The sequence below is a fragment of the Chenopodium quinoa genome, unplaced genomic scaffold (assembly GCF_001683475.1).
Source record: "Chenopodium quinoa cultivar QQ74 unplaced genomic scaffold, ASM168347v1, whole genome shotgun sequence".
Lineage (NCBI taxonomy): Eukaryota > Viridiplantae > Streptophyta > Magnoliopsida > Caryophyllales > Amaranthaceae > Chenopodium > Chenopodium quinoa.
The window spans coordinates 51,829-123,917 of record NW_018744633.1 but is presented as its reverse complement, the minus strand read 5'-3'; the positions used below and the strand labels follow the sequence as shown (position 1 = coordinate 123,917).

At 36.1% G+C, this 72,089-nt stretch overlaps 2 protein-coding genes and 1 pseudogene across 2 annotated transcripts; all 3 read right to left on the bottom strand.

The window, feature by feature from the left end:
- Positions 1-8,055: 8,055 nt before the first annotated feature.
- On the bottom strand, positions 8,056-8,787 carry LOC110701536. Its single transcript, XM_021879171.1, has one exon. It carries the CDS (start codon positions 8,785-8,787, stop codon positions 8,056-8,058), a length of 732 nt encoding a protein of 243 aa, XP_021734863.1.
- Positions 8,788-12,912: 4,125 nt separating this feature from the next.
- Positions 12,913-50,758, bottom strand: LOC110701592 (annotated as a pseudogene).
- A 2,680-nt stretch (positions 50,759-53,438) lies between these two features.
- Positions 53,439-55,277, bottom strand: LOC110701535 (zinc finger MYM-type protein 1-like). Its single transcript, XM_021879170.1, has one exon. The coding sequence runs from the start codon at positions 55,275-55,277 to the stop codon at positions 53,439-53,441; it is 1,839 nt and encodes a 612-aa protein (XP_021734862.1).
- Between the last annotated feature and the right edge of the window lie 16,812 nt (positions 55,278-72,089).

Below are 72,089 nucleotides of genomic sequence, written 5' to 3'. Positions count from 1 at the left end.
TTATGATTTAAATTCCTGACTGTTTTGGGGGACCCTGAATTAGAATTTATTCTTTCAGCACGCTTTTATATAAGAAACAAGTAAGAGTCACCAATGAGTTTTAGGAAAACTCATAAACCTCATTCATGCCTTTCTCCCAAGTACAGTTTAAGGGATATTTAGCACGAATCGTAAGTTTTTCCATGCCTAAATTGGTCTACGTGTACCAGAAATGAGTTTAGGAGCGAAGGTACCAAGATAGTGTTCCCTTTAGAGGGGAATCGCTATCTTAGCCCTAGTACGACCTCTACTAGCTCTTCCTTTTTCACAACTTCATCACCAAACAATATATGCAACGTGATACCTAAAAACTAAGTTAGTTGATTTTTTTTACACGCGTCAATCATACAGGAATTACATTGCAAAAGTCGGTATTCTTATTTAATTAATATTCATGAAAAGAACAAAATAAACAAGATTCGTCTTGTCTTAAGTGGTCAATCAACAATTAATTATTCAATTCTATTATTTATTTAAGACAAGATACTATGTGGAATTAATTAATTAAAATTTTGTTTAAAGTGATCAAACAACACTAATAAATTAATTAAAAGTTGTTTTAAACAAGAAAATAATGGTGATTGATCTAGGTGCTTGGGATTATACCACTTCTCTTTGTTAGATCTCCGTTTAGAATACTAATGGAATCCTGCTTGTTCGGGAACCTCCACCGCAATAACAAGTATTAAAGGGGGTGAGTGTTTAGGACAAGAGGGTTTGGTAGCATACAAGTTCATAAAGTTTCTGCCAGAGTTTTAGGTTAATTTTCGTCCCTTTGAACCTCGTATTAAGCCTCTATTTATAGGGATTGGATGCGTTGGGGGTTTTGAGCATTCTGTCGCAGCAGGTATCACGCACATCTGAATGGGTTGCGCGCGACATCTTAGCGTAAGTAATTTGGACGCGCTGCTATGGGCAGCACAACTGAACGTCTTGCGTGCAGTATTATGGTAAGATTCAATTTTATATTTTTATGAAATTCTAAATCTTCCGCAAGTGCATCACTAGTCGTTGCGTAGGGTGTAGCACGCAACCGATTAAGTTGCGCGTGCCAAACCAGCGCGACTCATTGAGATGCACGCGAATTTCTCTATGACAGCTTTGATTTTTAACTTAGGCTCCTCTAAATTCGTCGTAATTAGGTTTTAACCTCGGGCTCAAGCCTAATTATAACCAGGCTTAGTTAATTGACCTAATTTCATTTGCTTTTGGGTTAGGCTAGTAATTTTGTGTTCTCACGATTTAATTAGTTATACATAAGTATTATTCACATTGATCCAACAAGAAGATGGTTTTATTTATCGTCATAGCATTTCATGTTTGGAAAGGACGCCAAAAGTAGATGTCTACAGTTAGCCCCCACTATGATCGAGTTTGGAATAGAAGAGGATAAAAGTATTCAAGGAAATAAATCCGAGACTCATTCTGCAAAGTTCCCTAAGAATAGAGAATATTTCAAAATGTTTAAGGTCGAAACGATCCTTGATTTCCTAAGTGTTTGAAACAAGTAGCTATTAAGGCTAAAAAAAATCATTTTCTAGTCTTAACACGCTAAAGAATATAAATTGATCATTTGCAAATTTAGAACGCTTTTACAAGTAAAGGTTGTCCTGGGTGATGTCAAGGCATGAGAAGAAATCGATTTAAAAAGGATAAAAGGGGATGAAATCCTCTCGATCATTGCATTGTTGATCTAAAGTCTCTCAATATGTCATTGAAACTTTAGCTTGATTTTAACAATTTAAAAAGATGATAAAAGGGGAGGTGTTTTGGCATTCATAGCCTACCACGTGAATAAAGTTCTTGACACTCGCTTGTCAAAACGCACTCTTCGATGTCCACAAGATATAAATACATGTCTCAGGACTGTCCGGTAAGCTAGTAAGCTCACTAACTGCCGTATTTGCTTCTAATCAAGAAGTGTATGTTCTCGAATGGTTCGGCGCATCAGTCCACTCGTTTTAGCTAACACCTAAAGAAAGAAAGGAATTCTACTGTTTTAGTTACGAGCGGTAGATCGATCACGTTGGGTATGAAGAGGTGAAATTTTACGCCATAAAATTTTACGCTGTATGATAACGCCATCCTTTTTGCTGTGGACGCCAAAAAGAAAGAAAAGAACGTGACATTTCTAAAGTAAGTACAGTAAAATGACAAACCTGTCTATGGGAGCTTTGACGTAAAGCACCACAACGAAACGTCTTAAGACACGCTCACGAAAAAACGTCCAAAACATATGCTTAGGGAAGGCACAAAGCACGGTGTGCATGCAGGATGATACAAAAAGCTAACAAAGAAGAAAATAAACTACTGATGCAAAGCAATTTTAAAAGATTTTGATAATTTACGCGTTATTACTTCTAAAAACGTACAAAACTGTTGGGAAAATGGATCAAAATCTGAGTACCAGTCTTTTAAGTGACCAGTGTCCGCATGCAAAGTAGTAGGTTGCGCTGAGATGCCATGTGTATCTTGATGAGTTGTGCGCAACATTTTAATAAGTAAAAAGAGCTGGACAAGCGTAATCTGCAGCTCACTCTCTTCTTCTCCTCTTTCTCCAATTTTGATCTCTTTCCATTTTTGGTTGTCGTTTGAAGCTAAGGAAAGTAAATCTTGCTCCTTTTATTATACCAGTCTTTAAAATTGGTTAATAAAATGGATAAAGACGAATGAAGAATCCTAACTAGAAGTTCGGGTTTTTTTTTTCGACTTGTTTTCATGAATTTGTTTGTTTTGTTGTGACATGTTTAGTATATTGCAACAAGTTTCATGTGAAGTGGTAAAGCATTGATCCTGTATGAGCATGTACAAGCATATATGTGTTTTTCTTTTGTTTATTTTAATTTTGAATTTGTGTTTGAACTTTATTTCTCTTTTTTGCTCACATAGACTATACTTGTTAATGTAAATTGAATTGTTTAGAACAACAATTATGCATTAAAATTATAAATGAGATTTTGAAATTTGATAATAGCATGAAATTGTTCTTGCGACTCATGTTTATTTTTTTTCATGCATAAGTTGCAAAATTGGTTTTAACAATGATAAAAATAACCGATAGTTATTATTATTCACTTATAAAACAGTGATTTCAAGATTTGCACCAAACTAGTTAGTTTAGGAAATTCTTGAAGACATCATTGAACTGGTGTAGCTTGGTTATATTTTGGGCTTGTAAGCCCCCATTTTATATTTTCGAATGTTGTAGTCCCCAGTGTTGGGTGACTTCGATAACTTGCTTCTTTTTTTAATAATTAGACCCTTTCGTGTTGTTTAGGTCTGGAAATCTCATGTTTTGTCTGATTGTTACAACAACTAGGATCTTTGAAATGTTTAAACGAGTGTGTTAAAAATCGTTTTCGACCATTCATAGTTTTAACAAAGGAAATTTTCTAAGTCTAGTAATATTGGTCATTCATTAGACAAGTAAAAGGGAAAATGAAATGTTCTTCAAATTTTTCCTCTATTCTTGATACTTTCGAATTCTTTCTTTTGAGTTCAAATTTTGTACTGATTTGAAGCTCAAGAAAGTAGATGTTATCCTCCTTGTGAAATTCCAATGTGTGCAACAATGGAGAATAATTAAAATGAAGATCCTTAATTTAGAATTTAGGAGTGTTTTGTTATACATTCTAATTCATAAAATTGTTTGTCTTATGTTAATAAAGTTTCTTGATACAATTTTTATGATGAATGATTGAGTATTTAACTTTCATATGAGCAGGCATGTTGTATACGTTTGGACTCTATTTGATACTCATGATTTTGTTTCTTTCGCTCTATACTAGTCATACTCTCTAATCTCTATAGTAAATTGAAGTATTGAATCAACAATTATGCACTAAGATTAGTTTTTGAAGTTGAACTTGAAATGGGATCGAATATGTGATATGTTTGTAGTTTGTTTCTATGTCCAAGTTTAGTTGCAAACATAGTTTTCAAAGGAACAAAATGATTATTGAATCATTGAGATGCTTTTGAAAATTGTAAGGCTCGAGATCTACGTAAACTATTTGTAGTTTAGGTGATTCTCGAAAGTAACTCGAATGGCATGAATATCTCTTTTTTTTTATTGTGGATATTGGATCCCCCATGTGTCAGGTTATGCGCATTCTTGCTATTTCATAAGTCTTGGATTCCCCAATTTGGGGTAATTCTAATGACTTGCTTTTGTTTAGGTCATTCATATCATCATGATGTTGGAATGAGCCTATGTATACTATGTTTTTGTGTTTTGAGAACATTTTAGGAGAATGACATGGCTAACGCCTTTTAGCTAAAGTCATTTTTAAGGAAGCAAGTTAGTTCCTTGTTAGTTTTATAAACCAAAAACAATTGCAGTTAAGGTTTAGTAATCTTTACCAAATGTCTAAACTTTTGTAAAGATCATTGCGATAATTTTATTGTCAAAGTTGATTTTAGATCATCAAATATTTTCTTTGTTCTTATCAATCTTTGATTTTGGTCTTGTAGGTGGTTCATTTACCATCCCTAAGCCAATATTAACCGGATGATAAGGCGAGAACAAGTTTGAGTTAAGGAGAGGTCGAAACTTAGTTCATTCATTTTGGAAATCTTTTTGTATATACATGTATCATCCAAAAGGTTATTGCGAATCTGAAAATTTATTCATTGGCGAAATGAATTAAAAATTCAGAAAGGAAATTTTGAAGACTATTTTTTTTTTATTGGAAACATGTTATTTCGAACTAGAATTCAAAATTTGGAGAGAGTCCAATTTAATGAAAGTTTGTTTTGAAATAAAATGAAGCAATTTTTTCTAGTACGCAAAATACTTAATCATATTATTTTCAAAACTGGATCTAAAATAGAAAGAAAAGTGTAGCTCGTAATTGAATGTGACTTTTTTGTCCAAGATTGATGAAGTTAAGTTGTAATTTTCAACTTATTTCAACAATGATATTAAAATATGAGCAAACTTTCGCATGTGTATTCTTGTTATCTCTCCTTTTTTTTAGTGTTTGTCATCATTGTCCTATTTTGTTAATTGAAAGTGAAGTTCTTCCAGTTAAACAAGTGTCGTAGTTTAAAAATGAGTATTTATCAAACTTAGGTTTGATGGAGTGTTAGAATGATGTATAAAATCATTCGAATCACTTTTCAAATTATGGTCTTAATATAAGTTAGAATAGACCTATATTTTTATAACTCCCAAGTGTGGAATCACTTTCCAAAATATGGTCTTAATATAAGTTAGAATAGTAAGGTTAGAGAGAAATTAATAATAGGGTTGGAAATGTTAAGATGGATGAAAGAAAAGTAAAAAGGAGGCATGGAAAAGGGACGAAGATGTAGCTTCCCTTATTTTGTAAGAGAAAATGTTTTCCATCATTAGGAAATTTTTTTCCACCTTTTCACAAACCGAACAAAGCAAAATGGAAATAAAAAAAAAAAGTCATTTTCCATTACACATCTATACTTATCTATTAAAAAATGTTCCCAAGAACGTCGATGTGTCACGCCATCTCTTTTCTTTATTGTGCCACGTCATCTTCCCAACATCTCACGACTACACGTCATCACTCAAATAGTGTCACATCACCCAATCAACCAACATTACTCCGTATATATAGGGATAAGGGGATTCAAACCCTTAACCTCTTTTATAACAAAGATGACTATTTAACCATCTAAACCAATTACTCCCTCCGTTTTTAAATACTTGCTCTATTTCTCCATGCGCGGAGTTTTAGAAGAAATTGGAGAAAGTAATAAAATATAGAGGTAGTGGGGTAGTTGAAAAAATAAAAAATTGTAAAAAGCAAAAGTAGTGGAAGAATATGAGGAGAGAGAGCATTATGTTTGGTCCACTAAGTGTGAGAAATGAATTAAATATTGTAAAAGCTTTCCTTAAAGGAAATGGAGCAAGTATTTAAAAACGGCCAGAAAAGGAAAGTGGAGCAAGTATTTAAAAACGGAGGGAGTATTAACTATGTTATCAATATATATATATACATATATATATATATATATACATATATATATATATATATATATATATATATACTCCCTCCGTTACTTTTTACTCGCAACTTTTACCATTTTTAACCGTTACACATTACTTGCAACATTTTTATTTCTTTCCTTTTATGGTAGGTTTTTAATGACAAAATTACCAATTTACCCTTATTTTTTTAAACCCTTTCTAATTTCCACTAACCTATTCTTATTTAACTCCTAATCTAATTTACTAACACTAATCTAATCTAACCATTCCCACCAAAAAATACCCACCCCAAACTGATTTCATCAGAAATCATCCACCCTCTCAACTACCAGAATTGAATGAAGATCATTCAATTCTCCTCGTTCATGGTTCCCAAAACTCCCTTCTTCTGGAGATTTCTCAAGAAGAACCCTAGATCTACTCCTTTTTCATCCTTTCTCTCTCATCTGCGTCCTTTGTTCTCTCTTCCTCCTTCTCTACAAACCCTAACTGCGCTCTCTTCCTCTGTCTTCTCTTTTTCCCCTCTTGTTATCTAAGAAAATGAGTTCCAAAAAACGCGAGTTGAAGTCCCTTGAACTCCCTGAGAAAGATTCCAACACCGTTACTCGGTATCTACCTCAAAGGGGTACTGGAATCATGAAACCAGTACAACGGTGTTCTTCTTCCTTTTCCAGGTACAAGAGGGGGAAGATCGGGCTAAATTGGAGGAGTATATCTCTAGCGACGACGAGAAGGAGGAAGTGGAGGCAGATCCGGCGGTGGTGGGTCAAGATCCGGTGGTTGTGGTTGCTAATGTCCCTGCTGCTGGTGGTGAAGTGGTTAACGTTGATGATGGGAAGCAGGAAAGCCCTAAAAAGGCTGATTCTGGGAAGAAGACCACCGCTGGTACTGCTTCCGGCAGTGGCGGGTCACCTCGTGGACAAAAGAGGCGCAGATCTGTCTGGAAGGATGATTACAGTGACTGGGATCCCTGCTACATGGCATTTTTGAGGGACAAGTACCCTCATGACTTCCCACCAGATCTTTGATCTTGCAGCGTAACTATTACTAAACCCTAATTCCTTGATTTTGGTTTTAATTCTGAGTCCTTCATGCTTACATATGCATCTGAGTCCCTTTTGATGTTGTTAGCTTTATTAGTTGTTTGTTGTTGCCCTGTTTGAGGCTTTTTCATGTTGTTGTTGTTGTTTGGTGGTTGTGGTAGACAGATTTGGTCATGATTTCATACTTTTGACCATTTTGAGTGATGGTTTTGATGCTGGTTTGTGTGATTATGATTGTCCTGTGCTTTAAATGATTATTCTTCCTATGAGTCCCTTACTGGTGGTTGCTATGATTTGTATTTGATGTGTTGGATGTTTGTTGGTTGGCTGTTGAATTGAGTCCATAAGAATGCAACTTGGAGAGTTAGTGTTGTATGGATGATGGCATGTTGGGTTGTGGAATAGACACTTGGGTTTTCTGGTTTGTTGTGTGCTTGTGTTCTTGGCATTGTGTACAAATACTTTGGAGTCCCATTAGGTGTTTGTATTGTTGATGCTTTGAGTCCCCCCCCCCCTTGTACTATGCATCAAAGTGTAAATTAAATTCCAAATGATGAAGGGACTCTTATGACTTGAGCCCATAATGGAAGGATGCTCCAACATTCTCCCTAAAAGAAATGTTGTTGAGGTGCCTACTTATGGTTGCTAACATGGTTAATCAATTCCCATCTCATGGAATTAACTAAGAATGGTCTTGCCATACATGAGCACCTTCAAATCATGTTAATATTTCCACTTCATTTGGGCAAAAAATTGTTGGTTTTACAAAAGCACTACTTCATATGGAATAGCATGTCATGACTGCCTAGTCAATCTATTTAACAAAAGACACCTAACCATTACAAAACATACAAAAAGCCTAGTTTTAGTGTAAATGGTTATGTGTGGCAGTCTCTGATCTTGTGTATGTTGTCGCTTGTGTCTTCATTTGCAAAAAGTTGTTTGTTACTTACAAAAGTTGTGTCTTCTCCCCACCTCTGTCTTCATCACCTACTTGTATCATCATCAATCTGCATCTACTTCCATCTCTTCATGATGTGGTTGAGGGCCTGTTGTTGGGACAAAAAGTGTGTTGAGATACTCCACTGTGTTAGCTACCAGTTTCTTGTCTACCTTCAAAATATCCTCCAAAGCCCCCTGCCTGTCTAGCCTAGCCTTTCCCATGTGTGGTGGATTAAAGTTGTTTCCACCTTGCTTTTCCAACACTTTAATCATACAAGACTGAAGTGTGATCCAAGTGTATCTATTTAGTGTTGGATCAAACATCTCAAATGCCTCATCCACCTTCTCAATTAGCTCATCCAAGTTAGTTGGAAATGATTGGTACTGATTTGATTGTATAGCCTTGAATAACCCAAGATCCAGTACATTTAGGTCAGGGGATTGGGCAGGTTGGAATACAAACTGAATGTTGAACCCATTAGCTTGAGTGGCAGCCAAAAACTCTTCATCTTTTGGAACTTGGTGAGGCCTAGCATTGTCCCATTGTATGATTATGTTTTTTGACAATTCTGGTGGCCATTCTGCATGTATTGTTGGAATGATTTTGTCCAAAATCATTTCCCTAATTGCATCCTTGTTCACACTTTGAATGTCTTTTGTTTCAATTGTCCCTGCCTCTCTGTTCTTGCTTTTCTTTCTTGCCCTTTCATGCTTCACAAATGGGAACAAACCATACTTCCCTGAGTGTAGCATAGTCTCATCTTGTGCATATAATGGTTTTCCAACCATACCCATGAACATTGCCTTCAATTTAAATCTTTTTTACTCTTGTGCTCTGTAAGGAACCTCCTCATTTGGTGTTAGAAAGAAGGTCCTTGTCTCTGGGTTCAAGTAGAACCATTTCTCATCAATATGGATGTAATGTTGCATATCTATGAATGAAGGGTCCCCCTCACTTGGAACTGGAAGTATGTGTTGTAGAACCCACTTGAGCCTTGCAATCTTGTGATTATCAGTTAGTGCAGGGTGATTACTTGCTAAAACTGCCCTGAGTTTGCCTCTTTTTTTTTTAATCTGTGAATAAGAACATGGCTAACATTCAGAGTTGCCCCATAGCTTTTTTTTGTGGTGCTCTTGTACAGTGGCACTGACATAAGCCACTCATCAGAATATTCAATGGTCTTTCTTCCTGTTTTGCCTAGCTTCTTGGTTCTGACATCAACTACTTCTCCCAGTTGCATGTGTTTTTTTTATTACTTGAAGCCATATGGTTGTAGTTGATTTGTGTACTTGATGTTTCCTAGCCAAATAGGAGAGCATTCCTCTTGGGAGTGAGCCACCTTCCATATTCAGTAGAATATCATCTACTATCTGTCTTTTCTGTTGAATGCTGAGTTCTCTGCTTTGCCTCCCATTGTTTGCTGCATTGTTGTCTTGCTCTTCCTCTGTATCTGAGTCCCCTGTCTGAGTGCCTTCACTGTGTTCCTGTTGAGATGATTGTTGTGATTCTGTCCCTAACCCTGATGGTGAATGCATGGAATTTTCTTCCATCTCTGTCATATGCTCCATGAGCAATTGGTTGATATTGAAAAATTCATCCTCGATTTCTGCCATGAGTCCCATTTTTTTTTTTTTTTTGCGGATTTGATGGTAGGTGATGAAGTGGAGGTGACTTGCCTTTTTTTGAGAGCTTTCAATTGAGCCTAATTCTGTACAAATTCACTAATGTTGCTGCTACTAACTCAGCAATTAGGAATTAGGACTAATTCTAGATGATGTTGATGACTTTTGTAATTTTCAAACTTTGGTGTTTAGAATTTCTGGTCTGTAATTTAACAGTATAATTTGTATTTCCCTCCCCCCCCCAATTCCCTTTTGAAACTCTAATGGTGTTGTGGGTGTGGAATGAATCAGTTTGGCCCTTTTAAAGGGAGCTTATGGCTTACATTTTGGTGTTTAAATTTCAATTTCAAACTTTTCGAAATTTCATGAAAATTTTGGAGGCTAAATCATTTAGCCTCCAAAAAATCTGTCAGCCAAATGAGTAAAAAGAGAGGGAAAGGAGAGAGAAAGGAGAGAGAGAGAAAAAAAAAAAGTCACATGTACCCACTTGCAAATGGGTCCACTTCTTTTCCCTCCCTTTTTAACTCTACTAATCACATGCCCCTCCCTTTATAATCTCTCCTTAAAAACTTTTGCCTAGGAGTCCGTTCCTCCCTCCAAAGTTGCGAGTAAAAAGTAACGGAGGGAGATATATATATATATATATATATATAACTTTACTTTGCATTAAGTGAAACCAGAAGGTTCATTGAAAAAAAAAAGATACTTACAAAATAGCACAACTTTGATTTGACAAAGACAATTGCAGTTTAGAAAATCCTTTAAAAGATTCATCGACTGCACGTCTACAACAATAGCAACCCGGGACAACGCCCGGATTACCCACTAGTTTTACATCAAACCATATGAAGCCTTAATGTAAGTGCTTGCAAGTAACAAAATACTGAACTAACACAAGCCTAATATAGATAGACTTTCCTCAAAGTCGGCACCTTTTTAGTTATTTGAAAGTTGGGATCATTTAATGTAGGATGTCATATAGTTGATACTCCCTCTGATTCAATTTGATAGTCCTACTTTGAATTTGCATGGTCTCTAAGACGCCTTTCACCATGAATAACTTTATTATATATTAATAAAAATTATAAAATTTGAATTTATAAAACTACACATTGAAACATATAAAATTGTCTCACATATTTTATATATATATATTTATGTGAGTTTTTGGTTAATATTTGTTTTCTTTTATAAAAAACATTTGACTAATAAATAGTCAACATGTTTCAAAAAAAAATAATAAATAAATAGTCAACATGAAACCATCAAACACTTTCTCCTTTTTTTTTCTTAACACGTTTTGACTATAGCATTATTCACATATTTGCCTTTGAGCATGATTTATACGTAATGAAAAATATAGTCATGTGAAATCTTGATAGATTTGTCGCAATATGTATTCAATACATCAACTTTTTAAATTTTTGCTTGGTAATTAAATATATTACTTCCTCCTTTTCGTTTTAATTGCTACACTTTCCTATTTTGAAAATTGTTAATTAGTTGCAACACTTTTTATTTATGACATTTCTTTTTCTCTACCTCTCTCCTACCTACATGGATCCCTCTTATTTGTCTTTCTCTATCTACTTAAAAGATTGTCTACAAAATCGTGAAAATAAAACTGTAGCAATTAAAAATAAACGGAGAAAGTATAATATTTGGAGATATAAGGCTAGAGTCAGGGCCAATTTTGAGATTTCAGGGGCCCAAGGGCGAAAGAATAAATCAAGGCCCTATAATATGTAATTTTTTTTTTTGTTATTGAAGAGAATTTTTTTTATATATACACTTTAATATGAACAAATTATCAGTCTTTAAAAAAAAATTTAGAGCAAATAATCTAGTTTTAACTATGAATATATATATATGATAAATTGATAATACATAGAGGGTAATTTTGGAAAAAAAAAAAAGAAAAGGAAATTAGGGCTCATGGTAGTCGAACCACCGACTCTTGAGACACATTAAAGCTCAACAACTTAACTTAACCACTATGATACAGAGTTACTAATGTTGATATTTGCATCTAAAAATTTTATATAGCTTTCTCCTGTACATAAAGATGAAAATGGGGCCTCTCTTTTCGTGGGCCCTGGGCGGGTGCCCTGGCTGCCCCACTTCAGCGACGGGCCTGGCTATAGTAGTTGGCTAGTTCTCTAACATAGGCGTGAGGCAAGAGGTTGATTCTCACCAAGAACATTTTAGGAGGGATTCCTTTACATCCTCTCTTCTAGGATGGGTCTTCTCCAGAAATTGATTTTGGCACACCCATATGTAAGAAGAACATAAAAAACTGTGTTCTCACATAGGGATGTGCCAAAATCATTTCCCGTCTTCACCTTATCATATATATATATATATATATATATATATAATTGAGATCATGTGATAACCAAGATGAATAATAGGAACTAGGAACCAATATCAGCCTTTAATCACGCTACATCCGACGGCTCACATCTCACCCGCATTCATTAATGGCATTTTCATAATTTAGCGAATTTTAAAACTTTTTTTCTAGTGTTTTTTTTTAAAAAAAAAAATACTACCTCCGGTCCAAATTACTCGCAACTTTGGGTATTATTTGTGAGATATAAAATATTCCAAAGTTGCGAGTAATTTGGACCGGAGGTAGTACAAAATAATAATAAAATTAAATAAAAACTTTTAAGGCAATTTCATTTACTTTTACTAACTTTACATTTACTTTTTAGAAATAAAACTGGAAATCACTTTGTAAAGTTGAATATTACAAAAATGTCATTAATGACACGGGAATCATGTTTTATGTCTGATTAACATGATCTAAGAGACTAGATTAATTCTTATTTCTTATTATAGCCTTAGTTCTCATTATAACTTTGTTATATATATACTACCTCCGATTTTTTTTAATTGTAACTTTGGGGTATTATTTGTGAGATATAAAATATTCCAAAGTTGCAACTAAAAAAAAATCAGAGATAGTATATATATTTGGAGTCAACTGCGAAGTTTCTTAAAGTGAGAAGGATTTTTTGTGCATTACTTTTGAACTAAATGTACATATTTTTTGAACTAAATGTGAAAAAAAAGGACCCAAATTCAATGTGCATAAATTGTGTTCATAATGTGCACATTTTCTAGTTTTCCTGAAAAATCAAAATATGTATTAGTTTGAAAATCAATTTTGCACATTTAGTAAAAATTTTATGCAGATTTCATCCTTATCATTCTTCTCATTGGATCCCAACCTTATATAGTTGAATTTGTGCATTGAAAACAGACTAAAAAAACGTGTCAAATAAAAAGAAATAAAGAAAGTGGAAAGAGTACTATAAAAGTCTCTTTCTCTTTGGTTTTTCAACCATTAAATGAAAGTAGTTTCTAGGTAGGATAATATATACGAACATGGACTGAACCAACAAATTGACCGACTACTCCGTATGTTGTCTGAGACATCCAAAATCACAACAGCAAATTATAGTTAAAAATATTCTGTACATCTTATGCATGATTACAAAGTGGATTAATTAAGAAAGGCTGGAGAGATCAGATTTATAGTTAGATAAGTGCTTCAAATTACCCATTACTGATCAAAGGGCATTGTTCTGAGCAAAAGAATTCGACTAACACGTATCACCGCAATAGATAATGTCGCTGTGACCTGAAAACATTGACATGGTTCAGAGATAATTCCCAAGCAGTCTAGGACAGATACATTAGAGATGATGAGGAATTCTCAAGACATGCATGAAGTAAATCATAAGTTGTTCCATGACACCAAATTGCCAGTAACATATCAAAGAAAAATTATTAATAGAGAGCGTAATATGTTCATTAAAGCCTTGAAACCAGTAGTTGTGAGGCCATTATCTAAACGACAATAACTGACCATGAGAGTGTATTGCATTAATTTGTGGCCCTGAGACTTCGACACCATCATCACATAAGAAGGAAATTCCGGAAGCAGTTATCTCGAAACAAAATTGCAGAGGTGGAGACATTGGAGATTTTGCAATCTTCATGTATCTTTGACCTGCATTTTAAGATAAAAGATAATTAGACATAAGAGTAGAAGACCTGCAATAAGTTTCCAAAGCAAGCCAAAGAGAGGGAGGGAGTCAGGGAAGAGCACATAACTCCTCACCAGAAGAAACAAACATTTGAACAGTTATTGGTCAAAATCTGGCAAATCACAGGCCAAAAACTTCCGCAAATCATGCTCATGATTTGGCAAATTAAAGATCTACCATTACTTCCTTTCTCTCGCTTGTTCGGATTAGAGATACAAAGTTGGGGCTTGGGAGTTATGTTGGCCAAGGGCTGTTCATTGGTCCAAGGCCGAACCGGACCGGACCAAACCGATCTGGACTAGAATGAATACTGAAAATTAAAATTTCAAGAACTAAAAACCGGACCGATTAAGCTGAGACTGAACCCGGATTGGATCGAAAGAATTGGTCCACAACTGACAGACCTCTTTAAAAACTTTTTAAAAAAAATTCTTAACTTTTAATAATTTTATGGAAAACGTGAAAAAAGTAAAGGCTCAACTATATTTTAACGTCTTTTTTATGTTTAGTACAAAAAAACTCATACAATTAAAGTTTTCTAACCTTTTTAAAGATAATCTTAACCATTATTTAAGGGTTCGTTTGGTATTGTTGCGGTTTTCAGTTTTTTGGTTTTTTGTATTTTAAAAGTGTATGATATATGTAATGTAATGAATAAAAAATTAGTCAAACTTATTAAAATCATGCTAATTTTGAAAACTGGCAACAGAAAAGTGAAAACACCTTTTTCTTGTTTCCTGTTTTTGGTTTTTTGTTTTTAAAAAAACTGAAAACTCAAAACAAAAAACAATGTCAAACAAGCCCTTAGGTTTTACGCATAATTTTTAGCAAAAACTCGGCCCGGTCCAAGATCGTTTTTATAGGGTTTTGGACCAAACAGGACCGAAGACAAGAAAGTAGGAAACATTACTTTCTAGACCCGAAGACCGAACCAATTAATTCAGTCCAGACCAATTTATGAACACCCCTATTGTTGGGTAATGGTTGAGGACAGGATGGTGCCCCTTTGTGAGTTGGTGTTGATGGCCATAGGAGGGATGAGGTTGGTTCAGGCTTTTCCACTCTCCTTGTACTAGGTTTGATTTGTTAATTTATATTAAGCCTGGTTGACATTACCTCTCATGTCATTAACAAAACCATTTCTAAAAATAGTTCACCATGCTATTTCTTTTTCTTTTTTTTTAGGGCAAATAAAAGGAATATAATAATAAAATCAAAGGGGTACAAGTACAAATAAAAAATAACGTAAAAAAACCATGCAAAAATAGGCTTATTGCAATGGTATTAATATAATTTAAGCTCATTCCTTCTACGCAGGGCCAAGCAAAATCACTTCTTCATATGCATCCCTAAAGTCATTGTAACAGTACACAATTGTGAACTGGATTCTTAAGCTACCTTCACTAATTCGAGTGAAACCAATGGAGTAACGCCATTGATGAGCTAAGAAGAGTACAGTGGTTTTATCAGGGAGAAGAGAGAGAAAGCTCTAGCAATATATTTCACAAAAATGAATGAATGCGTTTATTACATTTATTACGGGTATTAATACTCTGTTACCAGCCTAGAAGAATCTAAAAATATCTTCTAACTAACTATCCCACTAATTACAAGTCATAACCAACTCTGCTGAGTCAACAAAGCACTAACTAAAAGGCACTAATTAAATCCTCCTATTACAATGCTCCCCCATTGAAAATAAACTTGACCTCAAGTTTGGACTATAAAATCTGGAAACTTTTCTTCAAAAATTTCAGCAAACTCCCATGTAGCTTCAGTAGCAGGATAGTGTTTCCATTGAACCAAGTATTGGACAGCAGCTCTATTTTGATGTTTGACAGTTCATTTCTCCAAAATAGACTCGGGTTCCCATTCTTCCTCCTCATCTCTACCATGTAACCAGGAAGGAATGTGAGTAACTGCAGGAAGCACTCCCTTGAACTTCTTTAACTGTGAAACATGAAAGACTGGATATATTTGAGCATCCTGAGGTAATTCAGCTTGTAAGCCACCTTCCCAACAACTTCAGGGACCAAAGAACTTTGATGACAATTTATCATGTGACCCTTGCTTAAGAGTCTTCTGTTTGTAAGCCTGCAACTTCAGCCAAACCCAACTTCCTACAGCAAATTCTCTGTCACTTCTCTTTCTATCAGCTTGCATTTTCATTCTGTCCTGAGCTCTTCTCAAATGAAATTTCACCTTCTGCAACATTTCTTCCCTTTTTTGTAAAGATCTATCAACTGCAGCAACCTTAGATTCTCCGGGCAAGTAAGGCAAGTGCAAAGGAGGAGGTTGACTGTACACTATCTCATATGGAGACATTTGAGAAGAAGTATGAAAATTGGTATTATACCACCACTCAGCTAATGGTAACCACTTACTCCAATTCTTAGGGCATTCACTAGTCATACACCTCAAATAGGTTTCTAAACACCTATTCACTCTCTCAGTCAAGGTAACAATAAGTCAGTGCCTTGTAATTCAAACAAAGCTCTCCAAAAATTGCTCAGAAAAACAGCATCCCTGTCACTGACAATTGACCTAGGCCATCCATGGAGCTTGAAAACACAATCCAAGTACGACTGAGCCACTTCTAAAGCTGTATAAGGATGAGACAAGGCCATGAAATGTGCATACTTACTGAATCTGTCTACCACAACAAAAATGACAGTTTTTCCAAAAGAAACAGGCAATCCACCAATAAAATCCATTGAAATGTCCACCCAAACTTCTTGAGGAATAGGAAGAGGTTGTAAAAGACCAGGGCTAGCAGCATTCTCAGATTTATTTGCTTGACAAACCAAACAATTCCTCACAAAATGAGTAACAAAAGTAGTCATTCCCTTCCAATAAAACAATCCTTAAACTTTCACCAAAGTAGCATCCCTGCTAACCATTGAAGAATAGCTACTTTTAACTCATCATCTGGCCCAACAACTAACTTGCCTTTCCTTCTCAACAACCCATCTTGGATAGCATAATTGTGGACAGCAACACCTTGAGAAAGAGTCTGAAAAAGAGCAGTAGTATTCAAATCCAAACCATAGCTATCTTTCAATTTTTGTGCCAAATTGGAATCAAGCACAGTCAATGCCATGCACAAAATTTCAGCACCAGAGACTCTTGATAAAGCATCTGCTACCAGATTATCACACCCTTTCTTATAAACAATCTCATAACTGAATCCCATAAGCTTAGATAACCAAAGCTGTTGGAAAGGAGTAGAGATTTTCTGCTGTAGTAGCCACTTAAGGCTCTTCTGATCTGATGATAAAATGCTGTCCCATCAAATACTACTCCCATTTTTGCACAGCTGTAACTACAGCAAGGAGTTCTTTTTCATAGACAGATAATTTCTGCCATTTAGGACCCAATGCTTTGCTCAAAAATGCCAATGGATGTCCAGCTTGCATTAAAACTGCACCAATGCCTTTATTGGAATCATCTGTTTCAACTTCAAAAGGCTTTGAAAAATCAGGTAGAGCCAATACAGGGGCTAAGCTCAAAGCTGATTTTAACTCTTGAAAAGCTTGCTGCTGCACATCAGTCCATTTAAACTCCCCTTTCTTCAGCAATTGAGTTAAAGGTTTGCAGATATAACCATAACCTTTAACAAATTTTCTGTAATAACCAGCCAACCCTAAGAAACTCCTCAGTTCCTTAACATTCTTAGGAATAGGCCAATTTTTAACAGCTTCAATCTTCCTAGGGTCAGTTTCCACTCCCATTCCAGAAATGAAATGACCTAAATACTCCACCTTATCAATAGCAAAGCTGCATTTACTCATTTTAGCATACAAGGTATGAGACCTCATCAACTCAAAAACAGCTTTAAGATGAATCAAGTGTTCTTGCAATGAACTGCTATATATCAATATATCATCAAAGAAGACTAAAACACACTTCTTGAGCAAAGGTCTGAAGATGTGATTCATCCAACTTTGGAAAGATGCAGGAGCATTTGTAAGCCCAAAGGGCATTACCAAAAACTCATAGTGACCATTATGAGTTTTAAATGCTGTTTTGAACACATCACTATCATGAACCCTCAACTGATGATACCCAGCTCTTAGATCAATCTTGCTAAACACCCATGACCCAACTAATTCATCAATAAGTTCATCAACTACAGGGATTGGAAACTTGTCTTTCACTGTCTTCTTATTAAGCTCCCTATAATCCACAAAACCACAGGAGAAGTGAGGTGTCCATTTTATATAGTATTTTTCCCCCGTCCCTGGGTCATAATTAGTAGTGTTTTTGGCTCTTTAGAGCCACTTTTATTACTAATTGGGGTTTTCTAGTGTTTTTGTAGATTTCGTTGACTTTTGCAGGGATTTATACTTTTTGAGTATTTTCCCGAGATATTTTGGAGCAATCACGAACATTGGAGAAGCACGACCAAATTTTATAGCCCAGGGCCGGTTAGAGCCATCGAACCGGTGATTAAGGGCTTGGTATGTGTGATACCGGGGCATTTGGACCGAGTATTCAAGATCCAAAGAGGAAACCCGGATTGGCCCGAAGAATTGGAGCCCAATCGTAGTCCAAAGTGGCCCAAGAGAGCCGCCCGACCGCGCCCGGTGGCGCACCCGGCCGCGCGGAAGCAAAGGTCGGCGCCCGACCAAAAAGGCTGGCGCCCGGAGGCGCGCCCGGCCGGGCAAGAGAAGCAAAGGCTGGCGCCCGAAGGCGCGCCCGATCGGGCGCGTGTATTTCTTAGGAGACGTTTAACGTAGTTTTAATTTGTTTTAATTTAGGATTTTGTACGGAGTATAAATACTCCTCCGTAATACGATTTTAGGATCTCCTCTTCTTCTCTTTTTTCACTTTTCTTTACTCTCTTAATTATTCTCTTAGATTTCTTTTCTCTTAAACCTTTGTTCTTAATTCTTCCTTTAATTCCAGATTTATTTTGGTAACGATTCTTCTTCCCTTAATCTTAGTTGTTTATTTTATTCCTTTCATCATGATTTATTTTATTACTTTGATTAGTTTAGTTTTTAATATGTGTGAATAGTTTAATTTCTAGGATTTATGGGGATCTAATAAATAATATGAAGGGGTAAATTATTGTTGTTGATTATCAATACTAGATTAATTTCCTATTAATTGATTTAATGCTCTGTGACTAGATTAGGCCTATCTTTTATGCATGAGTTTGACAATATTGATTCAAGATTCGAGAGATGAGAATTGATGTTTAGGTCTAGTTTCAATAGGCAGATTAATTTAGAAATGATTAAGTCGAGATTCGAGAGATGAGATTTAATACCGGTAGATTAATTCTGTGATTGTAATACGTAGCGAAAGCCCTTTACAATCTGGTTAATTGATGCATTGATGATTGACTATTATTGATTGTTGGTATTGCAAGATAATTTCTTATTGAATTGTTTTAACGTTTTACAATTGCGGCTTGTAAAAGTATAGCAATATTGAATTGATGAATCGAGCAGATGTCAATTTGATATTAAAGGCTATTTTCAATAAGAACTTAGATCTAGTAAATTGCGAGAGCCTGTTAGATCTATGTTGATTAATAAATTGCGAGAGCCTGTTAACCATGTTATTTATGTAATGTCAATGATTGATTACTATGTTTTACCCTGGAGTATTATTTATTGGTGAACCTATGCCCTAGATCCTTTTATATATTGTTTTCTCCCTATTCCTATTCTTTGTAGTTTAGTCTCATACTCAAATATAAATATTGGTTACTTAGATAATTTAGATTATAATAATTAATTAGGAGTAAAAAGACTTGTTTCCCTGTGGAGATCGACCCTATTTCCCTATCTACTTAAGTTAGAGGATTTAGGTATTTACTTTTGATTATGGGATACGACTTTACCCTGTCAAGAAGGAAAAGGACTGCAGCTATCCTGTATAATGCCCTGATCCAGCATCTCTTGAACCAGTTTCTCAATGATATCCCTTTGAGCTAAAGGATATCTATAAGGCCTGATGCTCAAACACACTGGATTTGACCCAAATTCCAGAGGAATTCTATGATCAAACACAGCTCTGCTGGGTGGCAAACATTTTGGTTCAGCAAAAATGTCAGTGTATTCCTGTAAAAGTTCAGTCACAACTGTAGGTATACTAGTAACTTCAGTCTGGCAACAATAAACTCCAGAATAATCTTGAGCTGAAGCTAACTGTAAAAAGTACAACTGAGCAGGTTGACTAAATAGCTTCTCAGCATTCTGACTCACAGAAATAACTGGTTTCCTAGGTTTCTCACCCTGCAAGACATAGTGTACACCAAGGTAATCAAACTCCATAATCATCTTCTTAAAATTCTTGGTTACAGTCCCAAGGGTACTTAACCATTGAACTCCAAGCACCATATCACAACTTCCCAATGGTATAAGAAGCATATCAGATTTAAATTCTGTATGTTGAAGGGACCACCCAAAATCCTTACAGACATGCTGACATGCCAAATGGTTGCCATCTGCAACAGTGACATGAAATATTCTCAGTCTTAAATCCCAACCTTTTTGCTACCTCCAAATCAAGGAAATTGTGGGTACTTCCTGAATCTACTAGAATATGTATAGGCTTCTTGCCAACAAACCCAGTAACTCTCATAGTCTGGAAATTCTGGCTGCCACTCAAAGCATGCATAGAAATATGAGGATCCATATTATTCAACTCCTCTTCTAATGAAAGATCCACCTCTGCAGTGTCTTCTCCATCACTGTCATCCTCCCCTGGTATCTCAACTAAAAACAACTGAGTTTGTTTAAGGGGACATTTGTGATTCCTCTCATATGGCTGATCACAAAAATAACATAACCCCTTAAGCTGCTTTTCTCTTCTTTCTGCTGCAATCAGGGTAGTATGGGTTCTTTGAGAAGGTTTGCTGGGTTGAAAAGGGACTATAGCACCAGAATTAACAGTGCTAGGCTTTGCAGTAGAAGTAGAAGGGAAAGGAGGTTTAGAATTATAAGAACTGTAAGATTTAGGGACAATCTTAGAGGCTTCTAAACTCTCTTCCTGTAGTCTGGCAAACTCAACAGCTTCTGCTAGAGTTTGAGGCTTGAAAGCCTTTACAAAGGGTTTAACAGCAGGCTTAAGACCCCCAATAAAACTAGCAAGGAAATAAGAATCAGGCAACCCATGATTTTGTTGCAACATCAAAGATTTTAACTCCTCAAAATTGTCAACATAAGATTCTATTGAGCCCAATTGTTGCAACTTATTGAAATTTTCTACTGCATTATCAGATTTAGAATCTTTAAATCTAGCAGTTAAATCAACAACAAATTCAGTCCAGTCAACATTAATTTTTCCAGCCAAATAACTAGCTACCCATACTTCAGCCTTATCAACCATATTCAAGCTAGCAAGGTCTACTTTCTGTTCATCACAAATCTTACACAGCTTAAAGTATTTGTTGCATTTCTTTATCCACATTCTACAATTTGTACCATCAAACCTAGGAAATTCGAGTTTAGGAACATACCCAAGAGTCCTGGTTGAATTGGACCCTCCATCAAAGGATTTCGGAGTAGATACTGGAGATTTAGTCCCAACTTCATCCAATTTTGCATTCAAATCCTCCATCATCTTCAACACACGTTCTTGGAAAACTGAGCTGACCTTCTGCTGCTCACCCAATCGCAATTCAAGATCCTTAACTTGCTGCTCAACAGACACCATCCTCTTTACTGAAATTGGTGCCAGGATTACACCCAAGAATTTCCAAGAAACAAGAATTTCAGCGAAAAATCGAAGAAGATCGAAAGAAATCAATCTGGGTATTTCGATCGAACTGAAATGGGTATTTTCAAGAATTCAAGAATCTTGAAATGGGTTTGCTCTGATACCAATGTAACAGTACACAATTGTGAACTGGATTCTTAAGCTACCTTCACTAATTCGAGTGAAATCAATGGAGTAATGCCATTGATGAGCTAAGAAGAGTACAGTGGTTTTATCAGGGAGAAGAGAGAGAAAGCTCTGGCAATATATTTCACAAAAATGAATGAATGCGTTTATTACAGGTATTAATACTCTGTTACCAGCCTAGAAGAATCTAAAAATATCTTCTAACTAACTATCCCACTAATTACAAGTCATAACCAACTCTGCTGAGTCAACAAAGCACTAACTAAAAGGCACTAATTAAATCCTCCTATTACAGTCATAGACCCTACTAAAGCTCAATAACAACAGTCTTAACAAAAATTTTATAAACATTGCTGACTAGTAGTTCTACAAGAAACTTCAAAACAATATATCTTTAAACATAGCCACAGGACTCCTACAGTTACCTCTGAAAGACTGAAAGTCATCTTATTTCTTTGAAGCTAGATGTGATAGATAGCTTTTGTAAAGAGCATCACAAGCGATGTTTGTGCTTATCCCCTGAATTCTTTCAAAACTTTTTTAGCTTCAAAAGGAAAACAACTATACAGGACTTACATTGATAAGGATACTGTAGAAAGTAGTGACACAACCAAAAAATTAGTCAACAAACAACTTTCGGAAACCAAGCCCCAACATAACCTCATGCAAAAAAATTCCTTCAAGAGAGTAGTATGCTTTCTTAAGATTATCTTACTGTGCTTCCCTGAAGAAACCAGCATGATGAACTATTAGAAAATCCCCAATAATCCTTTATGTTCTAAAGGCCAAGATTTAAAACAAAGATACTAGTAACCACTATACCACATTACAGCACGTAATTGGTTTAAAATCTTTAAATCTACACAGGTTATGGCCATCGAGAAACAAAATACTCAGCACAGTCCGTGTACTTGAGCATAGTTTTGGAATGAAAATTTTCATCTACATTATGATACACATCAGACTTTATAAGAGAGAAACTTTTTTTGAAACACAGAGTATTCAAAACGTCTAATCCAGGGGATTTATAAACTCCAATACCCATCATAGCCAAATAAATTTTACTTTGTATGACAATCTATCAGAATTTTCCTCTAGCTTCAAAGCTGAACCTAGGTCCACTTCAAATTGTAGGTGTAAGAACCGATGGTAAGCTATTACCTTGAAGTTTTCTTAAACCTGTTACTTCATCAGATTCCATCAATGTTTGACCAATGTCATTATAGAGAATTTTTTTACATTCACTCTGCCTTTTCCTAACAGCAGAAAAGAACCTATGATCAGATTCACCAATATTGAAATTATAGCCTTCTACCTATGAGAAATTTCTTCAATTTCTACAACTCTCCACCAATTTTTTCAGTTGATTACAGCAACAATGCTCTTTTACATGAAAAATTACTATCAACATACTCTATCTGAGCCTGAACTTCCTCCAAATCACCTCATGCCTTTCAATTCTCTGAATAGTGCTAGCAAAACCCTTAGAATGCAAGGTCTTCAAATAGACTTTGGTTTTGTCTAATTTGAGCCATAATTTCAGGTATGGCTTCATTTGACAGTGACATCACTCAAAGGAGCACAAATAATTTCACCAAATCTACTATGAAAGATTAAGTAATTCAAGAATTTAAAAGGCGTTGCTCCACCGATAGAAGTAACTAAAAAAAAGGGGAGGGGAGCACTGGGGGCGGAAAGGAGTGGGGAATGATCAGGAATAGAGAGATTGAGGTACTATAATACAACATCGGTAAAATTGTGCATCTAACCTGAGCAAATTCTACTAGCTAATTTCCCATCACTATTGCCCTTTACACCGAGAGTTATAGTATCCTAAACTTTTAATAGGACTTAAACTTAAATCAATACTATCAATACACTCATTAAAAAATTTTCATTTATGTACAGCTCCATTCTCTTTCATCAACGATGATATGAAGTTGAAATCACCTCCGAGCTCCATCTCGCTAGAGGATTCCACTGATTTAATTTACATAATATCAGAACCAAAATCCTGAAGAATGCTCCACAAGGGCTTGATTAACCACATATAGCAGTAAAACAGAAAGCAACACGCTGATGTCTATTCCTTACTTCAAAATGCATGAATATAGAGGAGCTAGAGATAAAATGCATATCCACTGCTGCCATCCCAGCCAAATCATTCCTCTATTAAAGCAATTATAATTATCTTCTCATGTCCAATGTCAAACAAACTTCAGTTGTGCCTTTTTTTTTTTTTCTTTTAACACCACCAATCCACCACCTTGGCCCAGTTTTTACTACTTAGTATTTTAAAGCTAGTTTTTAGCAATATATAACTATCGCAGCTAGTCATCAGATTTCTTTATAAAAGAGAGTGAGCTCTAAAATATTGCCAAGTGGCCAAGCCATTATTCTTAATGTTAAGCTCCCTATTCTTTTCTTAAAAATACAGGCTACGTTATGCGGCTTAAGATTTTATTAATGCTAGTTTATCGACATCCTTTATTTGCTCCAGTAATGAATTTAACTAAGATCTACTTTCATTAAAAGAGATTCACACTTCTTCATTTGCTCCAGTAATGAATTTCACTAAGATCTAGTTTCATTAAAAGAGATTCACACTTCTAACGGGGTTATTCCCTGCATGTCAAATCTTAACCTTACTAGAAATCTCTTTAATGTATACGTATCTGATATCAGAAATAACTCATTTGAAATATTAAATTTGATCATTGAGTGAAACACAATAGTTTATGGTGTATCAATTCTTCATCAATTGCCCAGTCCCATAACATTAAAATTGTCAAAAAACTCAATAACACATGGTTGTCCCAACTCCCAAGTTCCAAACACAACATTTTGGGATTAAATTTTATTATAAATGACCATAAATAATTCTCATTCATCCCATGAAAACCTAATAAATCATTTTTTTTTTCAAGTCCTTCCCCTATACAATCATCTACAGGTGTACAGCTCCCTACCTCTGATAATATAAGTTTTTTTAGGAAGTCCTTCATAAGCCTCTAACTTTTCTAGCAACCCAGACCAACACCTTCAAAACGATTCTCTTAGGGGCTCTAACAATTAGAAAGACGACGTAGTTTTTTTTTTTTTTTTTTTTTTTTTTTAACTAGATAGAGTAACTGATAATGAAATTATTCTAAAGTCCTAAAAAGTAGATCTGTTACAAACAGATACGTTAAACAGAATAAATCACTTGTTATATATAAATGTTTTAACACATCTTACATAAATTCTAAAATCTGGGTTTCCATCACTGAAACTAACACTCTATACCCACTTAATGACAAGCGTACCAGATCTCGAGTCAAGGATAAGCCTTACGCTTACAGCATGTGCCCAGTGAATCCCTAAAGCAGCAATCAGATGAGTGTCAAATCTTGTAAGATTGTCTGGTCTAGTCTGCATCTGCATCTGCACTGCACATAAAAAAAATGGCTATGAATATCAAACGGAGCAACAGGCAATGGGATGGATGGATTATGATGACAGGTGATTTTCCAGTTGACTAGTGAGCAATTCATGAAACCAACAGGTGCGAGAGAGTAGACTCACTACGTGCAGAAAAGTTTATACAAAACTATAAATTGGAAAAAAAATATAATAATAAAAAAATAAATAAGTTTGGTGTCTTATATGGAAACACCCTCTTTTTCGTCAGAATAGTTACTGTACAGTTTACAAGTTATTAAGTTTAGTGATTGCAGATCTGCAAAGGGGCAATATAACTAATTATGGTTTTAATTTTAAATTGGATACATACATCTATTGCTTTTTCTTTACTTTGAAAAAGCGAAGGAAAATACATTCATTATATACAATGTTAAGTCAGAAACTTGCAGTTGCTGAACCTGCATTAAAGGGCTTCAAGGGAGCTTAATATTAGAACACCGGAAGTTGTTATACGACGCCTGCATTTTACAAGGTAACACCCACATTTTATGGACTAACATACCCTCACGTGCATTCCATGCTTTTCACCCCTCTAACTCAAACTAACATCCTTAAATCCCAAAAAACCACCAACGACCACAACCAGCCAAGGGCAAAGTCATCACCAAACTTAAAGTCGGTTTTTTTTTTTTTTAAGTATTTGGGTGGAAGCCAAACAAAACAAAAATTCCAAGCGTTTCTCACCTAGAGTTTCGAAAATTTCAGGCGTTTCTTTTCCTGTTTTTTTGCGGTTCTAGTTTTAACATCAGCTTCGATTTTGAACTTAGATTAAGACAAATAATATATCGTTGGAAAGCTTTGAAAGTCTATTTTCCAACCCAAATGAAATTAGGTCAATATCAATCATAGATCTTAAGATATGGCCATATTAGGGCAAGGGTATCGGTTTTTGACCGAGAATCAGTTCTCCTTCGTTTTAAATTGAAATTGGGATTATGATATATCATTGAAAAACTTGTTTCAAGGGCTATCCATTCATGTAAGATTTGCATAAAAATTATGAAGAACAGAAACCAGATTTGCTCTATTTCGGGCTGCGGTTATGAGAATAGAAAATTGAATTAAAATATGTGGATATCGCAGTTATTGTTATGTTTCATAATATTGTTGAATTTCAAATGAGATTTTTATCAATGACCACGCATAATAATTACCTAAAAATGACAATGTTTAGTTATAAAACATGACATTATATCATTATTAACCTTAAAAGGTATAATGGAGACTTCAAAATGTTAAACAGCAAAAACTTACAATTGGTACCATCAGTCTGTTGGAAAGAAAACAAAGAGTCATCATGTGATTGTGATCTAACTTGGTTTGTCACAACAATAGGTATCCGTGAGAGCTCAGCTAGTGATCTGTATATCAAATGGTAAATCTTAATTTCAGCAATTCAGAGTAAAAAATAATATAGAAGAGGGGTTCAGAAATAGGTAATAGGCAAGGAAATTTTACTTGATGAATGAAATGTGCCATGCAAGTGCATGCTGTCTAGGATTTGTCTGCTCATATTCCCTACACAACAATATATTATATGAGCACTTGAACTAATAAAAATCACGCACCAACAAACAAGTAATTAACTGGACAGGTGCCCGACCCCCGATTTTAAATAAATTGATCATGAATGTTTCAACCTGATAGTTAAGGCAACTTCTAAGATGTGGCATTACAAAATAATTTGAGGGTAACACAAGTCATTTACTCATCCTCAAAAATTGGTCTCAGTGGTTTGAATAAAGCCACCTAAATCCCTATCATTAACTGAATAAGTAGTTTAGCTAAATCACATGAATGGTTCTTACTCCTTCCTAGTATGGACAAACCTAGAGTATCTATCTTTTGTAAAGAGAGAGAAGGGCTTTTTGCATTGAGACATGCTTCCTCTAATTTGAGTTTACCTCGATCACAACATTTATTATCCAAATGAGTATTATGCATGTATCCATGATTCAGTAAACACAAATCCAATAAATATGCATCATGCACGATGCATACATACAATCATACATACCGTACATGGGCCTATAGTCTGTGCGTATGTGCTATACCATCTTAGTTAGGCATGGCTGTAAAGAGTATAGAGCATACCACCTTCGTGGGTAAGAACTATAAGCGAAGATATACTAGATGACTAAAATAGTGGAAGCATAGCACTTTTTCAGGAAGAATAATACATACAGAATCCTTCCAGGTTATACATGTTGGAAATAAATAACTGCTGTTAAAAATCAGCAGTCTCTTTCTAGACTAGTAGACTGCAACGGATATATATAAAAGAATTTAGACAGACCAACTTTTAAATTGTCTCCAATTATCAAGAAATCATTCAAGAATCCATATGCAAGATGCAACTACAGGGTCATTAGAATCCATATGTGAAATAAGAAATTTCGTCCTGATTAGTCTTTAATCTCTTAATATATAACCATCATTAACTGTCGATAGCATGTCTAATTTTCCAGAGCTTAGAAGTTTTGCTTTGAAAGTTCATCATTTTTCTCAGAGCGTATTCTGCTTTATGCTGGATCTTCCAAATGTTTCTTTATTCACAATTATATGTTCATATACTGTGTAAATGAAGTAGATATAAACAGCTATTTCATCAGACACAAGTTAGAACATCTCACAGAATATCTCTACCAAAACAAGACAGAAATTGGCTCACCAGTAGTGAGCACTAATTGAACAAGGCTCCTAACAGTCCTAAGCAGCACATACTTGGCAGCCCTTTCTATTTCTGTGGGATGTGGGCAAATGGGAAATGCCTGAAGATGAAATGAAATTTTGCAATTTGAAGGATTGTTCCTCAAGCCCCCCCCCCCCACCACTGTAGAACTCTTATAAAAAACAAAAGACTAAGCTGATTGTTAGATGTTCTCAAGTCCCTTTTTCCAATTTCTAGCACGCCTAGCAAAAAAGTGACTTGCGTCAATAGCTTACTATTTTGGTAAAAAGATAAAGTGTCAGTAAGCCACTGAAGGTTATACAACTATTCCCATTACAATAACACAATCAAATCAGATTTTTAACCAAAATTTGACAAATACTAATCAATAAATTGGAGTCTAAAATTCTTGTACTGACCAATTTTATAGACTTCAAGGGAGTGCAAAAAACTCTTGATTGTTTACCATGTATGGGAGTAGTTACTTGAGTTTGGGCTATGAGTCAGAGTGGTTATCCTCACTCCCTTGAGACTCATAGTTGGACTAAAGACCATAACTTGGCTCACAAGCAACTCGTCTTTTTTTCTAAAACATTTTTGTAAAGATCTGCAACTTGTTTACAAAATATAAGTCTGGTTTCTTTGCAAACGAAGTTCAGAATCAACAAAGTTCCTTGGGAAAGTAGCCATAAAGTGGGCAGTAAATTCATTGGATGCACATAGGGCGCTTATGTGCCAAGAATCAACTACTCCCTATATAGTAAATTCAATAATGTATTAGACCATAATTGCTAAAATAAAGTAACCCTTTAGCTCATGCTTAACTTGCCGCCTTTATTCAGATGGTAGAAGTCACCAAATTTCTCCATCTCAACTTTTCTTACCTCATTAATGACTGTTCTTTTCGGAACAACTTGCTCTTATGACCCCGTAAGGAGCAGGGAAGACATAACCATCTATTGCTTAAAAGGCCTCATTATCAATACATATAGTTTCTAAATAATGGTACACACTACATTACAACACCCATTGCTAGTGTATAAGTATCCATGAGTGTTCTCCTAAAATTTATAAGGCTATCAAAATTCACAACCTCACCATACCCAACCTTTTCCTTTTTCATCAATCATCATTACAAATACTTAAATCATTTTTTTTTTTTTTTAACTTTCAACATTTGTTTATTCCTTTTTGTTTTTTACACTTTTGCTTTTCCATTTTACATTAGGACATCTTACGTTTTTTTTTCCCCTCCTTATCCCACACAAAAGTTCAGGCCCGGCTAAGGCCATGTGCAAACAGGCCCTTAGCAGTTAGCACAGGGCCCCGAAATTTTAAAGGGCCTCTTTTTTCGGAGCCCAACCCAGCCTTGAGAAAAAAAATATATATATGAACTACTCGAGTAATGAAAGGCTGAAAGTCAGCCATATTCCTCCATTTACTCCCACAATTAATCAAATGTCTAGATTCATGTCCATATACTTCGTAAATTGCTCCTACTTCCAAATTTCTGATTTTTCCTAACCTTTTCTCTTCCCTTCTCATCCTTTCTATTTTCTCATTTAATTTTATTGTTTTATCCCCCAAATTATTCAATTTTCCATATTCAATGTTTTGCCTTCAACTACAACAGGAATGAAAAATATTTTCTCAAATCTTGAATTACTTTCAATGGCAAGATTGATTTCGTGTTTTACACAATTAAACCCCTTAATTTTCGTTTATCAAATGGCTAAAATTTCTAACCCCTATAAATTTCTTTTCAATCTCCTATCTTTTTCATTAACCTTTATTATCATACTCAAATTATATTTGAGAAATTAAAAAAAAATAAAATTAAATAAAATTAAGATTCATAGTAACTTGGGTATAAGCTAAGTGGTTAACAAGAAGTCAAGACGATGCATGCCATGGAATTACTGAATTGAATTAGTGAAGTGGCAAAGCGGGTTGCGACAAGCCGGCAATTAATGTTGCAAAAAAATTATCAATTTACCCGGTTGTTTCAGTCCTTTTTACATTTTCAACTATTAGAGTAATTGTAGAATTTGTTGTTTTTTTTTTTTGTTGAATTGTTTGGTTGTTTGTTATACTATTGCAATTTTATTTTATTTTTAATTTCCAATCATGCCTCCCAAGAGAAAGTATGTTTCTAGTCATGATAAACGTATGAAAAAGAAAACAAAAAATTAAAGAATTAACTGAATCTCAAAGAGGAGCTCTTGACAAATTTATAATAAAACAACCAAAAATTACTGTTGAATATCCAAATCTTCATGATGTTAATGCTGAAATTGTTGAAAATGTGATTGTTAATTGATAAGTGGTTTATTTGACCATTTATTGTGGTGAATTTAACCCGGTTTTACCATCCTTTCCCCTCTTTCTAACTCGTTTTGAATATTGCACGCATCCACTTTTGGGGGCTAATTGTGTGGGATATATAATGACTCAACTCATTACTTTATATAAAATGCCTTCAACATACCAATGAACCGTGCAAGTTAATAAAAGCACACTAGCCCAAGCCTATAACCTAAAAAAGTAAGAACATTACAACGTATTATAAATACCAATTCACATAGTATGACTCTCTCTCTCACTTTCCCTATTTCTTCTATTTTCTCATACTCTCTTATGCTCGGATTAACAGAGATGCTTAGGGTTGGCCCATGATCATCACTTCGGTTCCACCCCAGAACAAATATAAAAGTTGTGTCTCGGCCTTGCCCTCTTTTTGTTTGTGTTTGTCTATATTTTGCAGGTTTTATGACTCAATGTGAGGAGCGGGCGTGCTCCATAGCTAGAGCGGGCGCTCCTAGCTTCTCCAAAACTTTCTGCCTCAAGGTGAAGCAGGCAGGAGCGGGCGTGCACCCTCCTTGGAGCGGGCACTCCTCCCCTTGAAGATTAAATCTGCCACAAGCTGAAGAGTGCAGAGCCTGGAGCGGGCGCTCCTCGATGGAAATCCGTTTTATTTTGACGGATTAACCTATGTAATTCGGGGAGTATAAATACTTCCCCTTTTGTTCATTTAGAAGACAAACAGCAGTAGCATAGTAATTACCATCTCCTCCTAGTTTGAAACAATCCACTTTGATAATCTAGTTTAGTTTTCATCAATCCAATCATTGTAATAGTGAGTTTCAAGGATTATACTCAAGATTTGGCACTTTGTATACAACATTTGAAGTTTCAATTAGTAATTTCTTCCACCTTCATCTATTTAATTTCTGATTTTATTTGGTATTTGCATGTTACTTGAATCTCTTCAGTTCTTGATAATTTGTTGTTGGATGATAGTTTATTTATTAGTTAATCACTTTTCCCCAATTATTGAAGTAATTAGAACCCTAACCTTTGTTTACATGTCACCTAAGATGAGTTGTGAGTAGTCCTCTTTACTAGGGGTTGGGTGAAGCTCAACCTATTGGTTAGTTATGCAAATGTGGGAGAAGTATTGATGTTTGTATTACAATTAAATTGATTGTATGAGATTGCTTGTTAGTTCTTCATGATAGGATTAGCTACCCTTGATTTAGGAGCTTGATAGCATGGCATGCTTAGTTTGACATGGAAATGTGAATTGAGTATGTCATTACTTATTGCAATTTGATTATGTATCTTCTATTGCTAAACAAGGCATCTAAGTTTAGTAGTATGAGTTGTTTCCTAATTGCATGAGGTTGATTTTACATATAGTCCTTGCTATCTCATATCTATTTTACTCCCTCTTTGTCTAATTATCTTGTTTGAGTGGATCTTATTCCCTATTGTCTTTAATCCATTGAATTAAAACCATAGTTTGTTTGTCTTCTTGACGAACCCCAAATCACTAAAGACTTCGAATTAGCTTAAGTGTTAAGATCTTTAGCAACCATATCCCGTTCCTTGTGGACCGAACTCTTACTTATCATTGTGTTTGGTTTGTAGGATGTTTGTTTATAAATGTGTATGATTGAGTGTGGAATGTGCGACCATTCTAACACCCATCATGAATGAGAATTTTAATTTGGATAATCAAAGTCTTGACCCTGAAAATTGTGTTAATGTTGATGTGCCCACTGAAAATGATGATGTGGATGAACAAGATGTTTCTAATAATAGTGATGGTGAGAATCTGAATAACCTGTTTGATAATGATGAAGATAATAATGTTTAATGCAGAGTAACCAAACTGATTTTGAATATTCTTTTGATATATTTGATCCAAGAAATTAGGATGCTCTTGAATCGAAAATGATTGATTTAGTAGTGACAAAAGGCCCTAAAAGAGATTATTCCATTGTTAAGGGTCCTAAAGATAAATGTTCTAGATGCTTTACGGCTAATCTATATACTAGAGTTTTATCTAATGGAGAAAAATGTGATAGAGATTGGCTTGTTTATTCCAAAGAACTTGATAGAGTATTTTGTTTTTGTTGTAAAATTTTGAAAAAAGGAATTGGTAGAGAACAATAAACTATTGATGGTTTTAGTAATTGGGCACATATTGGTGAGAGACTTAAAGAGCATGAGACGAGTATTGAACATGTTAAGAATATGACCACTTGGTACGGTTGCGTCTTAGGCTCCAAAATAATAAAACTATTGATAAAACGGCTTAAAGACTAATTGAGAAAGAAAAGGATCACTGGAAAAACGGTTTAAAAAGAATTCTGGAACTGGGAGAGAAGCTCTAATCACTTGAGCTATCCCCCACTCTCATAATTTGGCCTTTCGTGGTTTTAATGAGAAATTGTATCAAAATAGCAATGGCAATTTTTTGGGCTTCTTTGAAATGTTAGCTGAGTTTGATTCAATTATCTCAATTACCCCAGAGCATGTTAGACCTATCACTAATGATGATGTTCACTTTCATTATCTAGGGCATAACATCCAAAACGAGTTAATACTTTTGCTTGCTTCTACAATTAAAAATGAAATTTTAAAAAAAAAAAAAAACAAACGAACAAAGTAATTCTAAGTGATACTTGATTGTACTCCTGATATTAGTCAACAAGAGCAAATGTCTTTAATAATAAGATATGTGGATGTTTCTATAAATTCTAATTGTGTCGAAGAATCTTTTTTAGGATTATTAAATGTGAATGATACAGCTAGTCATGGACTTTTTGATATTTTACAATAAAAATTGAAAAATCTTGGTCTTGACATTTTTGATGTACAGGGTCAAGGATATTACAATGGATCAAATATGAAAGGAAAACATCAAGGTGTGCAAGAGAAATTTTTGGTTATATATTCGAGAGCCTTTTATACTCCTTGTAGTTGTCAGTCTTAGTTTGACATTGTCTAATATGGTTTTCTCTTGTAACAAAGCTAAAGATTTGTTTGGAGTCATACAACGCATATATACAATTTTGCTAATGCTACTAAGAGATGGCAAATTTTGAAAGATAGTGTAAAAGCGTTAACTCCAAAATCATTGTCATACACTCGTTGGAAAAGTCGTATAGATAGTGTCAAAGCTATAAAATGTCAAATGTCAGATTTTAAAGAAGACACGGATCTTAATTCTAAATTAAGTAGTGAAGCAGAATCCTTGGCAGCAAATGAGATAGGTGATTTTGAGTTTTTTAATGTCAATAATTATATGGTTTGAAATATTGTCTACAATTAATATGGTTAACAAGCTTTTGCAATCGAATGATATGGTTATTGATGTTGGTATGGAAAAAAAAAAGGAGTTGATTTCATATTTTGAAAAATACAGGATTTAATTTTACTTTGAATAATGCTAAAGAAATTGTTATTGAATGAAAATTGATCAAATATTTCATCAAAAGCGTGTTATTCGAAGAAAAAAATAATTTGATGAGAATTTGATATTCCTTAGTGGAGTTATAAGGGGAAGAATCTTTTAGAGGAAATAATTTTATTATTCATGTTTATTAGGCTATAGTTTTTCCTAATAAAAGATTTGAGCAATATCAAGAGTATGAAAGTGTATTTGGTTTCATGTTTAATTCTGAAAAGTTAGAATCATTGGATGATGCGACCTTAGAAGTCATTTTATAGTCATTTTGAGCAAGCATTAAAGGATAAGGGGCAATCCAATGTTGATGGACGGGAACTATATGTGGAGTTAAAATTATAAAGAGATATCTTTCCTACTGCAAAAAAAAATAAAAAATTGGGAGCTATTGATATATTAAAATTTTTGGGAGATGTAGATTTTTTTCTAATGTAAATATTGCATATAGGAACTTATTAACTATTCATGTGACAGTTGCTTCTATAGGACGAAGTTTTTCAAAATTGAAGTTAAAATCTTACTTGCGGTTGCTAGGAATTAGCATGGTTTCTGACGCTCTAAATATGGCAGAAATTAGGGAAGAACAATGATGACTATATTGATAATAGGCGAAATACACTAATAGAAGGATTATTCCACTTTTGAGAGGTGGATTCTCTCCTAATATGAGCTTTCGAGAGGCTCACTCTCTCCCAATGACATAACCTCAACAATATTCAACATGATCATTATTCCTCCTAATGAGGTCTATTTATAGAAAATACCCCTAACAAACCTCTAGCTTATTCCCCAAGTTACTACTAATAGACTATGACTAATGTGCCCTTCCCCTAAATATTGATTCCTTGCATTACCCGCCGCTCAAAAATCGGAACTGGATTCCCGACCTCGGCTACGATTCTCGACCTCGGCAACAGTGGGCTGCAATTATCTCCAGAAATTGATGAAATACAAAGCTGGCTTTTATGGGTTAAAGAGTTGGGCCATATAAGAAGTGAAGGGATGAGGTGAAAGGCTAGAGAATGGTAATTGACTAATTGGGTAATGAGTGTTGGAGAAGGAAAGTTAGGCCTTAAGTCAGTAAACCCATCTTTGTACTTGGGTTAGACTGCTGGCCTTTCATCACGTTTGTAGCAGGTGACCCAAGCTGATTTTAATCCTTTGTAATTTTCTATAAGTGGTTTACCCAAAATACCCTTACTAGCATATTCCATTTCTGACTTCCTCTCCAAGCCAACCAAAGACCCCCTCAAGCTTCTCTCATACCCCTCTCTTTCTAGACACCTCTCGAAAACACCAAGCAGCAGCAGTTCAAGATGTCCACCATTGATTCCGTCGCTTACCAAGGGCCCTGTACGGCTGCTGACCAAGCTACCTCCGCCAGATCACTACCATTCCTCACCCCACTACACAACTCAACGTTCATAATTTCTGGCCCACTAGCAGCCCCTTGTCCACACTCACTGCTCCAACAACCTACAACACCACCTGTCTCGCCTCGCCGGCATAAAAACAAGGGCCACCACCAGACCCGCACCCTCCGGCACCACCACGATCGAACAATCCTCTTGGCGATTCTCGTGCAAGACTAATACATCCATTACTCTGTTTTTCGCCGGCAACACCTCCTTGACCACTACTTTTCCGGCCACCGTATCTACCAGCGGAAAAATCTTTTCCACCTCCGCCACCACCAGACGCACATTCACTCAGTCCAAATCTACTTGTCTTAGCGTCACTAAACCAAATTGTTGAACTCTCAAGTCCTCCCTCCGACATCTCAACAACCGCGCCACTGCGAAAACCAACAAATAGGCCGTCGGTAGCAAAGCAAAAGTATTGATTACCTCTGTTTATCTCCAAATCGGCTTTCTCCACCGTTGCGCCACTAGAGAGGCCGCTCACGCCGGAGAAGTAGTACCGGTCAGAACTGGAAATTTCCAGTTCCTCCACCATCTTTTCCTCATGTGATGAGGGTTCCTCCTCACAACATGACAACTCGGAGGTGGCTAACTCCTGTTCTTCTTCCTCGAAGTCTTCTTAAATTACACCTATCCCTGATTTGATCCGAGAAATTGCATCCTCAGAAATCTTCTCTATGTTCTGGCACAATCGATCTGTGCATCTATCTTGGCCTCAATTTCTGGTTGTGAGAACATGTCAGAGAACTCACTGTTCACCGGCACCTTCACTTGACTTCCGGCAAGGTCACCGAGGGGCCGAACTGCTCTGATACCATTTGCTAGGAATTAGCATGGTTTCTAACTATATATGGTAGAAATTAGGGAAGAACAATGATGAGTATTGATAATAGGCGAAATACACTAATAGAAGGATAATTCCACTTTTGAGAGGTGGATTCTCTCCTAATATGAGCTTTCGAGAGGCTCACTCTCTATTGCTAGGAATTAGCATGGTTTCTGACCAGATTACAGCTCTAAATTAGGCAGAAATTAGGGAAGAACAATGATGACTATATTGATAATAGGCGAATTACACTAATAGAAGGATAATTCCACTATTAAGAAGTGGATTCTCTCCTAATATGAGCTTTCGAGAGGCTCACTCTCTCCCAATGACATAACCTCAACAATATTCAACATGATCATTATTCCTCCTAATGAGGTCCATTTATAGAAAATACCCCTAACAAACCTTTAGCTTATTCCCCAAGTTACTACTAATAGACTATGACTAATGTGCCCTTCACCTAAATATTGATTCCTTGCATTACCCGCCGCTCAAACTTTCACCTTGTCCTCAAGGTGGTTTATAATCGGAACTGGATTCCCGACCTCGGCTACGATTCTCGACCTCGGCAACAGTGGGCTGCAATTATCTCCAGAAATTGATGAAATACAAAGCTAGCTTTTATGGGTTAAAGAGTTGGGCCGTATGAGAAGTGAAGGGATGAGGTGAAAGGCTAGAGAATGGGAATTGACTAATTGGGTAATGAGTGTTGGAGAAGGAAAGTTAGGCCTTAAGTTAGTAAACCCATCTTTGTACTTGGGTTAGTCTGCTGGCCTTTCATCACGTTTGTAGCAGGTGACCAAAGCTGATTTTAATCCTTTGTATTTGTTATAAGTGGTATTACCCAAAATACCCTTACTAGCATATTCCATTCCTGACTTCCTCTCCAAGCCAACCAAAGACCCCCTCAAGCTTCCCTCATACCCCTCTCTTTCTAGACACCTCTGGATAACACCAAGCAGCAGCAGTTCAAGATGTCCACCATTGATTCCGCCGCTTACCAAGGGCCCTGTACGGCTGCTGACTAAGCTACCTCCGTCCAGATCACTGCCACCGGAAAATCCACCACAGAAATCACCATTCCTCACCCCACTATACAACTCAACGTTCATAACCACTAGCAGCCCCTTGTCCACACTCATTGCTCCAACAACCTACAACACCACCTGTCTCGCCGGCATAAAAACCAGGGCCACCACCAGACCCGCTCCCTCCGGCACCACCACGATCGAATATTCCTCTTGGTGATTCTCGTGAAAGACTAATACATCCATTACTCTATTTTTCGCCGGCAACACCTCCTTGACCACTACTTTTCCAGCCACCGTATTTCAGCGGAAAAATCTTTGCCACCTCCGCCACCACCAGACGCACATTCACTCAGAGACTGTCCAAATCTACTTGTCTTAGCATCACTAAACCAAATTGTTGAACCACTCAAGTCCTCCCTCCGACATCTCAACAACCGCGCCACTGCGAAAACCACCAAATAGGCCGTCGGTAGCAGAGCAAAAGTATTGATTACCTCTGTTTATCTCCAAATAGGCTTTCTTCACCATTGCGCCACTAGAGAGGCCGCTCACGCCGGAGAAGAAGTACCGGTAGATTTCCACTTCCTCCACCATCTTTTCCTCATGTGATGCAGTTTCCTCCTCACAACATGACAACTCGGAGGTGGCTAACTCCTGTTCTTCTTTCTCGAAGTCTTCTTGAATTACACCTATCCCTTATTTGATCCGAGAAATTGCATCCTCAAAAATCTTCTCTATGTTCTGGCACAATCGATCTGTAATTGCATCTATCTTAGCCTCAATTTCTGGCTGTGAGAACATGTCAGAGAACTCACTGTTCACCGGCACCTGCACCAGACTTCCGGCAAGGTCACCGAGGACCGAACTGCTCTGATACCATTTGCTAGGAATTAGCATGGTTTCTAACTATATATGGCAGAAATTAGGGAAGAACAATGATGAGTATTGATAATAGACGAAATACACTAATAGAAGGATAATTCCACTTTTGAGAGGTGGATTCTCTCCTAATATGAGCTTTCGAGAGGCTCACTCTCTATTGCTAGGAATTAGCATGGTTTCTCATCAGATTACAGCTCTAAATTAGGCAGAAATCAGGGAAGAACAATGATGACTATATTGATAATAGGCGAATTACACTAATAGAAGGATAATTCCACTTTTGAGAAGTGGATTCTCTCCTAGTATGAGCTTTCGAGAGGCTCACTCTCTCCCAATGACATAACCTCAACAATATTCAACATGATCATTATTCCTCCTAATGAGGTCTATTTATAGAAAATACCCCTAACAAACCTCTAGCTTATTACCCAAGTTACTACTAATAGACTATGACTAATGTGCCCTTCCCCTAAATATTGATTCCTTGCATTACCCGCCGCTCAAACTTTCACCTTGTCCTCAAGGTGGTTTATAATCGGAACTGGATTCCCGACCTCGGCTAAGATTCTTGACCTTAGCAACAGTGGGCTGCAATTATCTCCAGAAATTGATGAAATACAAAGCTGGCTTTTATGGGTTAAAGAGTTGGGCCGTATGAGAAGTGAAGGGATGAGGTGAAAGGCTAGAGAATGGGAATTGACTAATTGGGTAACGAGTGTTGGAGAAGGAAAGTTAGGCCTTAAGTTAGTAAACCCATCTTTGTACTTGGGTTAGTCTGCTGGCCTTTCATCACGTTTGTAGCAGGTGACCAAAGCTGATTTTAATCCTTTGTATTTGTTATAAGTGGTATTACCCAAAATACCCTTACTAGCATATTCCATTCCTGACTTCCTCTCCAAGCCAACCAAAGACCCCCTCAAGCTTCTCTCATACCCCTCTCTTTCTAGACACCTCTCGAAAACACCAAGCAGCAGCAGTTCAAGATGTCCACCATTGATTCCGCCGCTTACCAAGGGCCCTATACGGCTGCTGACCAAGCTACCTCCGTCCAGATCACTGCCACCGGAGAAATCACCATTCCTCACCCCACTACACAACTCAACTTTCATAATTTCTGGCCCACTAGCAGCCCCTTGTCCACACTCACTGCTCCAACAACCTACAACACCACCTGTCTCGCCGGCATAAAAACCAGGGCCACCACTAGACCTGCTCCCTCCGGCACCACCACAATCGAACATTCCTCTTGGCGATTCTCGTGCAAGACTAATACATCCATTACTCTGTTTTTTGCCGGCAACACCTCCTTGACCACTACTTTTCCGGCCACCGTATCTACCAGCGGAAAAAATCTTTTCCACCTCCGCCACCACCAGACGCACATTCACTCACATTCACTCAGAGACTTGTCCAAATCTACTTGTCTTAGCATCACTAAACCAAATTGTTGAACTCTCAAGTCCTCCCTCCGACATCTTAACAACCGCGCCACTGTGAAAACCACCAAATAGGTCGTCGGTAGCAGAGCAAAAGTATTGATTACCTCTGTTTATCTCCAAATCGGCTTTCTCCACCATTACGCCACTAGAGAGGCCGCTCCCGCCGGAGAAGAAGTACCGGTCAGAACTGGAGATTTCCAGTTCCTCCACCATCTTTTCCTCATGTGATGCAGTTTCCTCCTCACCACATGACAACTCGGAGATGGCTAACTCCTGTTCTTCTTCCTCGAAGTCTTCTTGAATTACACCTATCCCTGATTGATCCGAGAAATTGCATCCTCAAAAATCTTCTCTATGTTCTGGCACAATCGATCAATAATTGCATCTATCTTGGCCTCAATTTCTGGCTTGAGAACATGTCAGAGAACTCACTGTTCACCGGCACCTTCACATGACTTCCGGCAAGGTCACCGAGGACCGAACTGCTCTGATACCATTTGCTAGGAATTAGCATGGTTTTTGACCAGATTACAGCTCTGAATAAGAAAGAAATTAGGGAAGAACAATGATGACTATATTGATAATAGGCGAATTACACTAATAGAAGGATAATTCCACTTTTGAGAGGTGGATTCTCTCCTAATATGAGCTTTCGAGAGGCTCACTCTCTCCCAATGACATAACCTCAACAATATTCAACATGATCATTATTCCTCCTAATGAGGTCTATTTATAGAAAATACCCCTAACAAACCTCTAGCTTATTCCCCAAGTTACTACTAATAGACTATGACTAATGTGCCCTTCCCCTAAATATTGATTCCTTGCAGCGGTCTACAATGTTTCAAGAAAGGCTCAATGGATTAGCGTTGAAAGCAATTGAAAATGATTTTTTTTGGAGATGTGGAATATGAAGACATTGTTGATGAATTTGCTTCAAAAAATGCTAGAAGAATAGCTTTGTTTAAATAGTTTGATGTTTTAATAATTTGAGATTGTATTTTGATAATATTTACAATTTAAATAAAGTAGTTTGTGTTTTTTAGTTTCGTTTAAATATATTGTTATATGATAATTTGTATGGACAACAAGGATATGACAATGGGTCAAATATGAAACGAAAACATCAAGATGTGCAAAAGAAATTTTTAGATATATATCCGAGAGTCTTTTATACTCCTTGTGGTTGTCATAGTCTTAATTTGACATTGTGTGATATGGCTCTCTCTTGCAATAAAGCTGTATTTTTTTGGAGTCATACAAGATACAACGCATATAGACAATTTTTGCTAATTCTACTAAGAGATGGCAAATTTTACAAGATAATGTAAAAGTGTTCACTCCAAAATCATTGTCATCCACTCGTCGGAACAGTCGTATAGATAGTGTCAAAGCTATAAATGTCAAATGTCAGATTTTAGAGAAGATTTACTTATTGATGTTGGTATGGAAAAAATAAAGGAGTTGATTTCATATTTTGAAAACTACTGGACTTGATATTGCTTTGAATAATGCTAAAGAAATTGTTATTGAATTGTATATTGATCCAATATTTCATCCAAAAAAACAATTTGATGAGAACTTGATATTCCTTAGGTGAGTTATGAGGGGGGGAATCTTTTAGAGGAAATAAAGATTTGAGCAATATCAAGAGTATGAAAGTATATTTGGTTTCAAGTTTAATTCTGAAAAGTTAGAATCATTGGATGATGCGACCTTAAAGTCATGTTATAGTCATTTTGAGCAAGCATTAAAGCACAAGGGGCAATCTGATGTTGATGGACAGGAACTATATGTGGAGTTAAAGTTATTAAGAGATATCTTTCCTGCAATGCCTGCAAATAAAATGGGAGCTATTGATATATTAAAATTTTTTAGAGGACCTTGTTGACTATTCTTGTGACAGTTGCTTCTGCATAAACAAGTTTTTCAAAATTGAAGTTGTTGAAATCTTACTTCCAGTCTACGATGTTATAAGAAAGACTTAATGGATTCACGTTGATAGCGATTGAAAATAATTTTTTGGAGAAGGTGGAATATGAAGACATTGTTGATGAATTTGCTTCAAAAAAATGCTAGATGAATAGCTCTGCTTAAATAGTTTGATGTTTTAATAATTTGAGATTGTATTTTGATAATATTTACAATCCTTTGAATAAAGTAGTTTGCGTTTTTCAGTTTCTCTTAAAAATATTGTTATATAATATTTTCGTTAAAAAATATTATTAGGGCTCAATTTCTAAGTTTATAACAGGGCTCCAAAATGATTAAGACGGCCTTGCACAAAAGTAACCACTTACAGCCCAAACACACTTAGTTTAGTTTTGCGCAGACACTTGGTGTGTGTGTGTGTAAATGGTAAACGTAACAATCACCAAATGTTTTTAATACACGTCATCTCTTTATGCATTCTCAACTATTTCTTTTTTAAAAAAAAATAAACACATATCTTCAATTATTATATAGTTTCAAATGAATCTTCTTGTTCTTCTTGTAAAAAAAAAAAAAAAAAATTCTCTTTATCTTAAAATCAATGAATTTTTTCTCCCTTTTTTGTATACCCAACCACTTCATCAATCTTTAAAAAATGATATTTAAAGATTTCTTAAAACAATAGGCAAGATGGATATAATATCTTCTCTCTTGTTACTATTTTATTTTTCTATTTACATCTTCCAAGAGACTTCTATAGTTTAAAACCTTAAAATTAACATTGCCCAAACTAGTTTCAATACCGGAGTCGGGAAAAGGCTGTACACATAATTAAATTGAAAATTATACGTCATACAACCCGCATAGCTTACAAAACCCCTTTGAATTTTATACCATGAATATAACACAGGTGCAAGTGCAACTCACATTCAATAAATGACAACAAAAGCGTTGATAAGTAGTGGATAACCAAAATAATTCTTATGCAACGCACAAAAGGTGCTAGTTCCCTCTCTTTCTTTCCTTAAAGTCATAATTATACCTGCTCCTTGACCAAAAAGTACGCAAATTGGCAAGTTTTACCACTAACAATATTCAACAGCCCCTTGAACATATGTAAAAGGATTTTAAGATGAGTTATCTTTATTAATTTCATCTTATTTATGGCTTTAACAATGAACTTCAACTTAGTATATGACTCAACCTACAAGAAAGATCGTCAACTTTTCACATTGATTTACTAAACATAGGAGTACAAAGACACAATAAAGTAAAAGAGGAATTACCCAGAAAGAAGAGCGGCCATACTGTCAATGATAAGCAACTTTGCTTTATTCTGGAGCAATAAAACCTTTATTTGCTGCAAGCTGGGAAACAGATACATAGCCCATTAGTCTATCATTGTAGTATATTCATTAATGTAAAATAAAGTAGATAACCTAAACTGGGTAAAATGACACATATGAGGGTTGCTCTTTTGTATAGCAGAAGATAGCATGAAATTGGAAGTCAAAAGCTGTGAAAAAAAAAAAATTTGTTTTAATTACGTTGAGAGCCTCACACAAACCCCCCCCCCCCCCAATTCTACAAAAAAAACTTCTTGTTTCTTTTGAGGACGTAGTTTTAGGAGAGTGTTAGTGGTGGGGTTTTGTTAAGTACTTCCTCTGTTTCTTAATACTTGCATCATTTTGACAAAACACATTACACACCCCCTTCACCATTATTAACTATGCTTTTATAAAAATTTAAAACAATAATATTTTGAAAATATATGTTGAGAATTGAGATTGAATCAACCACAATCAAAAAGAATAAAATTTATTATTATATGTTTAGAGATCAAAAGACATAGGATATTGGAAAGGATGAGTTTGTGAAGGATATTGACCAAAAAGTTCTACTTGGAGACAAGGAAATAAAGGATACACGAAGGTCTTACTTTGATAACCTATTCAATGGAAATCGAACCTAAGATATTGGTGATGTAAGTGCCCCTCGTGATAGGGTTCATCGGAAGTTTATGTGAAGAATTCAAAAGGGGGAGTTCAAAATGGCACTAAAAAAGATGGGATTTGAAGAAAGAGGTTGGGCCTTATGGCATTCCTATTGAGGTTTGAAGATGTTTGGGAGAAAGAGGAATTAACAACTTTTTTCAAAAGGATTTGGGGATGTAATAAGATGTCTTTAGAGTGGAGGAAAAGTACTTTAATACCTTTGTATAAAGATCAAAGGCAATGTCCAAAATTGTGTTAACTAGGGAGGGATCAAACTAATAAGTCATACTATGAAGCTTTGGGAGCAAGTGATAGAACAAAGGTTAAGGAGAAGTGTAAGGATCACGAAAACCCAATTTGGATTTATGCTTGGAAGATTGATTGTGGTGGCAATCCATTTTATAAGACAACCAAAGGATATTTATGGGAATAAAAAGGATTTACACATGGTTTTTTTTTATTGATTTAGAGAAGACTTACAATAAGATACCAAGGGTTTGGTGGGCTTTAACAAGAAAAGACAATTCGCGAAATTAATGACATGTATAAGGGAGCTAGTGCAAGTTTGAAAACCACTATCGGGAAGACGAAAGAGTTCATTATTTCAATTGGAGTACATCAAGGTTCTACACTTAGCCTTTTTCTTTCGCTATACCCATTACATCATGTGAACCTAAGTAAAAGGAGAAATGGGTAATTCTTGTGGCACAAGCAATAAAAGAGAAATGGGAAGTATTTTATGAGACACACGGAGCATCTAAATTATTGATTTTAGCTCTAGTGCATTGAAAGCACCGCACAACTAAAACCTATTATTATAGCTCACCGTGGAAATTTAGAATCTAATAAATAATATGAAATCGATACATCAAAAAATACATAATAAAAATTATACGTCACCTCTGTTTTTTGGATATAAAAGGGGTGGGGAAAAAAACTTTTCTTGAATAATAATATGTCCTAAAGTTTCCTTGAACACTTTTCTTGAATAATAATATGTCCTAAAGTTTTCTTGAACACTTTTCTTGAATAATAATATGTCCTAAAGTTTTCTTGAATACTTTTCTTAAATAATAATATGTCCTAAAGTTTTTTGATGTGATTTTAAATTTTCATCATTACACTTCTACAATTATATAATGACTTACAAGCTAATAAAAAATTAGTTCACACTTTTTCAAGGAAAAAATAGAAATAATATTCCCAACTTTAAATTATTGGAGCTGTTGATTTTCTTCAATCACTAACCGGTCAACAAAAGTCAATGACCTATTATATCAGGTCACTTAACACGTGTTAAGATTGGTCCAAATTTTTAAATAAAAAAATAACCAAAAAAAATCACAAAACCACCACTCAACCTCCCCTTCACCCAGTGGCCCACCCTAACCTCCACCGCACTACGCTCTTCTCTCGCCGGCCCGCCACACTCCACCCCAGACATCGTCGGTTTCCTCTCTCCCCAAAACACCCCCAAATCCTTCCTCCCACCACCCCGAAACCGCTAGGGTTTTCGATGGTGGGGGAGGAGCTTTTGGGGGTTCGGCAGTGGTGGAGGTGGTTTTAAGGGATTTTCAAGTGGTTTGGGAGGTGATTTAAAGAGAGTTTCGAATGGTGTTGGTGGCTAGAGCACGGTTGACGAGTTAGGTGGATGGATAGGTTTCGTGGCCGGTCAAGTTTCGTGGCCGCCAGGTTTCGTGGCCGGCCAGGTTTTGTGGGTGGTGGCAGGCGTCAAGGGTTTGGCTGGTTTTTTAAAAAAAAAAAAAATTTAACCATTTAACTTGTGACACATGCCACTTTTAAAAAAATAAAAAAAAAAATTAACTCATTCAACCATTCAACGGTTTTTTGGGATTAAAGAAAATCAACAACCCCCAAAGTTCGGGTTATTCCAGAATAATCCAAAGTTGGGATTATTGCAACAAAGTACATGAAAATTGAGATTATTACTTTTAATTTTTCCTTTTTTCAATAACTAATGTTGATTCCTATAATTTATGTTCACGTAACAAATAAAAGAAGGGAAAATCGTAAAAAATAACACAAACTTTCACACATCCGTTAAAAACAAGTCGAACTTTCGTTTTTTTCAAAATAATACAAACTTTAAGGTGCATCCGCTTTAAACGAGATATTTTACCTACAAACTAAATAGCCGGTTAAATTTTTTATTTTTTTTTATTTTATAAAATCATTTAAGAAATTAATTGTTATTTAAAACTTTAACCAGTGAATTAACAATTAAAATAATTTTAAAAACCATTCAAAAAAAATAATTAAAAATAAACCCATCCCATCACCACCAGCAACCCCTCCTCCCTCAACAGTCACCACCAGCAGCCCTTTATCTCCCCCAAACCCGGTGGCACCAACCCAGCCACCTTGCTAACCCTACCTTGCCGTTGTCCTCCCCCGAACCACCAACAACGGAATCCCCTCCCTCCCTACAAAAAACCACGAAACTGCCCCTCCCCATTTATACGACAAAAACTCAACTCATCTCGACATTCGGGCAACGTTTCCTCGATCTGATTGCTCAAACTCTTCCCAAACTTCATCTAATCAAGAATCAATCAGTCAAAAATCAATCGAAAAATCACAAAATCGTCACCGAAAAACGTCGGAAAATCATGAATTTGAAAAATTAGATTTTATTGGAGGAGAGAGAAAATGGAAAGTGAAGATGAAGGTAGTAGAGGAGAGAGAAAAAATAGAGGTAAGAGTCATATGAAGAGAAAAGAAAGAAGGGAAGAAAGAGTAGAATATTCGAAATTGTGGGTTTTTCGTGATGAGTGGGACTTTCGGGAGTCAAGAAGGGGAGAAGGAGGAGGTAAGGATACGGGTTCAGGAAGGGGAGAGGGAGGAGGTAGGGATGGGGGGTGTTGCCGGCGCGAGGTAGTAGGGTCGTCGGCAAGGGGGTCGCTGGAAAGCCGTAGAGGTGGCTAGTGCGTCGGCGGCCGGAGGTTGTCGGAGAGCTGAGCGCCGAGAATAAGTGGTGGCTGGTTTTTTTTAATTATTAATAATAATAATTAATATGTAATTTTATATCTCTTAAACATTAAAAATATTTTTAAAAAAATTAAAAATCAAATTAGGTTGCCAAACCAATAAGACAATGACATGTGTTCCATGTACCTATTAATCAAGTCGCCGACAAGTCATAATTTGTTTAAAGCAGATGCTTCTCAAAGTTTGTATTATTTAGAAAAAATCAAAAGTTCAACTTGTTTTTAGCGGATAGGTAAAGTTTGTATTATTTTTGACAATTTTTCCATAAAAGAATAGGGTTTTCTATTTATTTTCTTCTCATGTTCCTTGTATTTCTCGCTTTTCTCATGCATGCTAGGTCGAAGCTCATATCATATTTTCTCCATCGGCATCTCATGATTAACATCATTTTCTAATATTCCAAGCATGACTGAAAGCAATAATAAACTCATGCATCAGTAACAACCACCCCCCCCACCCCCACCCCTTCCATGTGCTTCTCCAAAAAGGGAAAAAAAAAATTTTAACTTTCAAGTTCCACCCAAATAAAGGAATCCTTCTAATACCTCAAAGAGTCAAATTATTTTCGAAATATAAGATAATAAACCGCAAAACAGTCCAGACTTTTTTAACCTTAAAGAATCGATAAGCTCACATATCTAAAGCTGACAAGAAAATATATTTTAGAACAAGTTACGTGACTAATGTCATAACGTCCAACAAACCAACACTTCTACTGTCACCTATCTTCATTCTGATCATCTTAACCAGCCAACATGCAATGCTAGGGCAAAGCTCATATCATATTATTTCCTCCGTCTCCTTTTTATGGTTACATTTCTAAACTTTCCTGAAATAAAATACTAATTTTACACATTTACCCCACATTTTTTCATACTCCTAATACACTTGCCCTCATATTATCTACTATTCCCATTTATCAAAATAATTACATATTCTTAAAGCAACTATTTCCTTTTACCATAATATTTACCTCCTCTCAAAGCAAATATTTCCAATTACCAAAATATTTTTCTTTCCAAAACAAGTATTCTCATTTTATATACTCCCAAAGTCTTTTGTCTTAGTACCCGTGTAAAAAAACCAAACATAATCTTGGAGAAGTGACGGAGGGGGTAGCAAAGCAAGTCCAATGAAAAAGAAAGGTACATTTTCAGCAACTGGTTTAATTCCAACATGACTCCAGTAAAGTACCTATCAGTAAACTCAAGAAGCGATGTAGGCTGCAACACCAGAATTCTACCTGCCATCTAGGGACAAAATATGATGGTCAACGCTAGTTCTTCATTAACACCAAAATCCACATTATGTAAGTGGCAAACCATTTTACCTCTTTCGCCATCCCTTCACGATAAAATACTTCAGGAAAACTTTTCGATCCAATCTCTATCATCCTGAAGTATTAAATATCAACAAACAATTTCTGAATATTGTAGATTAGGATAGCAAATTAAATTCTTGTTTAAATATAACTCACATGAAAGTATATCACAATACACCTAAAAATAACTCTTTTATCTTTTTAAGATAGATTTCTGAGTCTAGAGACACAAGAAGATGAGTTTATGCTTCCGTCTAGAATTTTTAGTCAAAACAAAAGCTGATCACTACTAATCAATGGAAAGATAACATATAAAATGTAATTCAACTACCTTCATGAGCTGAATTTGGACTCCACATCAATGTAAATAACATGACCATCTAAGCCACCACAACTCACTGGAAGTGAAGCCAGTAATGCCAGCTTCATGCAAAACTGCATTTTGAACACAAACCAGTCAGATATTTCCCTAAGCATCACTTCTCTTTTATGATATAATGGAAAATCATAAGGCCATTGTATTAGATAGTGGTAAATTATCCCTTAAAAAAAATAGTGGTAAATTATCATACACTCAAGCAATGCAATTATAATGAGACCAACGTTAGCTGTCAATTGATTCCAGTACGAGTACGGATAAATGCATTTAGTCAGTCTACAGGTAGCTCATGGGGGTGGAACGGATGGCATACACTGCATGTATTCAAAGTACAATTGACTATAAGGGGGCTAATTAATACAATCTCCTAGTGGATAATAGTTTTCTGTTGAGTTGTGGAATGGAAAGTTAAAATAGTACAAATTACATGGGAAAAATCAAACTATACCAGATTAGAAAAAGACAAAAGCAATCCCTTGAGGCATTTCGTGAAGGATGACAAGTTTAGCAACAAATCAGCTTAAAAGAATTTTGGGTATTTGCTAACTAGCTATATTGAGAAATTTAGCTATTGTCTAGTATAATCAAATCCCCCTATAATAAAATTTGAGGTTGATAATTTCATTATGATAGGATAAAAAATACGTGTACATAACCTTTTTTTGACCTAAAAACATCAACATCAAGACATCCTAAAGCAAAAGAGAAAAACCAATTACAAATTTTTGAAAAAAATGTTAAAGTCATTAGATGTTCTAATTAAATCTAATTTGGTAAAAGCCCATCTTTAGTCTGATTGTTCGCGGATCTCTTGCTTCGAGTAATAGACCTTTTCCTCCCATCCTACTTTATGTTTTACGAAGTGGGTAAACAAGCATGAAGTATTCAGATAGCCTTCTGTGTGCCTGTGTAGAATGCCTGACTTTTTTTCTAGAGCTTCTATAACATTCCTCTCAAGATAATTCTTGACTTCGATCAAATTATCCCATAGAAAAATAGAGTATAGAGAGAAAAATCCAAACCTTTTACCAATCCGAGAGATTGTTCTTAGACACCACATTTTAAAAAAAAAAAAAAAAAAAGTCCAAATATTCTTTTTGTAATCCATCTCCTATTCCTAATTTTTCTCTTTCCTTTAACACATTTCCATTACTAATCTTCCTTCTTGAATTTCATTGTATTCTAAACCTCTCGTTATTCTCTCTAAAAATCAACTTCATAAAGATTAGTACAACAATCTTTGATTTGATAATATAACCTTGTAAAACCTTGTAATATTTGAAAAACCAAGTTCAGTCATACTTCAACTATTTTTCTTCTAAAATTTGAATCCATGCAAATTACTAAAAGAATAGATTCCTAAAAGCAGCTAAAAAGGATAAAATTGAGATGTTGTATAAGCAACTTAAGGTTAAATACAGTGTTTGAAAAAGTGCGCTTTAGGCGCAAAGTGATAGGTGGTAAGCCCTTAACTTGGTCTGGGTGAGGCGTCTGTGATTAGGCGCAGGTTAGGCACATGAGGCGCAGCATAAGCGCACAAGGCACACCTGAGGCACATCTAAAGCAAATTTCAGCCAAAATGTTTTAATTGTTCACAAAGAGGCGCCCCCAGGCGCAATGGAACCCTTCTCGCTTTAGCGCGCCTTGAGATTTTTTATACATTGGTCAAGTATTAATGTATAATAATACTTTGATCAGAATAGATTAGTAAAAGCATTCTAAAACTTGGGCATTTAAAGCAGAAAAAGTCATATAAGAACTCAAGTGTACAAACATATGTGATATATCATCCCTATTTAAAAGAAAGACTGAAAGAATCACATTTATGTTTGACTTACTTGTGTTTTTCCAATCCCAGCTGGGCCAACCAGCTCAGTCACAACGCCAAATGGAATCCCACCACACAAGGCTTTGTCTAAACCCTCTAGTCTTGTAGGAAGATGGCCAGCCAAGTGTTCGTTTTGCACTCGTTGCTCCAAAAGCGATAACGCCTAAAAGCCAAACTTCAAAAGGGCTATAAAAGAATGATACAAAGCAAATCAACTATAAAATAAACAGCAAATACAGTCAGGACCATAGGCTTACAGTTTCAAAGGGAGGGCAGACCACTTCACTGATGTACGCAACTGCGGATGTCACCTCTGTGAACCCCACATCAAGTAACTCCATCAACTCAAATTCTGTTAGTGAAAGTGCATCCTAGAAGAAGGTAAAAAGAAAAGAAAAAAAAAGCCATCAAACCCATGAATAGAAATTTCTATCAAGTACAAGTGAAGATTGTTTCAGCCATGGTGTTAAGTAATTTGGACTCTTCATTTCACATCAAGTACCAATGTCGGATCGTACACGAGTGTGAATATTTGGAGTTTCGACAATTCATTTTCAGCCAAACTCATGCAAGTTTTCACAAAATAACCGGGTATGACACTTAGATACATACCCCATGTCCAACACGTGTACCCAAGTCCAAGTAAATAGAGTGCATATAAGCAAAATTTTACTGTAATTTTCAAGGATGAAATTAAACTAAAATCAAGGGAAATCAGCACCATTGCCGATATTTCAATCAAAAGTTTTACATTAGAAATGATAGCCAAAGAACATTCAGTGATTAGAAGATCACCTAAATTAGCAATACCCCAAGTTCATAGATCAAAATCATCAGCTTTAAAAGACTACATACAATAAATCGGTTTTTGGCTCACGATTCGAATCCTTTTTTTGACATTATACATCAACAACCAAACAATCAATCAATCGAGCTTTTCCAATCACAAAAAATTAACAGATTCCGCAAATTATAAACCCCAAAAAAAAAATCATTCAAATTACACCATTAAAGTAACAATTCAAAAGTACCCAAGAGCTAAATCTTCAAAATTTACAAGAAATTTGCGCAATTTGAGGGATTTAAGAAATTTTGTACACTTTCAGAAATTAAAACTTGAAATATAATTATCATCAACTGACCTTGGCAGTTTTGATATTACGGGCTGCAAAGATGTTGCCAATTGAGTTGGGAAGACCCATTTCACTGATAAGCCGATTCGCCATCTTCCTCAATTCTCCCGAATTCAATGGCTTTTCCCGCCAAATATAAACCCTACAATCCTGTAGGAAATGGTCATAAGAGCATCTCAAGGGTGAACATTTTAATAGTTCACAATTAGTGAACAAATAAGGTGGTGGCTTAATGGCAAACTCTTTAATTGTTCATGTCGAGTGGTCATGGGTTCGATTGCAGGAGCAAGCACTTGCATCAATTAATTCGCTGTAGGCCCCCCAATATTTTGGACTGATATTCATGCAAAACGACTTCGTTTTGCAACGTTTTGCTGTTAAAGGTCAGAAAAAAAAATAGAAATCAGCGGCTGGGAGCGCGCCACTTGGCCCAGCCGCTGCTTGACACGTGTGTACTGTTTTAAATATATCCGTTGTAATTTTACAACGGATATATTTTACAAAATACAAATCAAAAAAAAAAAAAAAAAATTACCAACGACTCTATTTTTTTCCCCTCTATAAATAGACACCCATATTGATATACTTTTTTCAACTTTGAAAATTCATTTTTTTCTACTATATTTTTCTCTTCAAAAATCCCCTCTATAATTACCAATATTATTATTATTTATACCAATATTAATATTATTATTGTTATTATTATTTTTAATTAGTAATCACGATTAAAATATTAGTTTTTTAAAAAGCTGATAAAAAAATGCGATAATTTCTTAATTAGTAATCACGATTAAAATATTAAATACGTCAATTAATTACATTGACATCGGGTTAATAAATTATAATTATGAAACAAAAAAGATTATATTTACAAAAATAAAATAAGGTGGGGTAGGGAGTATTGATGATGAACCATTGTTTAGTGTTCATTGTTAAGAGTGAATATTGTAAATGGTTTGTTGGGTTGATGTGGATGAGAGAGAAATGGTGATTGATTAGGGGATTTTTATCCACCAAGCGCCGTTTGACAAGTGGACCAACCAGGTTCCGCCACGCGTCCTCCACGGACCACTTAAGACACGCCACGTGTCCACCCATGCCAAATGGGACAACCGGCCATCAAGGCCCATTTCAGTCTAGAAGCCCGATCGGCCCTAGGTTTACCTTAAACCTAGAGAGTTGCACGCTTCCCAAGGCTATAAATACTCGATTAATCCTCATTAATCAGGGACCGAATAATTTACGGAACACACTAATAACCGGCTGATCTCGCTAGCAAAGCAGATTACCTACATTAAATACTCTCACCTAGAGAGACCTTATTACTTTAATTTCTGTATTAATTACTCCTTAATCAGGTACTAACTTGACCGTTGGAGGCGGAGCTCTCAGGAGTCTCCGTTATTTTGCAGGTACAGGCGTCCGGTTCCAGTCTCGGAATTGTAACTCTCCCGCAGGACATCAGAAAACCCCGAAACAGTGATAGTGACCCATGAACCATTTTTTTGTGTTCACCAATAATGATGCTCTAAGGTAAGTAAAATTTTCGCCCAGTGTAACAATATTTTTTTTTTTTTTGGGAAAAAGAGACTAGATTTCATTAACAATTCGGCATATTTTCGATTCGCTGTTTCGTACAACTTTTTGAGTGGATCCGTCGTCGCTTCGCAATTTTGTAAGAAAGTAAATTCTTGTACTGATTCCGTAACCCGAATCCAAATTAAGCACAAATAAAATCTTGTCTTTCGAAAGATTACGAAAAACCTTGTCTTTCGAAGGAGATCGAAAAAACCTTGTATTTCAAAGGAGAGAAACTCTTTCTGTCGAGGGAGACATTATTGTAACCTAAAACAAAAGGCTTAAAAGTAAATAAAGATTGGGGCTTTCCACCGGTGAAATCCGATGGAAGCCCCTTTAAAATTGACAATGGAGACTAGGTTTAGGAGAGAGAAGAGAGAAAAGGAGGCTAGGGTTTTGGTAGCTACTTTTTTTTTGTTCCACGGTGTAACAATATTATTGAAATGGGAGGTTTTAAAAAATAAATAAATAAAATAATGTTAAATATTTTTACTGATGGTAAGGTATTTACAACGGCGGAGCCAGGAATATATAACCGGGGGGACGACAACTAAACATCGCATCATTTGACAAAAAAAAAAAAAAAAAACGCAAAGATAGTTTTATAGTTAAAATTTTGCAACTAAAAAGTCCACAATATATAATTAGTCCTACAACTAAAAAAATGAAAAAAATTACATGAAGTTTAATATTAAATTATAATTGCATCCTTCGAGTCTTCATATTTTGAAAACGATCAATGATTTTTTCATCGGGAACTTGTAGGAACATTTCCTTCTCAATAAAAGTGACCAAACAATCATTCATAAGTTGATCACCCATGCAAGTTGATCACCCATGCTATTTCGCAACTTACTTTTGACATATTGTCATTGCGAAAAACACTCTTTCAACACTTGCCGTAGCAACGGGAAGAATCAACATCAACTTGATAAGCAACAAAAGGATATGTCTTATCCTTCTTGGTACTAACAAGCATCATGGAAAGAGAGTTAAGATCACGCAAGTTTTGAAATCTTTCATCATTGTGCATATTTCCCATGAATTTATCAAGCTAACCTTCAAGTCATCAAATCAAAACTTGAAAATTCTTCGGGATAAAAAGAAGCAAGTTTGAGTACCTTTTCTTTGTCAAAAGATGAAAAATTATCTAGCTTTAGGACTTAAGCAAGCCATACACGTAAGTAACTCCATGCTTCTCTCATTGAATCAATTGTCAAGTTCATGAATATGCAAATCATTTACCCCAAAAACATTTCAACACGAAAATGATGTAGATTTGTTGCTTTTTCGACAAACCGTCGTGTTCTTCCTTGAGGAACATAAAGAGCATCCATGGTGGGAACATCAATGTCTTGTTTAGTGCAAAATGAAGTAACCTTCTTTAAGAGAGTCTCCCACCCTTGTTCCCTCATTTTTTGCAACACACTTTTTGTGAAAGTAACTAGTTCCATGGCATTTACAATATCTTGCTCCTTTCTTTGCAAAGCAAGACACAAACCATTAGTGTAGCTAAACATAGTCAAAATTAAGTAAGCCACAAAAATAAAATCAAATGACTCTAATTGTCCTAAAACAATTTGAGCTTTGAAATTATCTTCCGATGCACCATGTTTTCCAATGTGAACAGGTACCTTAACAATTGTAGAAAACAAGCGGATGATATTTACAAGACACTTGTAATGAGATCCCCAACGAATATCTCCGGGCCTCTTCAAACCAAGCTCTTGATTCAAACTCGATCCACTCAAAATTTCCCCCACTTCTAATGCTTGAGCAAGTTCTTGAGCTTGACTATCACGAATCATTTCTCTTCTCTTGCAAGAAACTCCAACAACATTCAGCAAGTTTGCAAGTATTTCAAAAAGCCAACCACAACTATCATTTCTTTTAGCAATGGCAACTAGTGTGAGTTGAAGTTGATGAGCAAAACAATGTATGTAGTAGTCTCTTGGAGTATCATTCATAATCAAAGTCTTAAGACCATTTATTTCACCCATCATATTACTAGCCCCATCATAACCTTGCCCTCTTATCATAGATGGACTCAATGAATGTTCCACAAGTAGTGACAAAATTGCATCTTTAAGAGATAAAGCGGTAGTATCACCAACATGAACAATGCCTACAAATCTCTCCATTACCTTTCCACTATCTCTATTAACAAAGTGCAAAACAAGAGCTAGTTGCTCTTTTTGAGACACGTCACTTGACTCATCGGCCAATATAACAAAGTAATCATCACCAAGCTCTTCAATTATGCACTTAGTTGTTTCTTTTGCATAACAATTACTAATGTCTTTTTGGATCGGGGGAGAAGTCATTTGACAATTTCCGGGTGCATTTTCAAGAGCATGATCACCTACTTCCTTAACCTTTTCTCCTAACCATTTCAATAGTTCAATAAAATTACCCCTATTATAAGACTCATCACTTTCATCATGCCCACGAAATGACAAACCTTGCCCCAAAAGAAACCTTAAACAAGTTAAAGATGCATTTAGGCGAATATAATATTCACTTTTAATCACCTCACTTGCCTTTTCAAATATGTCCACAATTGATTTATTTTTCCCATCTTTCAAGTTCACATACTTCTCATAAGCAAGATTATGAGCACTCTTAATTCCACCAACATGCTTCTCAAATCTTTCCCAGCTTATTCCATTTCCTAAACCCTCCATCAACAAATGCATCACCTCCCATATTATTGTCAACTTCACCTTTAAACAAGTAACATACAAAACAAAATGCGGCATCTTTTTAATGCTATATTCAAGCCAATCCCATTTATTGAACCAATTCACACTAAAACGACGCAAACCTCCCGCTTGTCTTTGAGGAAAGTTGTGAGTTTTTGGTTGGCAAGGTTTTCTGAGAATGTAAGCTCTCCTCACCGCATTTCTTTGATTTGGGAGATAGTCCATTATGTTCATTCTTTTTCCCGGATCATGAGGAAGAAGTTCAACATCATATATCAATTCTTCCTCCTCCGGTGGTAAATTACTAGTACTTGTACCACCAATTTCTTCAACATTTTCTTGAGTTGGGGGGGGGGGGGCTAAATGAAGTGGGTTCATTTCCTTGAGATTTCATTCTGATAAACTAGAATTGTCGAAGATCGAGTTGTTTTCCCTTTACCTTAGAATTGTTTGAATTAGGTGAATTATTTGACATGTCCTAATTAAATGAATAAAAATAAAAACAATGAATCAGTAATAATTCAATTTCCATCATATCATATAATCAATATTACCAAATAATTAAATACAATTATACAAATAACAAGTTATAGTTTTATAAAGTGAACAATTTGAGAATTGAGAACCCTAGCCTAACATTGGAATACAAACAATCAACCTCAACCATTTAAAAAAAATCAGAATTTAAACAATTAAAAAATCACACTTAATTAAAAAAAAATTAGCACTTAAACAATTTGATTAAAATAAGATTTAGGGTTTGGTGGGTTACTTTAAAATTATAAGTTACTTACAATGAATTGGGGAAAAATCCAAAGAAAATTGACTTCTGCAATATATGGGATGCTAGTTGTGCAGTGGTGGCGGCGCCGGCGCCGGCGTCAGCAGTAGTGTAGTCGTCGCCTTGTCGGAGACTCGGAGTCCGGCGGTACGTCAACGTAGTTATGGAAATTACATTTGTTTTGTACTTTCTTATGTTTTATTATTATTTGTCTTTTAGTAGCTTTTATTGTTTATATTTTTTATTTAATATAATGTATGACATGTCACTATCAAACTTTCCTTTTGTATTTTGGTTTGGTTTTGTCAGAGCCTTGGGTAAGTTTCTTTCGTAAATCGTAAGTTTTGTTTTTTTTTTCCTTTTTTTTTTAATAAAAAAATCTGAATTTTTTTTTTAAGTGGGGGAATAGCTGTCCCCCCTCCCTCCGCCTCTGGGTATTTATCTATGAAGGGATGAAGATAGGAAGCAAGTAGTAGTATGATAGAAAACTCTTTCTTATTTCAACTTAGTTCACAATACGTGAACTTGCTCTTATATAGTCAAAATATATGAATATATTACATTATTGTACTACATGCAAATAATTGTACTTAGTAAAATTTACATTGGCCTCAAAATTACTTCATGTGGACTTCAATTCAATCATGCATGTTTGTATGTTTCTCAACACTCCCCCTTTGAACGTTCACATGGAATGGGGTACAAGTTGCCTCATTAAAAACCTTGCTAGGTAAAACTCTGTGGGATAAAAACCATAGCTAGGGACAAAGAGTACAACTATATTGTATTATATGCTTTGGTAAACTGTCTTGTTAAAAACCTTGTCAGGAAAAACCCAATGGGATAAAAACCTGATCGAAGGGAAAAAGAGTGCAGTACATATAATACTCCCCCTGATTTCAGCATAGTTCACAAAAATGTCGCATTCCGATTTTGTGAACTAACTGCTCAAATTTCTTCGAAGGAAGTGATTTGGTGAACTGGTCAGCAAGATTGTCACAAGATTGAATTTGCTGGATATCTATTTCCTCGTCCTTTTGCAGATCATGTGTGAAAAATATTTTTTGGGGCAATATGTTTTGTTTTATTTCCCTTAATTTAATATATCCTTCAGTAACTTGAGCAATGCATGTTGTATTGTCTTCAAATATGATGGTTGGGTCTTCTATTATTGCGTTCATTCCACACGCCTTTTGGATATTACTGATCATCGACCTCAACCATACATATTCTCGTCCTGCTTCATAGAGGGCTATCAATTCTGCATGAATTGAGGATGTCGCGGTCAATGTCTGCTTTGTTGATGTCCATGATATTGCAGTGCCGCCATAAGTGAACACATATCCATTTTGTGACTTGTCATTTTGAGAATCCGATAAGTATCCAACGTCAGCGTACCCAATGAGAGCAACATTTGTTCGGTTGATAATATAAACCAAGTTCTTGTGTCCCTCGTAGGTACCAGAGTAAGTGTTGAACTCCCTTCCAATGCCTATATGTTGGTGCATTGATGTGCCTGGATAACAAGTTCACAGAGAAAGCTATGTCGGGTCTAGTGTTGTTAGCTAAGTAAATTAAGGCTCCAATTGCACTTAACTACGGTACTTCTGGACCCAGCATATTTTCATTTTCTTCTCAGGGTCTGAATGGATCATTTTTCATATTCAAAGAACGGACAACCATTGGGAAGTTGATTGGAGTTGCTTTGTCCATGAAGAATCTTTTCAAAACTCTTTATGTATAGTTTGATTGATGGACAAAAATACCATGACTTAAGTGCTCAATTTGCAGTCTAAGGCAAAATTTAGTTTTCCCAAGGTCTTTCATCTCAAATTCTTTCATTAAGTATTTTGCAGTTTTCTCGAGTTCATTTGGGGTTCCAATGATATTCAAATAATCAACATAAACTGCAATGGTTGCGAATCCTGATTGTGATCGCTTTATGAAAACACAAGGACTAACTTGGTTGTTCTTTAATCCTTCTCTCATAAGGTATTCACTGAGACGGTTATACCACATCCTTCTAGATTGTTTCAATCCATAAAGCTAAGTGACCTTTTTAGTTTTATGGAAAGCAATTGTCTAGGCTTGTGGTTTTCTGGTAGTTTTAGTCATTCGGGGACTTTCATGTAAATGTCTTTATCGAGTGATCCATACAAATATGCAGTCACTACATCCATTAATCGCATTTGCAGTTCTTTTGTGACTATCAAACTTACCAGAAATCTTAATGTAGTTGCATCAACTACTGGAGAATATGTTTCTTCATAATCAATCCCTAGAATTTGAGAAAATCCTTGGGCTACAAGTCTTGCCTTGTATCTAACTATCTCATTTTTCTCATTACGTTTCCTTACAAATACCCATTTGTATCCAACGGGTTTTACACCCGCTGGTGTAAGGGTTAGTTTCCCGAAAACTTCTCTTTTTCAAGTGACTTTAACTCAGCCAGCATTGCCTCTTTCCACTTTGGCCAATCACTCTTACGTCGACATTCTTCTACCGTTCTTGGTTCAACATCATTTTCATCAAACACAATGTCGATTGCGATGGAATTTGCAAATATTTTCATCCACGATAACATCTTTCCTATTCCACTGAGTCTTGGTAGAGACGTAATTCATTGAAATTTCATTGTTATCGATGTTTTGAACGTCTTGTTCATTCCCCGTAGGGTTGTCTTTTTGTTCTTGCCCTTTTGGATTATCATCATTTTCTGTACTTTCATCCACATTTGGTCTTTCTTGACCTTCTGACGGGGAAACATCATTAGTCTCATTTTCTATTCCATCCAATCTTTTCAATTTTCTTGGCCTAGAATCTTTTGAACCAAGTGGTCTCCCACGCTTTCTACGTGCTTGAGATTCATTTTCTATGGCCTTAATACCAGTTGGGATTTCAATACGTGCAGGGGCATTTTCTGCTGGTATATGTGATTTTGTCACCTTCTTTGTGTCTACAAATGCATCAGGCAATTGATTTGCAACACTTTGTAAATGAACAATTTTCTTAACCTCTTGTTCACACATATTTGTTTGTGGGTTTAACATCAACAGTTGTGTTGCATTCCAAATAAGTTCAATTTATTTCTTACATGGGTCCACTTTCTCTCCCCCTAAGGCTGGGAAAATGTTTCATTAAAGTGACAATTGGAAAATCTAGCCGTAAATAGTTCACCAGTCAATGGTTCAAGATATTTAATTATAGAGGGGGATTCAAACCCGACATAAATTCCTAGCCTTCTTTGTGGACCCATTTTTGTTCGTAGGGGTGGAGCGATGGGAACATATACAGCACAACCAAAGATTTTTAGATGTGAGATACTTGGTTCTCGACCACAAACAAGTTGTAGTGGTGAGAATATATGATAAGCTGTAGGTCTCAATCTAATTAGCGCGACTGCATGTATTATAGCATGTCCCCAAGCAGATGATGGCAATCTTGACCTCATTAAAAATGGTCTTGCAATCAATTGTAATCTCTTAATTAGTGATTCAGCTAGACCATTTTGTGTATGGACATGAGCTACTAGGTGTTCAACATCAATTCCAATTGACATGCAATAATCATTAAATGTTTGGGATGTAAATTCCCCAGCATTGTCAAGTCTTATTTTCTTTATTGTATGATTTGGGAATTGTGCTCTTAATTTGATGATTTGGGCAAGTAATTTTGCAAAGGCAACATTTCTACTTGAAAGTAGACTAACATGTGACCATCGTGTAGAAGCATCAATTAAAACCATGAAATATCGAAATGGTCCACATGCTGGATTAATTGGCCCACATATATCTCCCTGAATTCTTTCCAAGAATTTTGGAGATTCAGTAGGAAAATTTTGTTCATAGATGGCCTTATTATTAATTTTCCAAGTGAGCATGCAGAGCATGTTAATTCATCTGATCGAGGAATTTTGACATTTCTTATTGAATGTCCAACTAAATGTACTATTATTCTTTGCATCATCCCAGTTGCTGGATGTCCCAAACATTCATGCCATAAAATAATAAAATGTTTATCATCTAATTTCTGGTTAGATACCATATTGATTTCCACGGGTCGTATGTTTATACGATATAATCCCGAATAGTATGCTGGCAATTTCTCATATACATGTTTCTTTCCATGTTTTTCTGCCGTGAGGCATATATTCCTTTTGATCTATTGTCATTGTTTCTAGATGATATCCATTTTGGCGTACATCTTTAAAGTTTATGAGGTTTCTTCGAGATTTACTCGAATATAAAGCATTATTGATTATTAATTTTGTTCCATTTGGAAGCATTATACAAGCCTTTCCAGATCCTTCAATTAATTTAGCTGACCCTGAAATAGTGTTTACATTTGCTTGAAACAACTTTAGTTGTGAAAAATATTTTCTATCCTTCAAGATAGTATGTGTTGTTCCACTATCCAAAAGGCATTGATATTCGGAACTAACTTCAGGCAGATCCATATCTTCATAAAATAAATTTGAGATTAGTTTAGAATAATATCATATAAAGTTTTATTGATGATAGGGATTAAAAGTACATGATTAGAAATTTAAAATACAAGACATAAAGAAAATACATTAAAACATAATATATGTTACATTAGTAGATGGGAAACCTAAGCATTGTTATTTTCTCCAAGGATGAAATCATTTTCAATTTCAGCATTATCCATGAAATAATCAGATATGTCAAGGCTGGAACAAGGAGCATTTTCTTCGTTAACAAAATTTGCTTCTGCATTTTTCTCTTTGCCTTTTACAGAAGCCTGGTAAAGGTCTACCAAATGTTTGGTCGTACGACAAGTACGTCCCCAATGCCCTGTCATGCCACATATGTAACATGTGTTTTTTCCTTTTGAAGGAATTTGTACTGTTTGTGGCTTCCAGATGACTGTCCCTTCTGTTTTTCAAAATTTTTAAAATTACCGTTTCTTTAAAAATTGTTTCTACCACGACCCCGGTCACGTCTGCGATAATTTCCACGGCCTCTTTCACGACCATTGTAATTTCCACGTCCACCTCTTTGTGTAGCATTTGACTCGGGTGGATAAGAATTTGTTGCATTTGCCTCATGATGAGTGGCCAAAGACCCAGTTGGTCTAAGATTATGATTCTTCAACAAAAGTTCACTATTTTGTTTCGCAACAAGCAATACACTCATTAATTCATTAAACCTTGAAACCTCTTTCACGATACTGTTCTTGCAACAGTATGTTGTTTGCATGAAAGGTAGTGAGTGTTTTTTCAATCATTTGTTCATCTATGACTGGATGATCACAATATCGCAATATAGATACTATCTCATGTATAGTTATATTATAATCAATTACAGATTTGAAATCCTGGAATCGTAAATTCGTCCAGTCAAATAATGCCTTAGGAAGGAGCACCCTTTTGTGATGTCCAAATCTTTCATAAGGCAATCCCATAATTCTTTGGGATCTTCAACCATCATGTACTCTGTTTTAAGGTCTTCATGTAAATGATGCCTTAACAACACTAAGGCTTTTTCCTTATCTTGTTCAGTAATAAGTTTTACAACCGTCATTGCAGAAGTGGTAGCATTAGTTGTTTGACCAGAGGGACTTTTATTTTCTTTAACAGTGTGCTCCAAGCCTTGAGCTTTCAAATTCATCATTTCATCTACATTCCATTCCAGAAATTTCTTTCTATATAAATTTAAGATGCTGAATTGTCTTTTCATAAGGTCTCCTATTTTAACTACAACAAATTAAGTAATAATTAGTTTATAATAATAAATTTTATGTACAACACATATGTTTAGTCCTTCCATAATTATAGTTAGGTTAATAAAATAAGTAATAATTAAATTTATCAATAATAAACCATAAATAATATAGTCTTTTTCTCCCCCTTGGTTTATTATTGTGAGTAATTAAGCAAAAATAAGTCATGTTAGTTGTAAAAAAAGAAAAAGCAAAACGACAACAATAACAGTAGTAACAATAATTATAATGATAACGGTAATATTATACAATGATGATTAATAACAACAAGCCAACATAATAAAACAAAAACAAGCTTTTAATCTACTAAAAACAACAAAATAAGTGAGTTTTAGTTATACATAATGACAAAAATTTATATTGCTACATACTAATAGAACTACAAGCACCGTAATTAGAAGGAAATATTGTTTTATCTTTCTTAAATCTTCCTCAAAAGTGAAGTTGTGGGTGTTTTGGGTGCCGTCGGCGGGGATATATCGAAGAAGAAGGGGGTGATAAAAATTTTAGGTGATTTTTGGATAAAAAGTGGGAAGGGATAAGGGATTTGTGGTGAAATCGGGGGAAAAAATCCGCCTTTTATAGAGGTAGGTTTATCCGTTACTAGGGGCGTCAATCCGATTAAACAGTTTGGGTTTGGGTTGAGTTTATCAGTTTCGGATTATAACGGATCGGTTTATAATGGGTTGAAATAATAAACGGGTCGGTTTTGAAAATTATTGGGTCAGTTCGGTTTGGTTTTTTTTAATTGCAGTTTCTATTCGGATTGGGTCCTTATCGGGTCGGGTTCTAGTCGGTTCGGGTCATAATCAATTTGGGTTGAACCGGGTCGGTTTGAAAACGGGTTTAGCCCGTTTAATGTGGGTTTCGGTTAAAAATAGTTCGGGTCTTAATCAGGACGGGTCGTAATTGGTTCGGGTCATAATCAGTTTGGGTTTAACTAGGTCGGTTCGAAAATGGGTTTCGGTTCAAAACAAATCGGGTGTAATCGGGTCCAATCATTATCGTTTCAGGTTATAATCGGTTTAGAATGAACTTGGTTGGTTTGAAAACGAGTTTACCCAATTTGAAGCGGTTTTCTAATTAAATCATATCGGGTTAAAATTGAGTCGGATGATTATCGAGTCGAATTAGTCAGATAACGGGTAGGAACGAGTCATGTTATAATCAAGTCAAGTCATAAATAAGTTGGGTTTATTGAGTAGTGGGTTGAAACAGATTAGATCATAAACATATTGGGTAACAAGTTGTAAATGACTCAGTCATAACGGGTTACGGGTTTTAAACGGTTTGGTCACAAAGGGTTATGGGTCGTAAACGGTTCGGTCACAACGAGTTACGGATTATAACCGGTTCGGTCACAACGGGTTACGGGTTGGAATGATTTAGGTTTATCGGATTTTTATCGGGTGTTAATGGTTTTCGGTTTAAAACGGGTCGGGTTACTATCAGGTTTAAACGTAATCGGTTTGGGTTGCTTTCAGTTTTGGGTTGTAACGGTTAGGCTTAATAACGGGTCGGGTTAGTAACGGTTTGCACAAATTCGGTTCAGTTCAGTTTCGGGTTGGAAAAAATTGGGTCGGGTCAGTTTTCGGTTTCCAAAAAACGGGTTTAAACAGTTCAGTTCCTTTTCGGATCGGTTCGAAACAGTCGGGTTTAACGGTTCGGGTCAGAAACTGATAGCTCTATCTGATACTGTTCTGTACAACTGTAAAAATATCATATAATAATCTAATATACTAACAAAAATTATAGTCTAAATATATATATTTATAATTGTAAAGGGTTATCACACTGGGAATGCAAGCCATAGTGGTCCGAGAGCCCTAATATCTAAAAAAGATCATGGGTTCGAAAATGGAAAGAATCACAAAAAGTATGTAAAAGTAAGGAAAATAATAAGTATACAAAGGCTGCATCTTTTTGTCAATTTTGTTAATAATATGCATGTAGAATTACTACTAAGCAATTATAATAACTAAAAGTTAATACTTTACGTAAAAGATGAGCATGTAACATGCATAAATCAAACAAAACCAATATAACAAGAATAAATAAATGGAAGATAGTAATGAATTCATAAGTAAGAGAATTTTCCATCGTCGTTTTTGTGGTGTATATATAGTCAATGTTTGAGTTTCTGGTATAGAGGATCCCAAACATGGGCAACTATAGAGCATACTCCTCAAAACATTTTAGAAGTAAATAGTATTACTTGTTATAGATTTTTGGAAGTAGATATAACTATACCTGAATGAAAGCTGGTGCTGATAACGTGTTAAATATTTTTTACTGATGATAAGGTATTTATCTGTAAAGGGATGAAGATAGGAAGTAAGTAGTAGTATGATAGAAAACTCTTTCTTATTTTAACTTAGTTCACAATACGTGAACTTGCTATTATATAGCCAAAATATATGAATATAATAATATACATTATTGTACTACATGCAAATAATTGTACTTAGTCAAATTTACATTGGCCTCAAATTACTTCATGTGAAATTCAATTCAATCATGCATGTTTGTATGTTTCTTAACAAATAAATTATTTTATTGAAATGGGAAAAAAGGAATCATAACAAATTAGCAATTAATACTATCTATGTTTCTTATTACCTCCGTTTTTTTAGTTGATACGTTTTGACTTTAGCTCTATTCACATAATTCACTTTGACCGTATTTTGTGATTTGTACGTAATATAAAAATATAATTATGTGGGGTCTTGTTAAATTAAGCACGGTATATATTTTCTAAATATCAATTTTTTTATAATTTTTGCTTATCGATAACCAAAGATATTAACGTTTGGATTTATGCATTGACAAACGTGACTAAAGAAACGTGTCAACTAAAAAGAAACGGAGGAAGTATTACTCTAAGAAGGTGTTTGTTTGGAGGGATAGAAAGAGGAGGATAAGGATAAAAAGGAAAGGGATTCAAATATTCTCTTGTTTGTTTAGGGGGGTAAGGATAACCAAGAGAGAAGGATAGGGACAAAAATACAAGTTATCCCTCCAAAATAATAACTAGAGGGAGATGGTATAAGGGTTGGGGACAAAATACATGAGGTAAAATATATTTTTACCCTTAATAAAAGAAAGAATGAAGAAAGAAGAGAAATTTGAACAAGGGTAGTCAAGTAACTTTCTTACTTATCCCAATATAATTCTCAATTCTTACCAAACAAAGGACAACCTCTTTTTTATCTTTATCCCACTTATTAATCCTCAAAACTTATCTCATCCTTTTATCCTCCTTATCCCTATCCCTCATACCAAACACCCCATAATCTTTAAAGGGTTACACCACTTACACGGACAGGGAGTGTTAGATAGAGAGAGAAGGATACTCCCCGGTAGGGGTGAGCAAACTGGGTACCTAGTCAAAATTTTAGGACCCGGACTTGGAATTGTTGGAACCGGCTCCTAAAATTCGGATCCGAAATTGGAATTGGCTAAATCGGGTCCTAAAATTTAGGAATTGGTATTGGAACCACTAGGTACCAGTTTCGGTTCTGGGTACCCACTTATGTATGTAATTGTTAAAATATAATACAATTATAATTCTTATTTTAGTTAGTTTCATTTTTAGCGTTTATACTTATATTTATCTATGCATTAAGCTATTTATATTTATGTTAGGTATTAATAATACTTTTTTTATTTTACAAATTAGATACATTCAACATATTTTTATTATTTAAAATTTATGTAGTTTAGCATATATTAGGTAACTGGGTACCCAACCGGTTCTGGTTCCGGTTCCAAAAAGTTGAGAATTGGAATTGGAATTGGTTATAACTGGGTCCTTAATTTATTACCCGGAATTGGAACCATCTGGTCCAATTCCGATTCCGGACCCGCCGGTTCCTAACCGGTTCCGGTTTCAATTCCGGGTACCCGGAATTTTTGCTCACCCCTACTCCCCGGTAAGTAAGGGAGTAACTATAGCCCACTACCAGGTATGGTCCGTAGCAATTTTTTTTTTTTATACTGTTATTATTGATAAATATGTTGTTATTGTTGATTTATACTGTTATTTTTTATTCTATGTTGTTATTATTCCAGCGAGATTTTCAATGAAGAAAGTGGAAACGAGAAAAGAGCTTTTTTTTATTATACTGTTATTATTGATTTTCATACTATTTTCGTCCCTTGGTATGGACCATACCGAGTAGCGGCCTATCACGCCTCGAAAGTAAGGTGTTTGGAGTATTCCCTCCTTTTTTTTTTTAATTTTTATTGCATGACTTGGGAATGCATGGAGACACGGAGTTTAAGGATAGTAATATAATATTGTGAGTGAGTGAATAAATTATTATAGTAAAAGTAAAATGGAGACTATGAAAAAAAAACCTAGCTATCCTCTCTCTATTCTTTCTCTCTAAGATTCTTCTAAAAAGCGTTTCATAGGCTAGAAATAGTCAAATTCTGAAATTTTGGCTATTTCTGACCCTTTCTCTTAAGTTTCTTTATGTTTTTGTTATTGAATCAATATATCTACTGTAGGGAATATTTCAAGCGTTAATCCCTAGCTTGAACCCCACTGTGATCATACACTAAAGTACGGTGGCGTCTAAAGGGAAAGAAGATAGAGCAAAAGAGTCGCCAACAAGTTTTTTAGGAACTTGTAAACCGTTCACGGGGTGAAGGTTACACCCCTTAACGATCCAAGAGATCGTCAGGTCTTGAACCAAATAGGGTTCGGGGATGAAGGTACAAATCCAACCTAAAAGACATTGAATCTGCCCTAATAATAGGCCTCTACTTTATTCTGATCGTATTCATGTGCACTTTTTGACTAACATGCCATCATTAGGATTAAACCTAAACCTGTTTAATCTATGTTGGTTGAATATTAATGCACAAATAAATCTATTATTGGCGATCACTTGAATTATAATCAAAATTAAGCCTAAACAAGATTATTAATTATCTTATTAAGCGTGATTACAAATACAAATTCCCTTTAAACATGCATAAAAGGCGTGATCAAGCAATAAATAAGCATCAAGCAACATAATAAATCATCATCATAATAATCATTATAACAATTATAAAAATAATCATGTTAATAATAAAGCATAATAATAATAGCAAGATCCTAGGCATGATACTAACAAGATTAATAACAAACCCTAGCATGTCACAAAGTATTAAAAATAAAAGCTTTAGCCCTAACATGATACTAACATGAATAAATATTAGAAAGAACATAAAAGACATCATAATAATCATACTTGATATTAAAGTTACCCTAGACATGATACTAGGAATCATAACAACAACCTAAGCATAATTTCTACATAATAACATCAATAAAAACCATTAAGGTACTTACTTGGATGCCTCGGACCTCTTTCTAATAACAAAATACACACGTTAGTAACTTCAAGGAAAATAATAAACAACAATTAAATTAAATAATTGAAAGAGAGATTTGGGACCAAACCCTCATAAATTAAACCTTTCACGTCTAGGGCGAAGACAACTTCAAATAATGCTAGGTGTATCTAAGTCTAATGAGTGAGAAATTTTTATATTTGAGAGAAGGCTAGTTTAGAAAAGAGAGAGAGAGAGAAAAAGTAATCAAGAGAATCTTGATGAGAGTTGGTGAGAATTGGTGAATGAAAACGGAGTTTTTAAAAGGCTATTTATAAAGAAAATCAACCAAAAAGATAAAAAAATCAAAACAGAGTTCTGACGCGTAAAACCAAGGTTAGCGCCAGACGCTGACATTAGTGCCCAGGCGCTAACGCTAGCGCCTGACGCTACAGCGCCAGGCGCCAAGCGTAGAGTCAGATGCTAATGCTGGCGTTTAGCGCTGACTAAGAAATTGACGCATTTTCTTAAAATCAGATAGAAATTGACTGTACGGGAGGATAAAATCGTATTTTCCTCAAAAACGTTCTTTTATTCTGATTAAAACTCTAAAAGTCAACAAAAGTCAATTTAGTAATGCTAATTGAATTAGAAATGAAAAGAACCTTCTAGAAGAACCTAGAAAACTAAAACCATTCCTAATTGCATTAGGAATGATAAATCTATATTAGACCCTCCTCTAGATCATTGGGCCGCATATGAGGCTCAAACCGGCCCAGTTCGGTAAATTGACCATAACTTCCTCAATATTCATCGGAATTGGGCTTATAATATATCGTCGGACCCATCCAACAACACTACTATTGGATCCATATCATGGAACAACCAAGCTGGATTGACTGTTTTCTTAAAAATAGGTTTTCAAAAACAGAGAGAAGAGAAAAGAAATTATAATTATCCGCAACACTAAACTTTCCACACTTTCACTTTATTCGATTATGATTCGACGTGAAAGGCACTCATCACTGAGTTTGGTTTTGGGGAGACACAAATGGGTGTCTACAGAAGCCCCCACTTTGACTGAGTTTGGAGAAACGCAAGTTTCGAAAACAAAAGTCAAAGTAGCGATAGGGACGGAGAATGACTCAGAACGTTCTGCGATCCTAAATCATTCTTGCAACGCCGATACCTGCAAACTAGCGTTAGTTAAACAGATAAAAGAGTTAAGAAACGCATATCTTGCACCGTCGAGCACACGTCTCTGAAAGTAACCGAATTGCTGTTGTATCCTTGTTGTTTTGATGACCTCCTGCAAGCTAGAGAACGCCATCCCGCTTGAAGACTGCTACATTTGTAACTGCTTCCAATTCCGCCATGATAATATTCCACAAGCCAGGGAACACTATCGAAGATTGCTTCGCTTGAAACGATCCTCTTCCGCTTTGTGACCATCTTCCATATCTTAGGGAACACGATCGAAGACAACTTCGCTTGAAATCACCTTCAGTTGTTTGTGACAACCCTACGCATGCTAGGGAACGCTGCCGAAGATATCCTCGCTTGAAGCTACCTTTATTTGTTGCGATAATAATTAAAGGAAATTACCGAAGACCTCCGCTTGTCGATCTTTAAAAGTTCTCTTGAACTTTGCTTCTGCTATGCCTGTACGTCGGCGCTTTTGCTGCTTTGAACCTATATGTCGGTGCCTTTTGCTGAATTATGAACCAATATGTCGGTGCCTTTCCGAATGAACCAGTATGTCGGTGCCTTTTGCGATGAGCCAATGTTTAGGCGCTTTAAGCTAAGTGAGACGATCTTTCATCAGGTCGATCACTTTATGTAATCAAGCTGATTACTAAAAATCGTGTCAAATTGCTCAGAGGGGCTAACTGGCGTACCAAGGAACCCAAAATATGTTGCAAAAAGTTGGAACAACCGTACTGAGTGGCTGAATGTTCTGGCGCCGCTGAAATAACGTCAGCGCCACTTATCTGGTTGTAGCGCCAGACGCTGGAGCTAGCGCCAGTCACTAAGCTTATTGATTGACGCCAAGGTCTGGCGCTTGGCGCTAGAGTTGGGTTTTCCTTAAATACCCTTCTCTTCTTCATTTCCGCTGCAGTTGCTCGTGTTTCTTGCTCGAGAATTTCCAAAACTTCATTTGATCCGTTCTTGCTCGTTTCTTAACCAAATTCGCTCAAATTTGTTGCAAATCAAAGCTTATTTCATCCATTTTCCTGATATATGTAAGTTTCCTTCAAACTCACACCGGTTTTAATGGATTTTGCATGTGTTTATTCTCGAATTTCTTGAAAATTCGAATTTTAGAATGCTTAATTCTCTTTGTTTATCAAATTTATGCCATGAAATTTCTTGATTATGTTTATATATTGCCTTGGGAGTAATTTGAGACTTGTTTGACTCAATTTGGTGAAGAAATGAACAAATTGCCATTGTTGGACCTATTAAGGTCGGGAAAATAATGTGGCTTGTTCTTGATGTTTTTGCTAGCAATTGTTATCCAATTTGTCACAATAATTACTATAGTATTGCAAGAAATTGTTTGATTGCTTGAAAAATTTCGTGCATGCTCAATTTGAATTTGTGCTCTGTTTTAGTACTACGTACTCTGTTTTTTTTTTTTTAACATTGTATCATGCGGCTAGGCGAACCTTAGATACTATAGAACCTTAATTTGTGATAATTCTGCACAATGTAGCATGGCTAGACTGCGAGGTTCGGGTTGACGGTCTCGAGACGTTCGACGGGAGCACGAGCCCGTAGAGGACGATGCCGAACCGTCCACTTCGCTTGGTCGACTCCCTGAGTGGGATGAGCAGACCTTGTACTTTTCTCTTGTCCACCACATCTCTGAGAGGGTGAGACGAGACATCACTATTGGGAGGACGCGCTGTCATGGTTCTGGCTGTGACGGCTTGGGCGATCTGTACAAGATGTACATCGCCAGAGACGATCAGACGAGACTTCTATGGGAGTCTTGCGGTCTTACTGCGCTGTTTGAGACCTCCGAGGCAATGGTTGCCTCTAGCAGGGGTCACCATGTAGTTCGTGCTCTGGTGGAGTTCTTTTGGGACACCACCAACACTTTCCACTTCCCCTGGGGTGAGATGATGGTCACTCCTACCGACTTCAGTCTCATCACAGGACTGGAGTTTAGCTCTGTTCCACTGCCGTTCGACAGCGGGATCGACGTCTTTCTCCTGAGGTCGAGGAGCTGCTGGGTTCGATTGCTATTCGAGCTTGAGCTGAGGTAGAGTCGACTCAGTTTAGCGCTAGGGGGATTCGTCGCTCGACTCTAGCAGCGGATTTTGACGATGGTGCGACTACCCGAGAGCAGCGGGTGCGCATCTTTGCACTTATTTTGCCGTTAGGGACATTCTCCCCTGACAAGGGTAGTAGGGCGCTGCTTTACTACCTTCATGCGGTCTGCGATCTACACCGGATCGGGACTTAGACAGGGCCAGCTTGGTGTATGCTGATTTCATTCGAGCGCTGCGGGACTCGTGTCGACATCGATACTTTGGGTCGAATGTTGCTTTGTCCGGCTTTTGGAGGGTCGTAGAGGTAAATCTTATTCCCTATAAAGTTTAGCTCTACATTTTTAGTTAGCATTTGCTGATAACTTTAGCTTCTTGTAGATCTGGTTCTACGAGTACTTCCCCTCAGTTGCGCCGGCGAGACCGTCGGCGCGCAAGCTTCTAGTTAGTGCTTCCTGGGGCAGCCGCCATGTGGGGATGTCCACTGCCTATGTTCGAGATTGGATCATCTCGGTATGATTCTTTTCTCATTTGACATTTTGTGATGCCTTAGATAGATTCTTGCCTGATTGACGCTCTTTGCAGGAGCCTAAGGTGATGTACCGACCCTGGGTTGACTTGGCAATCCCTGGGTTAGACGCGCAGTATTCTGCTGAGCGTCACTATTTCTTGGGGACCTATGGAGCGACTGCGTATCTTGGGGAGAGAGTTTCTATTCAGCATTCCTCCGACACCTTCGTCGTTCCTGCTCCTCCACTACGTCACATGTTTAATACCACGAGGTTGGTGAGCATGTCAGAGGGAGTTGGTACTCCTTGGCGATCTTACACGATCCCTGGGCGGTGCTATGGGGAGGAGCTACTGCCGTTGTTAGCTCCAGTTCCTGTACCTGCTGAGGATGTGGCGGTACGATTTTTCAGCTTTTACCTTTCGTTAAGTAGCCCCCAAGTAATGCTTTACTGATTTTGTTTTGCCTTGTCAGGATGATGCTGTTGAGTTTGTGCCACCCCGTATGTCTATCCATTATTAGGGGACATATGGGCCGATTGAGGAGATGATTCCTCCGGCTCCTGAGGACGAGCGCTTTGTGGAGCGGTCGATTCCTCGCCACCAGACTCGGGTAAGCTTGTTTATTTGCAACTTTTTGTCCATATAGGTTATGTATGTTTACTGACTTATTTGTTTGACAGTTCTCACGCGAGGTGGTTTCAGCGATGGCACGATGCATAGATGCCTTTCGGAGCCAGCTTGTCCGGATGAGGAACGTGGCTACCTGCCGTCGAGACGACGCCGTTCAGGAGGTAGTCTTCCCTTTATATGTTTTTGTATTATCGCTTTTATTTTTCCTGTTTATGATTTTAATTTCTTTTGCAGGGTCAACCCATTCCTTCTCGTACCTGCACGAGACCTGAGGTGCGGAGGGATCCGGCGAGGTTTAGCTCGAGACGTCGCCACACTGCTTTGGGAGGTCGGGGCGGTCGTTCTGAGGCTGCTCGTACTAAGGCGGTAGAGGGCTCCTTCATCTGAGGGTGCACATGCTGCGCCGGTAGGCCAGGGAGAGGCTACCTCGGCTCTTAGAGGTGATGGGATGTACGAGGTCGGCTTATCATCGCAGCAGCCTCAGCCTCAGGCTGATCTTGGGTGGACGGGTCCCGTACTGAGTTTTCCTCCTCCCGAGGGAACTGGAGCTAGTGCTGGAGCTGGTGGAGAGGTTACTCCTCGTACGACAGAGTTTTATGAGATGATGGGTTTACGTCCCCCGGCGCCGTAGTTTGTTCCTGTGCTTTTCATTATTTATTTTGACTTTGTATAGAACTTTGCCTTTTAGTTAGACTCATTACTTAGACATGTTTCGTGTATACATACTATTATGAGTTTATTCCTTATTTATCATGCTTTTCATTTTTTATTATTGTGTGCATGTTTGTGTTTGTAAGGAAATGTGAAAAATGAATTTGCGCAAAAATTCCGCCATTTTTATTATTGATGGAGGGTATCCGACTTTCTCCCCCAAAAAGAAATAATGAAAAAAGGAAAAGTCAAATAAAATAAAAACTTGGAAGGTAG

What these genes read in the sequence shown, in the direction of transcription:
- LOC110701536 (XM_021879171.1), bottom strand. Translation starts at nt 8,787, where the DNA reads ATGGGTATGGTTGGAAAACCATTATATGCACAAGATGAGACTATGCTA.
- LOC110701535 (XM_021879170.1), bottom strand. Translation starts at nt 55,277, where the DNA reads ATGAACCCACTTCATTTAGCCCCCCCCCCCCCAACTCAAGAAAATGTT.